Genomic DNA, 72089 nt, shown 5'->3' on the forward strand with positions numbered 1-72089 from the left:
TTAATGAAAGGAGTAATAAAGATGGGGATATGGGGGGTTAATGAAATAAAAAATGTGAATGTGTTTGTATAAAATAAAAGTGTGTGTGTTTGTGTATATAAACTAATGTGTGTTAATTAACTAATGTATGGATGTGTGTGTGTGTGTTCCTAATATTATATGTGGCCTACTATAAGAATATATGAAAAACAAATCTCCAACTATCCACTAACTCTCAAAAAAATATCCAAACCACCAAACTTCTACCAGCGCAACTAGCTCCCGTGTCTTTCTCTCTAGAGGCGATCACAGGTAAAGAGGCGCAAACCGTTATTCTTATAGACAGAGGTCGGGTTACCATGGCAATGCACTTATTATGGCGCACTTTTTGTCGAATCTGACATCGGTTGGCAGCGCAAACTTTACGTACGGCCAAAAGAGCGACTGCACGCAACACGCTAATCTTTTCAATGGAAACCTGGTACTAAAATGAAGCTGTTGGCCGCTTCGGTAGCTGACGGCTCCATTTTTAAAGACTCAATGGAAGCAAGCTCTAAGTACCTACAAATACCCTCTGAGCAGTGTGTGTGCTAAAGGTAAAGCACTTACCTGTAAAAAAAACACAAAAAGAAGAAATCAGGAGCGCTATAGCTATAGCCCACCCTCCATCTCTTCTTAAATCTTTACCTAGAAGCCAATTCCTTCGGGTTAGACGTATTGTGTCAGATGATAATTTGGCTGAAATAAGATTGAGAGAGATGGGGGATTGGTTCTTAGCAAGGGATTATCCTAGGGATCTGATTGAAACAGAACTAAGGTATGCTCTTGCCACATCTAGACAGTCCCTTTTAATTAAGAGGAATAATGAGAAAAGGGAGGAGAAAAAAGAGAAAGAAAAATCTGACAGATTGGTTTTTATTAGCCAATATTCTCCTTTAAGTCTAAAAGTTCAGAAAATTTTACTTAAACATTGGCATGTGTTGCAGACTTGTGAATCTGATGTTTTAGAGTTTTCTAAACCTTTTATGCCTGCCTATAAAAGAGGTAGAAATTTTAAAGATTCACTAGTTAGAGCGGATATTGGCCCCCTTAAAAAGAGGGGTGTTCAAAGTTATATAGGCAAGAAAAATTGGGGGAATTTCCCATGCCTTGGTTGCTCTAACTGCAACAGTATAATTAAAGGCCCCACCTTTAGCCATCCTAGGACTGGACATATATTTTCTATTAAGGATTATTTTACATGCAACACAGAATATGTGGTTTATTTGATTAAGTGTCCTTGTGGATTGGGGTACGTTGGAGAGACCACCCGTAGTGTCCGTGAACGTATGGTTCAACATAAAAGCAGTATTAGTACTAAGAAACTAGATGCCCCTGTAGCGTGTCATTTTTTGTCTGCTGGACACAACCTTAATCAGTTAAGGTTTCAAGTGATAGAGCATGTGCCTATACCTAGAAGGGGTGAGAATAGGGCGAAAATCCTCAAGAGTAGAGAAATGTTCTGGATTAATAAATTGGGGACATTACACCCTAATGGGATGAATAGGGATTTTGATCTATCTGTATGCCTTTAATTTATGTCTGATTAGGTATAATGTTATTTAATTATTTTCTTCTTTCTTTTTCTTTTGTTACAGATGACTGTGGATTTTGTTCTGCTTTTTTGCTTGTTATTTATATATATATATATATACACAACTGTATTCCAACTTATATGAAATTGGTGTGTTTCACTTTAAAGATTACTGCAATATATAACTTAGCTTGCATTTACCTGTGTACCTAGATTAGGATGTAAGGGGTTAATTTAAAATGTGCAGCTTTACAAGTGTGTGGGTGGGGCTTAGATGGTATTTAAGCATGATTTTGTGTAGAGTTTAGCCATACATGACTAAGGACTGTGTCCGAAACGTTGTTGTTTGATTTTGGTCTGGCTACTCCTCAAGCTGAATAAAGCATCTTGAAGAAAGATTTTGGTGCTGCTGCTTCACTTTTGTTTATGCTATATTGTTGGGTTCTGGCAGGAACCTGGACGCTGGCACACCTGACACATTCCCTGTGCTGGACATTTGATTGTTTCATAGCTAAAGGTGAAGATGCAGGAAAATGACATTAAACTTATTTAAAATTAAAAATCAAACCAGATAGATATCTAAAATAAACATAAATTTTTTCCACAGTGAGTAATATTTATAAAATGGACGTCTCCGTAGATAAAAAGCAAAAGTACAAAATAGGTTGCCACCATATAGTAACAGACTAGACTTGAAAAGCAAAGTTCGTAGTGTCAGTACAAACAGTCCAATTTCACACTTAATCTTCAATCGGAAGTTGGTTTGCTAGCAAAACGAGGGCTTACCCAGAGCTGTGTACACTCGATCTCCTCCGTGACTAGTTTACGGCCGTAATGACGTCACTTGTGAAGGCACTGTCCCAAACACACTTTCTGATTGGTGTAGGTACGGAGACGTCCGTTTTATAAATATTACTCAGTGTGGAATAAATTTATGTTTATTTTAGATATCTATCTGGTTTGATTTTTAATTTTAAATAAGTTTAATGTCATTTTCCTGCATCTTCACCTTTAGCTATAGCGCTCCTGATTTCTTCTTTTTATGTTAATTCATTTCTACCTAGCTAGGGACTTATAGGTATTTTTAGGAGTTCGGTGTATCATCCTGCGCTCATTAGTATAACTTCCTTGTAAAATAAACACCCCTCCACCAGTTATGCACATGCAACAATATCCGAGGAGAGCCCATCCAATGCAGATATAAGTATTGCAGAGGAAATCTTGTAGGAGTAGGCACAGCTTGCAAGGAATCAGCATGATCCATGATGAATATAGAGTTCAGAGAAGTAGGGAACCCACGCCAACCTCCAAGCAGCCTAACTTCCACTAAAGGCAGCGAAAACAAATCACCTTTAGAATTAAAAATATTTATATTCCTCTGAGCTCTCTCAGCCTGTTTGCTTAGCAGACTGAATATATGTGCTAAGTAAGATAGCACAAAGCTGGCCAAGGGCATTCCTAAAAGATTCCACAATGAAAATTCAGATGGCCACAAACATAACTTACCTCAAAAAGCTTTCAACCTAGCACTGAGGTTTTAAGCATACCCTGGAGTAAAAGTCATATAAGTACACAGGAAGTTTCCTGCACTAAATATAAAAAAGAATATCTTTATCCCTTTTAAATAAAAAGGATAATGATAAACTTAATGCTGAATCCAATAAATCCCTCATGACAAAATCAGTACTGAAGAGGGGAACACCAGGAAACCCTAAATTAAAATAACAAACAATATTGTACATCTTTATTCTTCACCTACCTCCAGCAGAGGCAAAGACAAGACTAATTACTATAGAGATGGGAGGGTTTATATAGAGCTCTGAGGTTTGGGAATCTTTGCCTCCTCCTAGTGGCAGGAAAGGTAATTCCCAGGAGTAATGGATCATGGACTCTTATCACCTATATGAAAGAAAAAACTACTGCACGGAGCAATTTTTAGGGGTTAAAAGTGGCGGGTTTGAGGTGCAGTGGCGGCTGGTGAATTATGAAGATGAAGGTGCACTTGGCCCCACCCCTGACCACAAACCTTGAAATAAAGCCTCGCCCCTTAGATGGCTCTCTGTCTACATATATATATATATACACACACACACACACACACTAGTCCCACTTTTATTTTTTTAAAAATTAAAGGGAACTTGTCATACATATTTCCAGTGAATATATATACAGTATATATATATATATATATATATATATATATATATATATATATATATATATATATATATACCTGGCAAATCAGGAGTTACTGTACACTCACACACAAGCTCCTATACAAATACAGAAAGCCTCAAACAAGCTTGCATATTTGTGTGTGTGTATATATATATATATATATATAAATATATATATATACAGTAAACTCCCAGTTAACCGGCACCCATTTATTTATTTATAAAATATTTTACCAGAAGGGATACATGGAGATTTCTCTTGTTTTCAAGTATGTCCACAAAACATTGCATTGATACAATATGGTACAATAAAATTCAAAAACAATAATAGTACACAATATATGCAAAAATTTAACATTGAACAGGTAGGCAATATATAATCAACCATGACAGGTGCATTCTGTTTTGAGATATGTAGAGAGGGATCTCTTAAAGGATATTAGGTTTGGGGAAAGTTTGAAAGTGTGCGGGAGGTCATTCCATAACTGTGGTGCTCTGTAGGAAAAGGACGATTGAGCTGCTTTCTTTTTGTATTGAGGCAAGCTAAAAAATGTGCTGGTACTGGATCGGAGGTTATAGGAGGTGGGAATAGCCGGGGAGAGCATTTTGCTCAAGTAGGGTGGGAGCTTCCCAGAAAGGCTCTTAAACACAAGGCAGGAAAGATGGAGGGTGAGTCTGGATTCCAGCAACAGCCAGTTTAGTTCTTTTAGCATGTCACAATGGTGGGTCCTATAGTTACATTGTAGCACAAAGCGGCAGAAAGAGTTATACAGTGTATTAAGTTTATTAAGGTGAGTTTACGGTGCAGGTGCATATACTATGTCGCCCTAATCCATGATAGGCATCGGCATTTGCTGTACAATCTTTTCCTTTACTGTAGGGCTGAGGCAAGATTTGTTTCTGTACAGGGCACCTAGTTTTGGATAAAGTTTAGATGCAATCCTTGGGGATTGGTAGATTCCGGATAAGTGTAGTTTTTGGTTGCTTGAGAGTTACTATTAAAAATAGGCCTAACTAGGTTCTATAACCCATACTATACTATAAATGTTGTATTTACTTGATGTTAATATTTAAATACAGTAAATAAAAGTAAATTATTAATTAATATTAATGCCGCCTCCGTTCAGTCCCTACAAGAGCAGTTATGTAGGGTCTGGTGGCATGAAACGAGCTTGCTTTCACCTTTGAGAGCCCACTATAAAGAAAGGAAGCTGCAGAACAAAGTTAGTTCATCTTAATATGCAGTATCTTTTTTTCTGGTTGCTTGAGTTCTGGTTAACTGAGAGTTTACTGTATATATATAGTATATATATATATATATATAATATATATATATATATATATATATATATATATATATATTTCCATGCAAGGTTAGCACTCTAACATAACTTCTTAGAGCGAGAGTCACAGATGAATCGTATACAAGAAAATCTCTTCTCTCTTTTTCATAAGTTTTTCAACATTTTTTAAAAAAAATAAATATTGAAAAACTTATGAAAAAGAGAGAAGAGTTTTTCTTTTTTTCTTGTATACCTATATATATATAAGCTTTGTAAATAACAATATAATATTAGAAAAAGATGACATTATTTGCATATTTTGTCTATATAGAAAACAATTCTGACACACGTGAAAAACTCACAGAAATAAGGAAACACGAAAAGTGTAATCACTTTTTAAAATGGTGAATATTTTAAAAAACATTTCATATTGTTATTTTTTAATAAAAAACATGTATAATAATGTGCTTAGTCAGATTTTTTTATAGAGACAACATGATTTCACAATTTTCTCATTTAGGAAAAACACAAATATATAAATCTGTGTTTGGCTTTCTGTTTTTGTATGGGAGCTTGTGTGTGAGTGTATGGTAACCCCTGAGTTTTCCAAGCCCGAGCCCAAAGCCACACAATTACTTCAGCTGAGGGAGGGATGTAAGAGCGTGCTTCCCTTTCCATCAATGGGGCAACCTAAAATTTTTCTTTACCTATGCTGCTCTTATGCGGCTAGATTACGAGTTTTGCGTAATGAGAGCGGCTCGGTACTAACTTGCAAGTTATTGCCACCATTCACCTCCCTATAGCGCTGCTATTACAGGTTTGCAAAAACCTGGCGTTATCAGGCAATATGTCAGCTTTGAGCAAAATTGAGCTCCATACCGCACTCAAATACCAGCGCTGCTTTGAGCTGGTTTTACGTGCCTGTGCACGATTTCCCCATAGACATCGATGGGGAGAGCCAGCTGAAAAAAAGCCTAACACCTGCAATAAAGGAGCTTAAAGCTCCGTAACGCAGCCCCATTGATTCCTATGTCGAAAGAAAAGTTATGTTATGAGTGAAAAAGCCGCGTTATGGCTCTTTTTCACTACAGCTGGCATTACGAGTTTTGCAGGTATAGCTGTACCGCACACTTTTTTGTCCGTAACGCAACGTAACTACCGCAGCTTTCAAAAAGTCCTTTTTCAATGGGACTTCCATAGCGCCGGTATTACAAGTTTGCCTGTCCGGCCAAAAAGTGAGCAGTACAGCCTATACTGTCAAGATCCATACTGTAAACTGTCAGTAGTTATGGATTTTGCGCTACAAAGCTGTAGCATAAAACTCATAACTAAAATGCTAAAAAGTACACTAACACCCATAAACTACTGTACCTATTAACCCCTAAACCGAGGCCCTCCAGCATTGCAAACACTAAAATAAAATTATTAACCCCTAATCGTCTGCTCCGGACATCGCTGCCACTATAATAAACATATTAACCCCTAAACTGCCACACTCCCGCATCTTAAACGCTAGTTAAATATTATTAACCCCTGATCTGCTGTCCCTAACATCGCTGCAACCTACATTACTGTTATTAACCCCTAATCTGCTGCCCCCAAAATCGCTGCCACTATACTAAAGTTATTAACCCCTAAACCTAACCCTAAATCTAACCCTAACACCCACTAACTTTAATATAATTAAAATAAATCTAAATAAAAATTACTATCATTAACTAAATAATTCCTATTTAAAACTAAATACTTACCGATAAAATAAACCCTAAGCTTGCTACAATATAACTAATAGTTACATTTGTAGCTATCTTACGGCTAGATTACGAGTTTTTGTCGGTAAGGCTTGCGTTGCTAACGAGCCTTTTTTTCCCACCGCTTCCTTAAGACAACGCTGGTATTACAGGTTTTTTTAAACCTGGCGTTAGCCACAAAAAGGTGAGCGTAGAGCAGAATTTAGCTCCACATCTCACCTCAATACCAGCGCTGCTTAAGTCAGCGGTGAGCTGGCTAAACGTGCTCATGCATGATTTCCCCATAGGAAACAATGGGGCTGAGCTGGCTGAAAAAAAACCTAACACCTGCAAAAAAGCAGTGTTCAGCTCTTAACACAGCCCCATTGTTGCCTATGGGGAAATTAATTTTATGTCTGCACCTAGCACCCTAACATGAACCCCGAGTCTAAACACCCCTAATATTACACTTATTAACCCCTAATCTGCCGTCCCCGCTATCGCTGACACCTACATTATATTATTAACCCCTAATCTGCCGCCCCGCTATCGTTGACACCTACATTATAGTTATCAACCCCTAATCTGCCCCCCAACGTCGCTGCAACTATATTAAATTTATTAACCCCTAATCTGCCCCCCCAACGTCGCCGCAACTATAGTACAGTATAGTATAGTACAAATTTACCTGTAAAAGAAATCCTAACCTAAATTACAATTACACCTAACACTACACTATAATTAAACTATAATTAAACTAATTACCTAAACTACCTACAATTAATTACAATTAAATTAAATAAACTAAATTAAGAAGAAAAAAACACACTAAATTACAGAAAAAAAAGAATTACAAGAATTTTAAACTAATTACACCTAATCTAATCCCCCTAATAAAAAAATAAAAAAATTCCCTACCCTATACTAAATAACAAATAGGGCCTTTGTGGGGCATTGCCCTAAAGTAATCAGCTCTTTCACCTGTAAAAAAAAAATACAATACCCCCCAACATTAAAACCCACCACCCACACACCCAACCCTACTTTAAAACCCACCCAATCCCCCCTTAAAAAAACCTAACACTACCCCCCTGAAGATCTCCCTACCTTGAGCTGTCTTCACCCAGCCGGGCACAAGTGGATCTCCAGAGGGGCAGAAGTCTTCATCCGATCCGGGCAGAAGAGGTCCTCCAAGCGGCAGATGTCTTCATCCAGGCGGCATCTTCTATCTTCATCCATCCGGAGCGGAGCGGGTCCATCTTCAATCCAGCCGACGCGGAGCCATCCTCTTCAAACGAAGTCCAAGCGAACAATAAAGGTTCCTTTAAATAGGATTCTATCAGCCAATCGGAATTAAGGTAGGAAAAATCCTATTGGCTCATCCAATCAGCCAACAGTATTGAAGTTCAATCCTATTGGCTAATTGGATCAGCCAATAGGTTTGAGCTTGCATTCTATTGGCTGTTCCAATCAGCCAATAGAATGCGAGCTCAATCCTATTGGCTGATTGGATCAGTCAATAGGATTTTTCCTACCTTTATTCTTATTGGCTGATAGAATCCTATCAGCCAATTGGAATTCAAGGGACGCCATCTTGGATGACGTCATTTTTAACCCTAACACAAGACTCGTAATCTAGCAGTTAGGTTTTATTTTTATTTCACAGCTGAGTTTGTATTTATTTTAACTAGGTAGATTAGTTAGTAAATAGTTATTAACGATTTACTAACTACCTAGTTAAAATAAATACAAATTTACCTGTAAAATAAAACCTAATCTGTCTTACACTAACACCTAACACTACACTATAATTAAATAAATTACATTAATTAAATACAATTAACTAAATTACAAAAAAACAAACACTAAATTACACAAAATAAAAATAAATATTTTTTACAGGTAAAAGAGCTGATTTATTTGGGGCAATGCCCCGCAAAAGGCCTTTTTAAGTTTAGTTTAGGCTAGGGTTTTTTTTATTTTGGGGGGCTTTTTTTGATAGGGCTATTAGATTAGGTGTAATTAGTTTAAACATTTGATAATTTCTTTTTTGTAATTTAGTTAATTGTATTTAATTATTGTAATTTATTTAATTGTATTGTAAGGTTAGGTGTTAGTGTAAGACAGGTTAGGTTTTATTTTACAGGTAAATTTGTATTTATTTTAACTAGGTAGTTAGTAAATAGTTAATAACTATTTACTAACTAATCTACCTAGTTAATATAAATACAAACTTAGCTGTGAAATAAAAATAAAACCTAAGATAGCTACAATGTAACTATTAGTTATATTGTAGCTAGCTTAGGGTTTATTTTACAGGTAAGTATTTAGTTTTAAATAGGAATTATTTAGTTAATTATAGTAATTTTTATTTAGATTTATTTTAATCATATTAAAGTTAGTGGGTGTTAGGGTTAGGGTTAGACTTAGGGTTAGGTTTAGGGGTTAATAACTTTAGTATAGTGGCGGCGACGTTGGGGCAGCAGATTAGGGGTTAATAAGTGTAGGTAGGTAGCGACGACATTGGGGATGGCAGATTAGGGGTTAATAAGTGTAATGTAGGTGGCGGCGATGTTAGGGGCGGCAGATTAGGGGTTAATAAGTGTAGGTAGGTGGCGGCGATGTTGGGGGCGTCATATTAGAGGTTAATAAGTGTAATGTAGGTGTCGGCTATGTTGGGGGGGCAGATTAGGAGTGTTTAGACTCAGGGTTTATGTTAGGTGTAAACATAAATTCCATAGGAATCAATGGGGCTGCGTTACGGAGCTTTACGCTCATTTTTTGCAGGTGTTAGTTGTTTTTTTTAGCAGGCTCTCCCCATTGATGTCTATGGGGAAATCGTGCATGAGCACGTAAAACCAGCTCAAAGCAGCGCTGGTATTTGGGTGCGGTATGGAGTTCAATTTTGCTCAACGCTGACATATTGCCTGCTAACGCTGGGTTTTTGCAAACCTGTAATAGCAGCGCTATAGGGAGGTGAGCGGTGGAAATAACTTGCAAGTTAGTATCGAGCCGCTCATAACGCAAAATTCATAATCTAGCCGTTAGTTAGTAACAGGTGCTAATTGAATACATTTGTCTTTTGTTCCAACAAAGTACTTGGCAGCATTAGTGTATTACAAATAAACTGCTGTCTTACATAACGATCCGGTCAGTGCTTAGTGGATGACAGCTCTGATCACTGTAGCAGCAGGACCGGAGTTACTACTAATGATGAGGAGAGTTAGGGCAGGTGCGAGCTGGGACAACTACAACGGCTTAGCAGGTGAAGCGCCCATACAATCTTCTGACATAAGACTTACTAACACTATAAATAGTCAGTCAAGTGCGTTCATGTAAATGCACGCTCATTGAGGATGTATAGGTCACCCGTGTCAGTTGTTTATTGCGCATACGCAGTTAAAAAATCAGTGGTCACGCATAAAAAATGCTGTGTCTTTTTGAGTGGTCATGAGGCGGGCTAACATGGCACTGTTACCCAGCCCTTTTATACAGGTGTGCGATGCATTGTCGAGGACACCTTCAATAAATTGAAGATAAAAATAAATATTTTAAAAAAATGTTTTTATGTATTACTCTATTGGGATAGTTTATGTTGGGTTACTGCCGCAACATGATATACGTATAGTGAGTGTAATGGTCCTTTAAGATTGTGACCCCTTGTTTTGGCATTTTTTTTGTGGAAAATTCTTTCAGCTTCTACTTTATAAGTCCCTTCATATTTGAAGCCATTTGAAGGCTTATATTATCACCTCTTTCCCTTCTCTCTTCTAAACTATAGAATACTTAGGTCATGAGTCTTTGTACATTTTATATTTTAGACCATGTACTATTTGAGAAGCCCTCCTTTGGAAGGTCTCTAGTTTATTTATATCCTTCTGGAGATATGGTCTCCAGAACTGTACACAGTATTCCAGATGAGGCCTAACTAATGATCTGTAAAGTGGCCTTAGAACCTTGCTAGTTCTGCTATTAATACCTCTCCCAATGCAACCAAGCACTGCTGCATTGTGTACCAAATTTTAAATAATAATTGTTGCGGATACCAGGCTGCCAAGGCCACCCCTAGCCTCCTGTGGATTATTGGGTTCCCACCAGTTACCCTTTTTATTGCACTTTGTCCAGAAAGAGCTGATCTCTGCCCCACTGGGCCCCTTCCTGACTTGCCAAGACCCAGCTGGAAGCTAATAGAACTACTCACCATCTGGACTCGCTAGAGATCCCTCCTGAATTTCAACCTAGGTCGCTCCAGAGGATCTTTGCCTCAGAGCTCCACTCTATTGGGGACTTGTAATACCTTTGAGGGGCATGGGTTGGGGGGATTGCTGAGAGGGAGCTCACTCGGGAACCTGGGGTTTTGGACACCTCTCTACCTCATGCTGGCCCAGCATACCCTTTTCCCAGCTGCTGCTCCGAGCCCCAGCGATGGATTGTGTTACTTTTTGGACTGGGACATCGATGGAATTAGAGCTCTCCAACAGTACCTGGGAATAGCCGCCGCTCCCTCAGGATCACCCCAAAAAGGCAACCTAGCTATTGTGGGATCTCTATTTGACTATGGCTCCTATGGAGGTGTCAGCCTGTCTGGGGGGACGGGGATCTTGGGATCAGATAAGGCTTCTATCAAGATGGCAAATGTGTATATAAGCTGTGTGTTTGTCCCAATAAAGCCTTAATATTGTTCTTGTCTGGTTATTAGGGTGGGCTTTTGCTAAAATCACTTTTCCTGCTCTACAACTAGAGGTTCAAGGCTAGAGAATGATCTTTTTGCAGAGATACCTAGTCAAGGTGTCCAGAGTCCTGGAACATCCAAACCACCACCAGGCCCCCTTCGGATGGAGCAGTAATACTCTGGGCTTAAAAGAATTAACCTTAAAGACTTTCTGGAAGCTCGTCAACATAAGGCCAGCAACAAGGTGAAAGCAGAGATCATTGCAGAGCTTATGGAAGGTGACCGAGCCAGCAATCAGGCCAGTAGCTGGGGCTGTGACAGGGCCAGCGAGCCCTCAACAGGGGGGACTGAGATATCTGAGGTCCAGCGGGAGATCCAGTGGTGGCTGGCGCTCTATGTGACCACCCCACCACAGGAGATCATCACACTTATTATTGCCGACACCACTCGCCTCAAAATCTTGGAGGTCCGGAAAGCTATTGGGGGGAGTCGCACCGGCTGATCTAAGGCCTGCTTCACCCCGAAAGAAGTTACCCCATAAGACATTCCGTGCCTTTAAAGATGGAGAAGAGGAGATCGATCAGTACCTAAAGGTATTCGATACACAGTGCGAGTTGCAGGGCATCGCCGATGCCGACTGGGTCACCCTCTTGATCAGAAAGCTGTTGGGGAGGGCCTTGGATGATTTTGAGGCCATTCACCTAGAAGATACAGTAAATGAAGCTATAATCAGGTGAAAGAGCGCAGCTTGGCTAGTTATGCCATCACTCCAGAGGCTCAAGGAAGTTCCAGAGCCTGAGGAGGAGAGAGGGGCAACCCTTTACCGACCAGGTCACCCGCTCCCTGGACTATTGGTTCTCGGTTTGCTAAGTGACCACCCTGGCCCAAGTCTCCTAGCTTATCCTGCTGGAGCATTTTTATGACCACTCCCTGTCGGAGGTATGAGAATGGGTCAGGGATTGGAAACCTGAGATGGTAGATCAAGCTGCAGTTCTGGCGGACTAGTTTTTATATGCCTGACGTATGGTCCAACCCGAAACTCGTCTGATGGTCTGCCCTGCTACCACACTGCCTCGTCCCCTAGTGAAAGCCTGGTACCCTTCTGCTCCACCGGCTCAACCCCACTCTTCTTGCCCCAGTCCACCCCGGAAGACGGGAATCCGGTGCTACGGGTTTGATCAGTTGGGTCATGTGCAGTCCAATTGCCCCAGGAATCCGCCCCCTACCAACTGGGCCAGAGCACCCCTTGGGGGTCCCAGAGCAGCAGCCCACTGTCTGGAACCAGGGAGCCCCATTAACCCTGCCACTTGGGCCAAAGAAGAATTTGGGGTCTTGCATGAGGTAGATCCGGTACAAGCAGCAGCTGGTGACAATTGTCTGCACCATCACCAGCCATTGTGGATTAACGGCTGGCAGGCCCAAGGACTATGGGACAGTGGAGCTACCATTACTCTTGGCCAACCACACCTGGTTACCAGTTCGGACCAGACCAGGAAATCCATTACAGTTCATGTGGCTGGGGGTAAGGTGCTCCGGATCCCTACAGCACGGGTTCAGTTGGACTGGGGTGCCGGCTCCCATGCTGTGGAAGTGGGCATCATGGGCCTCTTGCCGGCAGAGGTTCTGCTAGGGAATGACTTTGGACATCTCAACTACTCCTTTCTTATGGATATCCCTACAGTTGCTTGCCAGTTACCACCCACCAACAAGCCAGGCTCCATGCCGAACCACTCGTAGATGGGACCCAGGTGAGCCACCTCTGCCTGACTACTACTCTGGCCTGACTAACCCATTTCCTGAGCTTCCCCCTCTGACTTCGCCTAGGAGACTTTAGGTTACCCGATGTTAGCTCACTACTGGGCCCAGACAGGGATTGACCCGGTGGGGCTAAGAGGGAACTGCTTTGAGTGCAGCTATAATCAGGTGAAAGAGTGCAGCTTGGCTAGTTATGCCATCACTCCAGAGGCTCAAGGAAGTTCCAGAGCCTGAGGAGGAGAAAGGGGCAACCCTTTACTGACCAGTTCACCTGCTCCCTGGACTATTGGTTCTCGGGTTGCTAAGTGACCACCCTGGCCCAAGTCTCCTAGCTTATCTTTCTGGAGCATTTTTATGACCACTCCCTGCCGGAGGTATGAGAATGGGTCAGGGATCGGAAACCTGAGATGGTAGATCAAGCTGCAGTTCTGGCGGACTAGTTTTTATATGCCTGACGTATGGTCCAACCCGAAACTCGTCTGATGGTCTGCCCTGCTACCACACTGCCTCGTCCCCTAGTGAACACCTGGTACCCTTCTGTTCCACTGGCTCAACCCCACTCTTCTTGCCCCAGTCCACCCCGGAAGACGGGAATCCGGTGCTACGGGTTTGATCAGTTGGGAAATGTGCGGTCCAATTGCCCCAGGAATCCACCCCCTACCAACTGGGCCAGAGCACCCCTTGGGGGTCCCAGAGCAGCAGCCCAATGTCTGGAACCAGGGAGCCCCATTAACCCTGCCACTCGTGGCTGGGGGTAAGGTGCTCCGGATCCCTACAGCACGGGTTCAGTTGGACTGGGGTTCCGGCTCCCATGCTGTGGAAGTGGGCATCATGGGCCTCTTGCCGGCAGAGGTTCTGCTAGGGAACAACTTTGGACATCTCAACTCCTCCTTTCTTATGGATAGCCCTACAGATGCTTGCCAGTTACCACCCACCAACAAGCCAGGCTCCATGTCGAACCACTCGTAGATGGGACGCAGGTGAGCCACCTCTGCCTGACTACTACCCCGGCCTGACTAACCCATTTCCTGAGCTTCCCCCTCTGACTTCGCCTAGGAGACTTTAGGTTACCCAATGTTAGCTCACTACTGGGCTAAGAGGGAACTGCTTTGAGTGGGACAGAGGACTCCTGTACATGGTGAACAAGGGTGATGGGAATAGGCAGATGGTGGTACCGCAATCATTTTGGTACACCCTACTATGGATAGCGCATGTCATTCCCCTGGCAGGACAATTAGCGATTACTAGGATCCACCACAAACTTACCCAGACCTTTACCTGGCCAGGGATTATGGGGGACATTAGACAGTACAGCTGTATCTGTGACATATGTCAGAGAGTAGAGAAGACAGATGACCACTCCAAAGCCTCCCTGCATCCCCTTCCTATCATTGACAAACCGTTCAGCAGAATAAGAATAGCTGTTGACATAGTCAAATCATTGCCCCACCCCAGCCACTCGGGAAACAGATATATACTGACGGTAATCACCTACACTACCCGGTAACCAGAGGCCATCTCCCTGGCCAACATCCAGGCAGAGACAGTAACCGATGCTCTGCTCCGGATCTTTGCCAGGGTGGCTTTCCCCCGGGAGATTATCTCAGACCAAGGGAGCTCACCCAGCAACTATGGAGGCCTTGCAGGATAAGACCCCTGCCGAGCTCCCCATACCACCCCCAGACTAACAGGTTATGCAAGAGGTTCAATGGGACACTGAAGCAGCTGCTTCAGATGTTCTCTGCCTCTCACAAGGACTGGGAGAGATACCTGCTGCACCTCCTGTTCGCTTACCGGGAGGTGCCACAGGAATCTACCAGATTTTCTCCATTTGAAATAGTGTATGGCCGGAGGGTGAGGGGGCCATAGACCTGCTTAGAGCCCACTGGAAAGGATTAGTTGGGGAGAAGGGACCATCCATTATAAGTTATGTTCTTAAATTCAGGGAACAGGAGAACATTCAGGTTGCCCAGGGTAGGCAGAAGCGGTGGTACGACCGTACTGCTCATAACCACACCCTGGACGTAGGGCAAAAGGTTCTTGCCCTAAAACCTACCAAGATGGATAAGCTTCAGGTCACTTGGCAGCAACCCTATAGAGTAGTAGAACAGCTCTGCGATACTACCTACCTGGTAGCCAAATGTTCAGATGAATGAGTCTGCTTGACCTTTCATGTGAACATGCTGAAGGGGTACCAGGAGGGGCCAGAAGAGGTAGCCACCATATGTACTCCATCCATGGAGGACCCGGAAAGTCTCCCCATGCCTGAACTGCCTGGGTGGAGTAGGGTCCCGGTAGGCGTAGGGGACATCAGAGTAGATGAGCGGCTAGGAACTGTGCAGTTGGAGCAAATCAAGCAGGTGCTAGGTAGCCAACAGAGCATATTCTCCATGGACCCTGGGTACATCATGGTAGCTGTGCACCGGGTGAAGACCCTGGGACAGGCACCCTTGTGGCAGCTGGCGTATCGGTTCCCTGAGTCAGTTAGGGAAGGCATGCGCAGCGAGATTAGGGAGATGCTCAATACTGGATGTTATCGAGCCCTCCAACAGTCCCTGGGGGTCCCCAGTAGTGCTTGTGCCCAAGCGGGATGGCACGACCTGCTTGTGTGAAGACTACCGCAGGCTTAATGACTGGGCCACGACTGACGCCTATCCTATACCATGGGTGGATGAGCTATTAGACCGCATTGCACGGGGTAACTTTCTGACGACATTAGATCTCTGCAAGGGTTACTGGCAGATTCCTCTGGACCAGGAATCTATTCCAAAGTCGGCATTCATCACCCCATTCGGCCTGTACCAGCTCAAGGTCATAGGATACGGAATGCTCTGGCTATGTTCCAGAGGATGATAAATCATCTTCTCTATGGCCTCCACGATTATGCCTGTGCATACGTGGATGACATTGTGATCTACAGCGATACCTGGGAGGAACACTTGGTTCACCTAGGTACCGTCCTGGATGGCTTTAGGGCTACGGGTCTGACTATGAAGCCAGATAAGTGCACAGTAATGAGGTCCAGTACCTTGGACACCAAGTGGGTTGTGGGAAGCAGAGGCCAGAGCAGGCCAAGATTGAGGTGGTCACTAACTGGCCGACCCCTAAAACCAAGACCCAAGTCCTAGCCTTTCTTTGCACTGTAGGGTACTACCGCAACTTTGATCAAACATTAGCACCCTGGCCAAACCCCTGCCCTGACTAGAAAACACTTACCATGGCAAGACCTGTGGTCCCCGAATGCGAGGCTGCATTCCAGCAAATAAAGACAGCATAAGTTTCCGCCCCTATCCTGGCCGCTCCTAACCCATCCAAATGCTTTTGTGTCCATACAGATGCCTCCATGTTTGGGTTGGAAGGAGTGCTAACCCAGGTGGATGAGGAGGACTGTGAGCACCCTGTAGCTTAAATCGGCTGAAAACTACTGCCCTGGGAGGTGGGCTACGTGGCAATGGAGAAGGAATGTTTGACCCCTGGTATGTCTGAATTGGGTTTCTGGGGACAATGGATCTCTGTTGCAGTGCAGCTTAGCCTTGCAGCCCTTTAACTTCACAATTCAGTATCGGCTGGGAATGAGTAATGGCAATGCAGATGGCCTCTCCCAGCAAACTGAATTAAGATAGCATCACCAGACAGCCCCAAGTTGACCCGTCAGGATCCAGCTGGGTCTGCCGGACTACAAGGGGGGGCACTGTCATGGATACCAGGCTGCCAAGACCACCCCCTCTCCTCCTGTGGATCATTGGGTTCCCACCAGTTACTCTTTTTATTGCACTTTGCCCGGAAAGAGCTGATCTCTGCCCCGCTGGGCCCCTTCCTGTCTTGTCGAGACACAGCCGGAAGCTTATGGAACTACTTGCCGGCTGGGCTTGCTAGAGATCCCTACACTAATGTTAGGGAGATGCTATAATTAAATGGATTTGTTTCCTTAGCTTGAGTGCTTATGCATGAATTAACTGGAAGGACAAAATCAACATAGAGGTTGAAAAAGTATGCATTTATTTAGCACTTCATTCTCCCCATGTAGAATTATAATTAGAACATCAATTGGTGGATGAAGTAGGTGATTTAGATTAAAATTTAACCTTTATTGGTTTAATTAAAAACAGAACACAACAACATAAATTGGTTTAAAAACACAAAAAGATTGGGACCTGTAGAACGAGTTTTTCTAGTTACTTCTTGGAGTTAACCATATTGTTCAATTTTTAAAGTTTTTAAAGTGTGAGAATCAAGGTAGGAATTTTCTGATTGGCTGATGGAATCAGCCAATCAGAATCAAGTTCAATCCGATTGGCTGATCCAATCAGCCAATCAGATTGAGCTCGCATTCTATTGGCTGTTCCGATCAGCCAATAGAATGCGAGCTCAATCTGATAGGCTGATTGGATCAGCCAATCGGATTGAACTTGATTCTGATTGGCTGATTCCATCAGCCAATCAGAAAATTCCTACCTTAATTCCGATTGGCTGATAGAATCCTATCAGCCAATCGGAATTCGAGGGACGCCATCTTGGATGACGTCCCTTAAAGGAACAGTCATTCGTCGTTCAGTCGTCGGGCCGGATGGATGTTCCGCGCTGGAGGTCTTCAGGATCCTGCCGCTTCGCTCCGGATGGATGCTGCTTGGATGAAGACTTCAATCGGATGGAAGATCCTCTTCTGCCCCGCTTGGATGAAGACTTTGACCGGATCATGGACCTCTTCAGCCCCCCGCTTGGGCTTGGATCAGGACATCGGAGGAGCTCTTCAGGACGGATCGGTGAACCTGGATGGTGAAGACAAGGTAGGAAGATCTTCAGGGGCTTAGTGTTAGGTTTATTTAAGGGGGGTTTGGGTTAGATTAGGGGTATGTGGGTGGTGGGTTGTAATGTTGGGGGGCTTGGGTATTGTATGTTTTTTTTTACAGGCAAAAGAGCTGAAATTCTTGGGGCATGCCCCGCAAAGGGCCCTGTTCAGGGCTGGTAAGGTAAAAGAGCTTTTACCTTTTTTAATTTAGAATAGGGTAGGGAATTTTTTATTTTGGGGGGCTTTGTTATTTTATTAGGGGGCTTAGAGTAGGTGTAATTAGTTTAAAATTGTTGTAATATTTTTCTTATGTTTGTAAATATTTTTTTATTTTTTGTAACTTAGTTCTTTTTTATTTTTTGTACTTTAGCTAGTTTATTTAATTGTATTTATTTGTAGGAATTGTGTTTAATTAATTTATTGATAGTGTAGTGTTAGGTTAATTGTAGGTAATTGTAGGTAGTTTATTTAATTAATTTATTGATAGGGTAGTGTTAGGTTTAATTATATCTTAGGTTAGGATTTATTTTACAGGTAAATTTGCTATTATTTTAACTAGGTAACTATTAAATAGCTATTGTACCTGGTTAAAATAATTACCAAGTTGCCTGTAAAATAAATATAAATCCTAAAATAGCTATAATATAATTATAATTTATATTGTAGCTATATTAGGATGTATTTTACAGGTAAGTATTTAGCTTTAAATAGTAATCATTTATTTAATAAGAGTTAATTTATTTCGTTAGATTTAAATTATATTTAACTTAGGGGGGTGTTAGAGTTAGGGTTAGACTTAGCTTTAGGGGTTAATACATTTATTATAGTAGCGCTCAGGTCCGCTCGGCAGATTAGGGGTTAATAAGTGTAGGCAGGTGTCGGCGACGTTGAGGGGGGCAGATTAGGGGTTAATAAATATAATATAGGGGTCGGCTGTGTTAGGGGCAGCAGATTAGGGGTACATAAGTATAACGTAGGTGGCGGCGCTTTGCGGTCGGCAGATTAGGGGTTAATTATTGTAAGTAGCTGGCGGCGACGTTGTGGGGGGCAGGTTAGGGGTTAATAAATGTAATACAGGGCTCGGTGGGGTTAGGGGCAGCAGATTAGGGGTACATAAGTATAACGTAGGTGGCGGTCAGCAGATTAGGGGTTAAAAAATTTTAATCGAGTGGCGGCGATGTGGGGGGATCTCGGTTTAGGGGTACATAGGTAGTTTATGGGTGTTAGTGTACTTTAGGGTACAGTAGTTAAGAGCTTTATGAACCGGCGTTAGCCCAGAAAGCTCTTAACTACCGCTATTTTCCTGCGGCTGGAGTTTTGTCGTTAGAGCTCTAACGCTCACTTCAGAAACGACTCTAAATACCGGCGTTAGGAAGATCCCATTGAAAAGATAGGATACGCAATTGACGTAAGGGGATCTGCGGTATGGAAAAGTTGCGGCTGAAAAGTGAGCGTTAGACCCTTTAATCACTGACTCCAAAAACCAGCGGGCGGCCAAAACCAGCGTTAGGAGCCTCTAACGCTGGTTTTCACGGCTAACGCCAAACTCCAAATCTAGGCCATAGGTTGAGCATTGAATACTATTGCAATATTGAAGTATATTAAGGATATAAGCTCTCTAGACAGTACTCTCAAATAATAAGTTTGTCTGGTAGATAAATAATATGGATTGTTTGTGAGTCGCTTTATAATTAAAGCGAAAGCTCATTTAACTAGACACACACATATCTTTCAGATTCACATCGCCATTATTGTTAATTTCTAAAAACTAATTCTCATGCATACCACAGATTCACACCAAGTTAAATTTTGTTAAACGTTAGATACAGCACAGTATGGCTGTCACACGGAGTAGAAATAACTCGTTCTATTATATTGTAAATTTAACAACCATATTACTGATTTTGGGCGGCCCAAACTTAATGCTAGGTTTTAAAAAATAATGGGGGTTGAAAGAGGTTCAACACCCTCCCCTGACATGTTTCGCCGACCTAATAGCGGCTTTTTCAAAGGTGGGCGCGCGCTCGCGCCGTCGGGTGTTTATCACCTAAGCTCCGCCCTGGTTTTCAATCTAGGGCCAATCCGGGCCATCCTCACTCGAGGAGGCACGGAAATCAGAAATGTGCAATGTTACTGTTAACGGGATTGGTGGCTGGGAATATTTGCAGGATTGGATAACGGGATTGGTGGCTGGGAATATTTGCAGGATTGGATAACGGGATTGGTGGCTGGGAATATTTGCAGGATTGGAGATGGAAAAAGAATGAATGTTTATTATGCACAGAATAACTATCTTAGATATTCCCTGATAAGTGCAAAACCCAAATAAGTAAATAAATTAAACATATACTTCAATATTGCAATAGTATTGAATGCTCAACCTATGTATGCAGACCGTAATATAATATAGTGGTCAACAGATATCAGCCTCTATCTGAGTATTACAGAAACAATCAGGCACCGTATGTATAGGTACCTACAGATACTTAATATTAAGGGTAATACTCTTTAGGGAATATTTAGGCTGCAATTCTAACAATCCTTTCAATAAGGTTTACATAGGACTGTGAATATTGATACATTACGTTCATGTAACAATACCAGTTACAATATATCATACATTGAAGCAGTTTGGATAATACTCCCCAGTATATGGTGGTTTAACTACAACTCAGTATAATAAATCTAGCGCACATTATCCAGATAACAATTTTCATTATCTTCTGAGAGTGACATACTGTTAATAGAGCTAACTAACAGACTGAGAATCAGCATGTGTTAACTGTTATGTATTATCAGATAATAATTTAAACACAAGTAAGATTGCAGTCACAAGGCAATCTAAGCACAACTCAAATATCGTATTTGACAGTAACTATCATTCTCAGTTCATATATACTCGCATAGGTTCGATGTGAGTGATCTTTTATCCAACTAATGAATATATAGAGAGCAATTGACTAGGGATATCTCAGTATAACAAATTATCAGGTACTAGTTGTAATTACCTGAAATGTGGAGTTTCACCTAACCACCCTACACTATTTTTAATCAATATTCATTCCATAAGATATTGATTTCCAATCTTTGTCGACATAAACAAAGATTTTTGGTGAATTGATTATATACTAGAAGGTACGAGCCACTGACAAAAGACATTAAGTAACAAAATATATACTATCACTAATTTGTGCTTACCCTACCCACATTTATTTTTATATATATTTGCTCTCTAATCCGAGTATAATTATTTTGAAAGTTTAATCACTACAATTTATAGTACAACTCTAACTAAGAGAAAGATATAATTGATTCAATACAACTAACTTGACATAACAAGTAGCACCCAACTGATCTTTGAGCAATATTGATACTTATAAGAACCTATTATAACATTATATCCATTTTTGCCCAGTTTGGGATACTTATTCAGATCACTCACTGCATCAATCTACTCTCTCAGGAGACTTTAAAAATTCCATCTCCTTATTATTTACACATAGAAGTGACCAGATTCTCACACTTTAAAAACTTTAAAAATTGAACAATATGGTTAACTCCGAGGAGTAACTAGAAAAATTCGTTCTACAGGTCCCAATCTTTTTGTGTTTTTAAACCAATTTATGTTGTTGTGTTCTGTTTTTTAATTAAACCAATAAAGGTTAAATTTTAATCTAAATCACCTACTTCATCCACCAATTGATGTTCTAATTATAATTCTACATGGGGAGAATAAATGCATACTTTTTCAACCTCTATGTTGATTTTGTCCTTCTTGCTAGAGATCCCGTTGAACTTCAACCTGGGTCGCTCCAGAGGCCCTTTGCCCCAGAGCTCCACTTTTTTTTTTTTTTGGGGACTTGTAATACCTTTGAGGGGCATGTTTTGAGGTGATTGCTGAGAGGTAGCTCACTCAGGAACCTGGGGTTTCGGACCCCTCTCTACCTCATGCTGGCCCATCGTACCCTTTGCCCAGCTGTCGCTCCGAGCACCAGCGACGGATTGTGTCGCTTTTTGGACTGGGACATCTAGGGGCCAGGAGAATAGCCGCCACTCCCTTGGGATCGCCCCAAAAAGGTGACCTAACTATTGGGGGATCTCTATGTGACTATGGCTCCTATCGAGGCACCAGCCTATGTGTGGGTAGGGGGCTGGATCTTGGGATCAGATAAGGCTCAATGTCCCAATACCGCCTGTTCATTTTTCACCTTAATACTGGTCTTGTCTGGTTATTAGGGTGGGCTCTTGCTAAAATCACTTTCCCCGCAATACAGCTAGAGGATCCAGGCTAGAGATGGATCTTTTGGTGGAGATACCTAGTCCAGGATTTCAGAGTCTGTCACAATAATTTCCAAGTCCCAATCCTCTTTAGTTACAGTCAGTAATGTACCAATGAGACTATAATTGGCTTTTAGGTTTTTGAATCCTCTATGCATAATTTTTCTCTTGGTAATATTACATTTCAGATCCCATTTGTTTGCCCTATAGGCACTTGTCTACCAGCAAACAACCAGCACGCAGCCAAACCAGTAATGTAACATACCAGCAGAGGTTATGGAATATAAGTATATTGTAGCTCCATAGAAGGAGGCAAAAGACAAAGTCCCTGTGGCCAATTATGGAGGGTCTGTAACAGATTTCTCATTAAGTAAAAAAAAACCACAAACCATACCCCATATATATCCCTCTGACAAGCACTGTACTCTGAGGGGAAACCGGGCCTCAATATAGACTGATAACTCCTCTCTCTGAAGAATCAAATGCACATCTTCATTCTTCAACGACCTCCAGCAGAGGAAAAGTAAAGACTAATGTAGCTGTGAGGTGGGAGTGGTGTTATAGAGTTCTTGGGGTTTGGGAACCTTTGCCGCCTCCTAGTGATAGGGAAGAGTAATTACCAGGAGTAATGGATTGTGGACTATAGCAACATGAATGAAAGAAAATGAAGTTAGGGAGAGACAAAGAGGTGGCAAAAGCTGTACTTCTGCAGCTGGGAAACTGGTAACACTGTTAAAAGCACAGTTAAAGGGACAATCTACAATAGATTTTTTATTGTTTTAAAAGAAACATAATCCCTTTATTACCCTGCCCCCAGTTTTGTATAACCAACACAGTTATATAAATATACGTTTTACCTCTGTGATTAACTTGTATTTAAGAACCTTCTGACAGCCCCCTGATCACATAACTGTGACTATATAAAAGCTATTGATTGCATTTAGCATTGTGTTGTGCTAACTCTTAAATAACTCCCTGTGCCTGAACACAGTGTTATCTATATGGCCCACAGTCTCTTGTAGTGAAAAGCAATTTAAAAAACATGTGATAAGAGGCAGCCCTCAAGGGCTTAGAAATTAGCATATGAGCCTACCTAGGTTTAGTTTCAACTACGAATAACAAGAAAACAAAGCAAATTTGATAATAAAAGTAAATTGGAAAATTGATTAAAATTACAAGTCCTATATGAATAATGAAAGTTTAATTTCTACTGTCCCTTTAATATTTGCTGGTAAGCAGACAAATCGCACCCTAATAGTCAGTAGACGTGCATTTGGAGGTTTCGTTCACCTATGAATGCAGAAGAAAGTGGCTCTTCATGCCGCTCGGCTTTTCCAAATCCAGATTTTAGTGTTGCTGTTGCACAAGAATAAATGTGGCAACGAAAAGAGCTGAGCAGTACGAAGAGCCGACTTCTTCCACATTCGGAGGTGAACGAAAACTCCAAATGCACATGTCTAATAGTCAGTATTATTTTACACAGTTAGAGAACTTTTGTTTATGTTTGTTAAAATAAACTGTGTTATTTGTGTCAGAAAACACAGGGTTGTCACCTCTGCTATGTTTGCCTGCCTGGACAGTTATAAGTTACACATGGTGCAGGGTGTGCAAGGAGGAACATGCATTCTGTCTCTGGACAGCACATAGTGCTGCTGGACAACACTATTCATGTTCCTCCCTGCATGCCTTCACCATGTGTAACTCATAACTGTCCAGGAATACATGGCTAAGGGGGCAACTCAAAGGCCACAGGCCTTTAAAACTCATTGAGTGTGTAAAGTGTCTTCCTATCCCAGAAGGCTGTGCAATATCAGAACGGTCCCTTGGTAGGCACACATAAACAAGCATGGTTTATTACAATTTAAATGTTTCCATTAAATAATTTAGTTTCTAAAAAGTAATATGCACTACCATCTTTAAATCTAGGTTTTCATTTTTTAATCTCATCTACTGAAGACAATTATGGACAGATAGTGTGGTGCAAAAAAAAAAAAGGCTGTGTACAGTGTTAAAGTAACTATTTAACATAATTAAAAGTATTTATTCTGCAGCAATTGTTTGTTCACTTTATCTTTCCCAAATTATCCTCAGCAGAAGAGATAGGAAAGACATAGGCTTCTACATGGCAGATCCTATTACTTTATAGAAACTCATGTTAATTGGAAAGCCAACATTTTTTTATTACACAGGAAGGTGACAAAATAAATAATTAAAGTATATTGTAAAGTAGTTTTTTTTTAAAAATATTTTATTGAAAACAATGCTCAATATCACAACATATGCAACAATAACATCACCAGATACAAGAATGTGGTATCCTTTACAGTAGGAGCGGGCAAGTTTGTCAGCTTGGATCCAGTGAGATCATGGAATGTTCTTGCATATTAGTCAGTCTTTGTTGATTTTAGAATACAGTTCATGAGCATTATGCATGCAAAAAAAAGGTTTGCATCTCTATCCGGGATGCTCAAAATTGTTTGATATTTAAAGTGTTATTTAAACAATGTAACTTGAAATATAACCAAATGCGTAAGTAACAGACACCTAGATTACGAGTTTTGAGCGCTATAGAGAAATTAACGAACGCAAAAAAAGTTATGTTATTTAATTTCCTATGGCGCTGCCATTACAAGTTTTCAAACATACGCCTTTTGCGTGCGATATGGTTGTGTTGAGCTCCATACCGCACACAATCAGAGCGCTGCTGAGACGTGCTCGTGCATGATTTACCAATAGACATCAATGGGGAGAGAGGGCTAAAAAAAAAAACCTAACACCTGCGATAGCGGAAACAACAGTTCCGTAACGCAGCCCCATTGGTGTCTATGGGGAAATAAAAATACTGTTTAAACCTAACACCCTAACATAAACCCCGAGTCTAAACACCCCTAATCTGCTGCCCCCACTATCGCTGATGCCTGCCTACAGTTATTAACCCCTAATCTGCCACTCTCGATATCGCTGCTACCTAAATAAAAGTATTAACCCCTAATCTGCCGCTCCCGATATCTCTGCCACTATACTACATTTATTAACCCTTAAACCGCCAGCCCCCCACATCGCAACAAGCTAAATTAAACTATATTAACCCCTAAACCTAACCCTAACGTAACCCTAGACCTAACCCTAACACCCCCTAACTTTAACATAATAAAAATATAGCTAAATTAAATTTATAATTATTAATTAAATAAACCTATTAACCCCTAAACCGCCAGCCCCCCCACATCGCAACAAGCTAAATTAAACTATATTAACCCCTAAACCTAACCCTAAACCTAACCCTAAACCTAACCCCCCTAACTTTAACATAATTAAATTAGATCTAAATTAAAGTTACAATTATTAACTAAAGAATTCCTATTTAAAACTAAATACATACTTACCTGTGAAATAGTTATATTGTAGCTAGCTTAGGTTTTATTTTAATTTCACAGGTAAGTTTGTATTTATTTTAACTAGGTAGAGTAGTTAGTAAAGTTATTTAATAACTACCTAGTTAAAATAAATAGAAATTTACCTATGAAATAAAACCTAACCTGCCTTACACTAAAACCTACCATTACAAAAAATAAAAAAACTATCATTCCAAAAAAATAAAAATGAAATTATCCAAAAAAATAAAGATTTATCCTATTCTAATACTCTTAAAAAAAAACACAACATAAAAAAACCTACTCTAGAATAAACTACCAAGGGCTCTTAAAAGGGCCTTTTGTAGGGCATTGCCCTGAGTTAAACAGCTCTTAGGCTACAAAAAAGAATACAAACACCCTCTAACACTATACAAACCCCCACCCCCCAAACTACCAGGGGCCCTTAAAAGGACCCTTTGTAGGGCATTGCCCTGAGATAAACAGCTCTTTTGCTACAAAAAAAACACCCCCTAAAAAAATACATTACACAAAATAACAAACAAATGATAAAAAATAAAGGAAATATTGCTATTCTAATACCCATAAACAAAACCCACCCCAAAATAAAAAAAACTAATCTAGAATAAACTACCAATGGCCCTTAAAAGGGCCTTTGTAGGGCATTGCCCTAAAGATAACAGCTCTTTTAGTGAAAACAAATTACAAAGACCCACTAATATTACAAAACCCCAACCCCCAAACCCACAAAATAAAAATAAATATCTAAAAGAACCTAAGCTGCCCATTGCCCTGACAAGGGCATTTGTATGGACATTGCCCTTAAAATGGCATTTAGCTCTTTTACTGCCCAGACCCTAAACTAAAAAAAAAAAAACACCCAAAAAACTCTTAAAAAAAAACCTAACACTAACCCCCAACGATCCACTTACAGTTGTTGAATTCCTGCTTGAAGGATCTTCATCCAGTCGGCGAAGTCATCATCCATGCGGTAAGAAGTCTTCATTCAGGCGGCCTCTTCTATCTTTATCCAGCCGGCAAAGTCCTCATCCAGGCAGCAAGAAGTCTTCATCCAGGCGGCCTCTTTGATCTTCATCCAGCCGGTGCGGAGCGGGTCCATCCTGACGACATCCATCGCGGAGCATCCTCTTCATACGGTCGCCCCCGTACACTGAATATTCAATGCAAGGGACGCGATTCAAGATGGTGTCCCTTGCATTCCTATTGGCTGAAAAATTTGAATCAGCCAATAGGAATTAGGGCTGCTAAAATCCTATTGGCTGTTCAAATCAGCCAATAGGATTTAAGCAGCTTTCATTCTATTGGCTAATTCGAATTAGGGCTTAATAGTTTATTTTAGTATATTTCATTGTGGGGGGGCTTGCAGTTTAGGGGTTAATAGGTTTATTATAGCGGCAGTGTGGGCGGACGGCAGATTAGGGGTTAATAATATTTAAATAGTGTTTGCAATGTAGGAGGGTAGCGGTTCAGGGAGTAATAACTATTATAGTGGCGACAATGTCAGGGAGCGGCGGAATAGGGGTTAATACATTTTTTAAGTGATGGCGATATCAGGAGCGTCAGATTAGGGTTTAATACATTTATTATAGTGTTTGCGATGCGGGAGGGCCTCGGTTTAGGGGTTAATAGGTAGTTTATGGGTGTTAGTGTACTTTGTAGCACTTTAGTTATGAGTTTTATGCTACAGCTTTGTAGTGTAAAATTCATAACTACTTCAGATGGCGTTACAGATCTTGTCGTTTAAGGCTGTAACACTCACTTTTTAGCCGTACCGCAAAACTCGTAATACCAGCGCTATGGGAATCCCATGAAAATTTTTTATTTTTACGTGTGTGGGACTGACGTTGCGTTACAGTCTAAAAGGTGTGCGGTATACCTGTACCGACAAGACTTGTAATGGCTGTGGTGCTGTTTTAACGCTGAAAATGCCATATTTTCAGAGTTACAAGCCACAACGCAAAACTCATAATCTAGGTGAGAGTAAAGAATAACATAAATTAAAATAAAATATATTCCAGTGGTCTAAATATTTTGAGTGTGTCTGGTCGGGGGGGGGGTATGTATTGTAGAACTTGTAAAGCACAGCTAATCACCCATAAGGGTCTCAAGGCACTGCTCATTTTATCAACATTTGAAGGACGAAAGTGGACCTCACCGGGGTTCGAACCTGCAACCCTTGAGCTGCTACAGAGCTCAGCCACAGTGCCTTAGCATGCTGAGCTATCAGTCCGGTATGAGGATGATAAGGACTGAGGGGGAGAGGATATGGTGGTTAGTTGTTTTTGGTTGCGTTCTCTAGTGTGAGTAAGGTTTCTACCTGTTGTTTCTATGTTGTCAAGGTTGGGGGCTCCGGGTTCTTCCATTTCTGTGGTATCATGATTTATCTATGATCATAATCAGAAGGTAGATACATTTAGATCAAAAGCGATCGAAGTTGTATACACACCAGTTAAAGGTGGCAATAGAATGACACTGTTAGGCCACCAGGAAGTATACTGGATACATAAGTTGCAGACACTAGTGCCCAATGGGTTTAATTCATAATATGACTTAAACAATGTGACAGACCCTTCTGTCAGTACTGAAAGAGTTAACTTTGTTCAGCTTTAAGAAGCTATTTTCTAAAGACAGGGTTGCTGGCATCAGCTATTGTGTACTGTAATTAAGTTTAGTGATAAACATTCACATTGTTTAATCACATCCAGAGAGCAGACGCCTAAGTGATAAGAAAGACTAAATTGTTTATCTGCTTAAGTAATGTAATTCTATTGTGGCATGTCAAAGGGCGTTTTCCCTCTATCTAATGTACAATATTCTTTCAACCCCCCATCTAGGGGTAAGACCTGCATAAATACTGGGCATCTAGCCTTCAATAAATTGCATTCTGTTTTAACCTTCAATGTGGAGCCTGGTCTCATGTTTGAGGGGGGAATTAGCTGGGTTGGGAGTTGCTGATCTCACATTCAGGGCATCTTCCATCTGGTATTAACCCTTGGTATCCTGTTGGTACCGTAACAATTGGTGGCAAGCGACGGGAGGATCCTTATTGCCCAGAAGAGCAACTACACAAGCCAGTAACCTCAGGAAGAGGGGGATTATTACAATACTGACTAAGATGGAAGGAGTACCAGGGACCGAAGGAACCAATGGGCCCAGCATATCAGACAGAACCCCCGAAGAAGCAAGCTTTGATCGGGCGGTTAAAATAAGACTGGCACATTAGGGCCCCAACCCATCTGCGGAAATTATCGACCGGGTCATAGCAGCTGTGGAGGCCAACCTACTTCGCCAAAGCGGCGCTGCAGCAGCCCAAGTCACAGCAACCCCAGTGGAAAAGGGAAAAGTAAATTTTGCAGCTTTTAAAAACTTCCTGGAAACAGAAGGAGAGATTGATGGGTACCTTGCGGATTTTGAGAGGCAATGTGCACTACACAAGGTACCCGCAGAGGACTGGGTCACGATATTATCCGGAAAATTATCCGGCCGGGCCAGTGAGGCTTTTTGGGCCATTCCAGATGAGGAAGTCGGGGATTATAATACTGTAAAAGAGGCTCTGCTCTCCAGGTATGCGGTTACACCGGAGGCATACCGGAGGCGGTTCAGAGGCACTGTTAAATTAGCTGGTGATTCCTACGTTGAGTGGGCATGTAAGGTGCACCGCACAGCATCTTACTGGATAGCGGGGTGCCAAGCCGTATCTGGGGAAGAGGTGCTGCAGCTATTCCTGTTGGAACATTGCTTTGACAAGTTATCAGCAGGAGTTAGAGAGTGGGTTCGGGACCGTAAACCCTCCACCCTGCATGAAGCTGCTCACCTGGCAGATGAGTATACGGATGCCCACAAACTGGACACTACTGCCACTAAGCCCCCTGCTAGAGTGGAGTACAGACCCCCAGTCACCCCAGCAGCTGCCCGTTACCAACCCCCGGCGCACCGCTATACCCCACGGCCTTCAGCCACGAACTATCCTCAGAGAGCACAGTTCAATTCACGGGGCTACTCACAGCCTATTTGGTGCTTTGGATGTAAGCAACTTGGGCACAAAAGACCAGAGTGTCCCCTAAATGCAGCGAACCAAGCACAGTCCTGGAGAAGACCTGCCGGCGGAATCCCACATAACCCTCAGCCTGTGGCCCACTATGTAGAGGAGCAAGAATGCTGGGGCATCCTACATGAAGCAGACCCCATGCAAGCTGCCCACCGGAATAACCGGCAACTGGTTAAAGTGAATGGGAAGGAGGTCAGTGGTCTACGGGATACTGGTGCTACCATGACCTTGCTTCAAAAGAATTTGGTGTCTGAGAAACAGCACACTGGAGACACTGTGGCTGTGAGGGTAGCAGGGGGCGCTGTGTTCCGCCTACCTGTTGCCCGGGTACATTTGGATTGGGGAGGGGGCGCTAGACCTGTGAATGTGGGGGTCAAGAAGGACTTACCAGCTGATGTTCTCCTTGGTAATAACTTGGCCCCCCTTGTTTCTGCCTATGCTCCCATGGGTCCCGCTGATGTTAACCCTGTGACTACCCGTGCCCAGATCCGTGCAGCAGAGACTGACCCACCTGCTGCTAAGCCCCAGGACGCTGAGCTCAGTAAATCTCTATCCGCTATTGATACGTGGAAGTCCCGTTACAATGCGCTGATGAAGAAGAAGAGCCAAGTAGAGGATGAAATGGTCACGATAAACAATCACGTAACAGTGCTAGCGGGAGAGAAGAGGAGCACAGAGGAAAAAGCACGTTTAGAACGTGAATCTCTGCTAGACAAGCTGCACCGACAGACTGCAGAAAACACCAGCTTGAGAGTGGAACATGTAACATTAAAGACAAACTTAGTGACACTGGAGGAGAAGCTGATGCTGGCTCATAGTGAGGTGCAGCAACTCAAGGGCACCCTATGTCAGTATGAAGGGATTGTGGATACCTATAAAGAGCAGGTACAAAAACCACGTAAAGAAGCCGATGATATTTTGAAGGACTGTTTAGCCCTAGTCGGGGCACTGAAGAGGTTGAACCCTTATTTATACGGGCAGGAATTCTCTCTCATAACGGGAATACAGATGGATTGCCCCGGCAAACTGACATGCCTACCACCTTCTAGTCCGGTCATCCCCAGGTTGACCCGCCAAAGGGTCAAGCCGGGTCTGCCGGAGTGTTCCACAAGGGGGGAGCTATGTGACAGACCCTTCTGTCAGTACTGAAAGAGTTAACTTTGTTCAGCTTTAAGAAGCTATTTTCTAAAGACAGGGTTGCTGGCATCAACTATTGTGTACTGTAATTAAGTTTAGTGATAAACATTCACATTGTTTAATGACATCCAGAGAGCAGACGCCTAAGTGATAAGAAAGACTAAATTGTTTATCTGCTTAAGTAATGTAATTCTATTGTGGCATGTCAAAGGGCGTTTTCCCTCTATCTAATGTACAATATTCTTTCAACCCCCCATCTAGGGGTAAGACCTGCATAAATACTGGGCATCTAGCCTTCAATAAATTGCATTCTGTTTTAACCTTCAATGTGGAGCCTTGTCTCATGTTTGAGGGGGGGATTAGCTGGGTTGTGAGTTGCTGATCTCACATTCAGGGCATCTTCCATCTGGTATTAACCCTTGGTATCCTGTTGGTACCGTAACAATCAACTATTGGGAATGATTTCTATGATCTATCCCAATGGTTGATTTAATGTTTAGTTTTTTGGCCACACCAAATTTTGATGATTGCCACTTTATTCAGTAATAATCATGTACATATAGGGATTTTGCTTTGGATAAACTACGTATAATATTAGCAGTGTTTGATTGCTTATTATAACAATGCAGATGTGCGTTGATCTTAGAGAAGCTACATTAATTATCTGGCTAAACTAAGTTTGAACATATAGAGATCTTGTCTAGTTTAAAGTACGTAGGACACTAGCAAAGTCCAACTGTTTAGTACAATATAGACAAGTGCTCATTTTAGTGTAATCATATCAACTGCTTAGTAAAAGTGCCTTATAATCACTAAGGGTAAATCTGCTTGCTCTATCTGCATTGTTACTGTTGTTGTGTGTAAAAAATTGTTTCCATTATCATAGCTGAGCATTTTTGTAATTTATTTTTTAACTGTTTAACATTAATTGTTTTTAGTAGGAGGGGTTAAGTTCCCCTTTAAAAGCATACCTCTGTCATGGAAGTTCAGATCTATGAATACGGCCGAAACACGTAAGATCATGCTGCTGCTCTTACCTTGCTTGTGCTTCTAACATGGTTTTTAATTGAATATTGAATAAAGGAAAAATACTTTTTATCTTACTAGGGGAGCTGATATCCGACTCTTCTTTTGTAGTTTATGGGTGTTAGTGTACTTTGTAGCATTTTAGTTATGAGTTTTATGCTACAGCTTTGTAGTGTAAAACTCATAACTACTGACTTCAGATTGCGTTACGTTATCTTGTCGTTTTAAGCTGTAACGCTCACTTTTTAGCCATCCCACAAAACTCGTAATACTGGCGCTATGGGAATTCCATGAAAAAACTTAATTTTTATGTGTGCGGGACTGACGTTGCGTTACAGGCTAAAAGGTGTGTGGTACACCTATACCGACAAGACTTGTAATGGCTGCGGTGCTGTTTTAACACTGAAAATGCTGTATTTTCAGCGTTACAAGCCGCAACGCAAAACTCGTAATCTAGGTGAGAGTAAAGAATAACATAAATTAATGCAAATTAATATAAAATATATTCCAGTGGTCTAAATATTTTGAGTGTGTCTGGTCGGGGGTATGTGTATGAGGATGGTAAGGACTGAGGGGGACAGGGTATGGTGGTATTTTTGTCTCTGGTTGCGTTCTCTAGTGTGAGTAAGGTTTCTACCTGTTGTTTCCATGTTGTCAAGGTTGGGGGCTCTGGGTTTTTCCATTTCTGTGGTATCAGGATTTTTGATCATGGTGTATAATAGTGAGTTTTTAGCTTCATCTTTGAGGTTTGGGAGTTTGCGAAATATCAAAATTCCCGGGTCAACCAGGATGTGTGAGGAGAGAGTTTTGTTTATATGTGTTTTGATGCCATGCCAAAAGGATCCCAGTTTATCACATCTCCACCATATATGGAGAAGGTCAGCTGTCTCACTACAGCTCCTCAAGCAATGCTTGTTGTAGTGTTTGTCAAAAAATTTAAGCCATGCGGGAGTCAGGTACCATTGTGATAAAAATTTATAGTTCATCTCTTGGATTTTGGATGACACTGATGCTCTTTTGTGATTGATAAAAAAAATGTAACCAGTCTTTTGGGGTTATGTCTATCCCTAAGTCTTTGCCATTTGTAACTATATGATGGGGAGGAACCTGGTCCGGGGATCAGGTATCAGTTTATATATGGATGAAATGGTGTGGCGAGGGTAGTGTTGCGAAGGGCATACATTTCAGAAGGCGGTAAACAGCTGGGCTAAATTGTGTTTTTACTTGTGTGTGCTGAGGTAGTGGGACAGTTGTGTATGAGTATACCAAGAGAGAGGTGTGTTACCTATTTCTTTCCAATGGCATGGAGAGTCCACAAATCCATTCAATTACTAGTGGGAATTCAACTCCTGGCCACCGAGTGGAGGCAAAGAACACCCCAGCAAAGCTTCAAGTATCCTCCCACTACCCACAATCCCCAGTCATTCTTTGCCTGTGTAACATTGTAGGTGATGTGCGAAGAAGGTGTCTGAAGAAATCAAGTTGTTACCCACAGCCCCATACATCAGACCTATCCTGGCCTCTGCAAGGATTGTGAAGCACAGCACAACTAGGTGAGATTGCAGCCTTTTTTTGCTTTAAATGTGGGTCAGCCTGTGAAGCCCCAAATTGAGCATCCACCCCTCCATCTGCTTCTTAGGCCTAGATTGACCCCTGTGGAACTCACATATCACCACAACAGGCCCCACAGAATTATAACCCTGAACATAGAGTAAAAGCCCTTTTCCCCCCAGAACAAGGCAACTGATCACTCTGTCCCAAAATAATCTGAGCTACCAGAGACCCCAACATAAGCCTAAGCGGCTGCTCCTTTCCTGGCTATCAATACTTATTAGAGCTCACCCCAACATCATAACGACTTCTTGCTGTACTTTACTGCTTTGCTGTACCATAGACAATCTAGTCACTGACTGGTACCCAGATAACTTCTAGTTTTGTTTCTTATCAGCCTACTTGCTGTTAACTGCCAGGCCTGTCTTACTATTGCAGTTCTTGGCCTCCCTCTCACCCAGGGATAGGTAAGGTGTCAGTACACGGACACTGGTGTCCGTGACTAGCCCTTGCAGTGTCCGCCACAACCTTAGTATGTCTTTTCTTTCTGATTAAATAATTGGAATAAAAAAAAATACGTAGTGTGAATAAAGTCAAGAGACTGCTAGCAATATTGGGTGATAAGTTATGGAATAAATAAAGCCTGAGTGAAATACTGGATGTGCATCTGCATAATAACACCCAGCACTATACAAAGACACAGTAGTGACACTGGCTCATGGGAATAGCCAGAGAAGGTCTGGTTATAGGATCAGTGGTATCTGCATCAGTATAATAACACCAAGCACTATAAAATAATGTTTTTAATTTTAAATGTAACTTGGTGTCCTTCACTAAGGTCTGTAGTTTGAAAAATGTCTGCTACAGCCTTTGTCTGTGCCTTTCCCTGCTCTCACCTCTCCCTTTCCTGCCTGGCCTGTGCAGGTGGTTCACTTCCCCTTCCCTTTCCCCCTCCTTTGGGTTATATTCTTAGTTCCCAGAGGTGAGAGAAATACCTAACACATTGTATCTACCAGTTTACATACGATTTTGTCACTGACAGTATTGAAGGTTATATATTTTATTATTGCTTGCTTTAACCTCATAATTTGTATTGTTTGCGGGTCTAATTCTGTGATCTTACTGTGCAGCCCTTCTCTCACCTCCCACTTTATTGCCCAGCTTGTCTGGGTGGGTTACTTCCCCTCTCCCCTTCCTTCGGGTCTAACCCCTTTTCCCTGAGGAGGGAAACAGGCTACAGGGACATATTGTTTTTAAGTGTTAATTTCCAGCTCTGTTTTCCGTGCCTAATAGTTCTAGATATGTGGTCATGCTATACTTGTTGCTAATAGCATAGCTAATTTAGAGGTGTATATAACTCTGTTCTTAGTTTTACCTCGCTCCCCCCTTTCCCACCTGGCCTAGCTGAGTGGGTCACCATCCCCTAACTTTACCCCCCTCTCGCGAAGGAAGTATCCCTATCCCTTGGGGAGAGTGGGTGAACCAATCTATAGGGTACATAAATAAATATCACTTTAGTGTACTGATTTGGTTAACCCTCTGAATCAACTGTGTGGTATCTACCTGGTGCCCAGCCACTTACCAGTACTAGGAGCATTACAAAGTGTTTCCCACCTATTGAGGACACCTAACCCTTTTGGAAACTTCCTACTGTCCTCTCAGGACATCTAAGGTAAAGCGAATCCTATAGACTCCTATACCTTTCCCACCACGCTGCCAATTATTCCCATTGGCCCTTAACAACAGGCCATTTGGCCAACCCTCAGTTGGCATGGCAGAGTAGTGCCGGGAAGATAGCACCCAGCTCCGCTCCACACTGAAAGGTGCTTTAATTAGATAGGCAACTTCCCATCTGTTACCCGGAAATTAACCAGATATTGCTACGTTGACCCAATTGATGAGCCTGAACACACCCAGTCCATAAACCTCACTGAAAAGTGCCCCATTCCTCCAGAAAGCACCCAAAGACCCCAAGAAATGTCAAAAAGATGGTCTTTGACCACTTCACCCAACCACTTAAAGACCTAGAGGAGGGGGTCTAACGAAGGCCTTAGCTACCCAGAAACGCTGGGAGATGTCTCTCACTCCAGTCTATGTCTTTCTACCTAATACCAGCATTTCATCACTGAAACAACATTAAGAAAATAAACAACTAGAAAAAGTAATTGTATGAGGACTACATTAGGATTCATAGCAGAGATTGCCACAAATTGTATATCAAATTGTATATCATGTGAACTCCAAATGATGGATTCAGATAAAGATTACACTATATATTTAAAAAGTTCCATGACATTCATACCTTAAATCTTTATTAGTATAACTAGGAACCAACATTCACACAGTAGTAGCGAGAAAAGAGTTAAAAACACTTAAACCCAGTCAAGAGTAATTACTTGTGTGCTTATAAAGCCAAAGAGTATATAGATATACATGGGCCCACTTTCAAATATTTCTAGAGTAAGCTAAGCCCTTACAATCCGAGGGCTGATTTACTTTTAAGTATTAATATATAATCTTAGTAGGCACCATGAATAATAAACAGTTAGCGAGAAAATTCTTATTTTGACTAAGGCAAGCAAATTAAAAACGGCAGACAGGAGAGACAGAGCTGCTCCTGCTGGACCCCTGACGCGCGTTTCACAGAACGCTTCCTCAGAGGGGGTGCGGGCCGCCACTACTCTGCGTTATTTGTGAGGCTGTTAAGCCCACCTTCCAGGCATGATTGGTTGCCCTTTGTGAGAAAAATGTGTCCGATTCTTTCTCGGATCTGTCAATCAATCCTGTTAGCTCTGACGCGTAGGTCCTTACAACGTAACAGGGGGGTGTGACTAGTAAGGCGTATCTCAGCATTGATTGAACCAGTCACAGGGTATATGCTGGGGGTGTGTGTACTGCTCTGTGACGATTGGATGATCGCTGAGTAGTGTAAACAACAGATTCTATTTTGCTTACGGTAATACCAATGATCGTATCGAATAAACATACAAGTGTGGACGTAAGTGTCATTATAAAACCAATAGGAGATAAGGGATGGTATGATTGGTCGTTTATCATGATAAAAGGAATGAAAACTTAGTACAAAATCGCGTCGTATTATCATTCTAATACATACTTGTAAAGATCATATGAATAAATGTATAATCATGCAGAGATATCAGAGAATTCCTTAACGAAGTAATTTAACTGAATTGGTATGTATAGTATGATCATAATCGATTGTACTATCTGGGACTATATTCAACATGTTGATGGAAGTTATCCAGGCAGACGCTCACTGCTAATATGACAAGTAAAATCTAAGTTAAATCTATTGAATTAAATGTAGAATCTAGAGGTGACATAATAATAATGCCTATACTGATTCTGTTTCCTCTATCCATCCTTTTTGTTAATATGAGCTAATAAATAAGTTGTAATTTTGAATCACCCATGTATATGTTACTGTCTGTGAATATTTAAAGGATTACTTTCTGTTATAATTTTTAAGCTAAACAACTAACATATTAAAGTTAATAAACATTCATTAAAACCTACTGACCTATATTTTCTCCAAAACGAAGTTTCATAACGTTCTAAAAGTTATATCTTTTATTCGCCGATGATGTCACGTTATCCTGCCCACTATTTTCAGCACTGCATGTTCAAAATACTTAAACCAATAACTTTGTGTTTAAAGCGCCATTTTGAAACCTAGGTATTGTAAACGGATTGGTACAGAGCAAAGGATACCCACGGAGTGGGTTTGGAAAACAATTAAATTTGCAGACAAGATTTCTGATATACGGTATAGATATGTTAATGAAATGCTATTGATAAAAAGCGTATTTGGGGTAGTTAGTTAGTAACAGGCATAGAAAATATTTACTTACAGTGGCCCTTTAACAATTATAACTTAGAAGTTGTCATAAACTCTCATATATTAATTGCTAGTATTAATACATATAGCATAATACCATCTGGCTACTTGTCATATTAGCAGTGAGCGTCTGCCTGGATAACTTCCATCAACATGTTGAATATAGTCCCAGATAGTACAATCGATTATGATCATACTATACATACCAATTCAGTTAAATTACTTCGTCTAGGAATTCTCTGATATCTCTGCATGATTATACATTTATTCATATGATCTTTACAAGTATGTATTAGAATGATAATACGACGCGATTTTGTACTAAGTTTTCATTCCTTTTATCATGATAAACGACCAATCATACCATCCCTTATCTCCTATTGGTTTTATAATGACACTTACGCCCACACTTGTATGTTTATTCGATACGATCATTGGTATTACCGTAAGCAAAATAGAATCTGTTGTTTACACTACTCAGCGATCATCCAATTGTCACAGAGCAGTACACACACCCCCAGCATATACCCTGTGAATGGTTCAATCAATGCTGAGATACGCCTTACTAGTCACACCCCCCTGTTACGTTGTAAGGACCTACATGTCAGAGCTAACAGGATTGATTGACAGATCCGAGAACGAATCGGACACATTTTTCTCACAAAGGGCAACCAATCATGCCTGGAAGGTGGGCTTAACAGCCTCACAAATAACGCAGAGTAGCGGCGGCCCGCACCGTCAGGGGTCCAGCAGGAGCAGCTCTGTCTCTCCTGTCTGCCGTTTTTAATTTGCTTGCCTTAGTCAAAATAAGAATTTTCTCGCTAACTGTTTATTATTCATGGTGCCTACTAAGATTATATACTAATACTTAAAAGTAAATCAGCCCTGGAATTTGAAGGGCTTAGCTTACTCTAGAAATATTTGAAAGTGGGCCCATGTATATCTATATACTCTTTGGCTTTATAAGCACACAAGTAATTACTCTTGACTGGGTTTAAGTGTTTTTAACTCTTTTCTCGCTACTACTGTGTGAATGTTGGTTCCTAGTTATACTAATAAAGATTTAAGGTATGAATGTCATGGAACTTTTTAAATATATAGTGTAATCTTTATCTGAATCCATCATTTGGAGTTCACATGATATACAATTTGTGGCAATCTCTGCTATGAATCCTAATGTATTCCTCATACAATTAGTTTTTCTAGTTGTTTAGTTCTGTTTTCTGAGATCCCACATCAGATACTTACCCCATTTAGTGATATTTAACATAACATATAGATACAAAATATATGTATTGTAATACAAATAAGGGTACTGTACCTGTCATTACTGAACTCCAACTAATCCCCCACAACGTTAATTCTAAGCATTAAGAAAATGCTTGCTTTGCAAACACGCTCAATGACACAGGAGATACAGTGAAGCTCAGCTGAGTTGCGAAAAGACATCTCTGAAATAGGCGAGAGGGTGGATGCCCTAGAAAGAAAACAAGATGACATGGCCACAGATCAAACCAATCTCTTATTGTACACTGAATCCCTTGCAGACCAAATAACATAGCTTGAATTCAAGTTAGCAGAGGTTGAAGACAGGGCCCGGAGAAATAATGTCCAGTTTCAAGGGGTCCCTGAAGATGTCACACCGGCTGATCTCCAAGGCTGCCTACAGGTGCTTTTCAGCAAGCTCTTGGGCTCCCTTGAAGGTATGACATCTACCATGGAAAGAGCACATAGAGCACTTCGCCCGAGGACAGTCTCATAAGAGAAACCAAGAGATATGATCGTCTGCTTTTACAGCTTTATGTTTAAGGATAAATTGATGAAGGCTGCCTTCAGAAAACCAATGCATTTGAAGAAATTCAGGGATATCCAACTCCTGCCTGACTTGTCAGCACACACCCTACAACAGCGCATGCAATTCCAACCAGTCACCACAGTGTTACTCAGAGTAAACATCAAGTACAGATGGGGATATCCCACTAACCTAATAATATCAAGAGATAACCAGACTCATGTTGTTTCTACCCTGCCTCAAGGCATCACCCATCTGATGCTATGGGTTCAACCCACATCACAGCCAAAGTTGTTTGCATCTGCAACCGAATGGTCAGTAAAAGACCAAGAACTCTTCAGAATCAGGAGCCCCTTTGGCCTCGTACTCTTCCACCCTAAATTTAGTCTCTAATGGGTCATCACATTGAGACTCTTATATGCGGTCAGATTGCCTTAGTGCAAAACCGTAGATCCCTTGGGGAAAGTGGGTGAACCAATCTATAGAGTATATGCATAACTCCTGCCTGACTTGTCAGCACACACCCTACAACAGTGCAGGCAACTCCAACCAGTCACCACAGTGTTACGCAGAGCAAACATCAAGTTCAGATTGGGATATCCCACTAAGCTAATAATATCAAGAGATAACCAGAATCATGTTGTTTTCACCCTGCCTCAAGGCATCACTAATCTTACACTATGGGGACTCCAAAATGAAGTGGAACAGGCTCAGCCCACATCACAGCCAAAGCTGCGTGCATCTGCATCCGAATTGTCCTTTAAAGACCAAAGAGTGAAAAGACCAAGGTCTCTCCAGAATCAGGAGCCCCTTTGGCCTCATACTCTACCACCCTGAATTTAGTCTCTAAAGGGTCATCACATTGAGACTCTTCTAAGCAGAAAGATTGCCTTAGTGCAAAACCATAGATGCCGCTGTGCATCACAGGTCACAACTGGTGTTGACCAGAAGATTATTATTATTATTATTCTTTATTTATAAAGCACCAACAGATTCCGCAGCACTGTTCATAGGTTACAAAGATAAAAGGACAGTACAATATGAGACACCAGACAAAATTTAACAAACAAATACAGGAGGAATTGGGAGCCCTGTTCCTGTAGGAACTTACAATCTAAATGGGTAGGAGGGTGAGAAACAGGAGGTGGGGACTGCAAAGGTGGGAATGATGTTAGTGTGAAGTTAGATGAGGGCAACTATTAGGGAAGTGGAATTCATTAGTTACTGATTTGGTTATAGGCTTCCCTGAACAAGAAGGTCTTTAGGGAGCTTTTAAAGGAGGAGAGGTTGGGGGAAAGTCTGACAGCACGAGGAAGTGCGTTCCAGGGGGTTGGTGCCGCACGAGAGAAGTCCTGTAGTCTAGCATGAGAGGAGGTGATGGTAGAAGAGGCAAGGAGTAGATCGTTGTTGGATCTTAGGGGACGGGCTGGAGTATATTTGTTGATGAGTGAGGACAGGTATGGGGGGGGCTGCATTGGTAAGGGCTTTGTAGGTCAGAGTGAGAATTTTGAATTTAATTCTACTGTGAATGGAGAGCCAGTGAAGGGACTCACAGAGGGGTGCGACAGATACAGAGCGTCGGGAGAGGTGGATTAGCCTAGCAGAGGAATTTAGTATGGATTGAAGGGGGGAGAGGCGGGAGAAAAGAAGGCCAGTTAGTAGGTTGTTACAGTAGTCAAGCCGGGAAATTACTAGGGAATGGATTAGCTGTTTAGTAGTTTCAGCACTCAGAAAAGGACGAATTTTGGAGATATTGCATAGGTGGTTGCGACAGGATGAAGAGAGCGATTGGATGTGGGGTATGAAGGACAGATTGGAGTCGAGTGTAACTCCAAGGCAGCGGACTTGGGGTGATGGGGAGAAAGTGATGTCACCGACAGTGATAGTAAAGTTAGAAACTGGAGTAGAATTAGTTGGGGGGATTAGAAGAAGCTCAGTCTTGGACATGTTGATTTTTAGGTGGTGAGAGGCCATCCAGGAAGAAATGCCAGATAAGCAGTCGCTGATGTGGGAAAGGACAGAAGGAGAGAGTGCAGGGGTGGATAGGTAGATCTGAGCATCATCAGCATAGAGGTGATAGTTGAAGCCATAGTTGGAGCCATGTTACTTTAGTTTAAAAATTTGGTTGACAAAGGTGTTTGTTTATAATGTCTTGTTTGTATATTGGAGCAGAGCTGGTATTCCCAGTTCCTATTTATTTTACTTGCTTCACTCCCCCCATACGGAAGCCCATGCCAGGGTTCCACCTAGGTGGACTATTTCCACCACAATCCACAGATACCCTACTTCTATCTACATTCCAGACAACCTTCCCTTCCTGACTCTCCCCGCCCTCTACTCTCAACTCCCCACTCCATTCCCTTGTACTCAGGATATAGTTGATGTCTTTAAATCCAGGCCAAATAAAACTCCAAATGGCTATGCTTAGATTCTTGACACATAACACAAGAGGACAGAATTCCCCCTTCAAACGTAGCCTATTCAATCGCTCACTTAAATGTCGCAATCCAGACATGGTGTTTCTCCAAGAAACCCACTGGCAGATGGAGGCCCCCCATAGACTCTATTCCAATACCTAAATTACCATTAAACATGCCCCATTTACAAAAAAGCATGACAGCCATATTAATACATAAGAGGCTTGCTGTTGAGAAAATACAGGTGATTAGAGACCCCCAAGCAAGATATGTAATTTTAGTCTGCAAGCTAGACCATGTCATTTACACATTGGTCTCTGTCTACCTACCTAATGTACACCAGCCTACATGCCTTAGAAAAATGCTCCATATAGTGAAACAGGTTAGGCAAGGCAGGGTAATTATAGCGGGCGACTTTAATATGACAAGGGACAGTAAAACTGACAGGAAATCAGCGACACCTACTAAAAAGAACCCCCAATCAGAATTCTTGGCCTTCAAATTCAGATCCACTATGTCCCAATTTGGATAATATGACATTTGGAGATGTTTCCACCTAAAAGATAGAGATTACACCTATTACTCCCACTCACATAACACATACTCCAGATTAGATAATATTTTCTGCCTGGCTGAAACTCTAGACTCAATTAGATGCACCGACATTTACTTATGCCCCTGGTTGGACCATGACCAAGTCTCGGCCGACATATATTCTGCCAATATTACCAAACTTAAAGCCTCCTGGTGTCTACCTCACAATATCCTGTCGGACATCCCCTTCCCAGAAGAATTTAGAAAATACATAATTGATCTTATCCTGCAAAATGACAATGCACAAACCAAAGATGATACACTTGCAGTCAAAGCCATAATTAGAGGCTACATTATCAGCAAACAGGCCCATCTAAAAAAACAAGCAGGTCTGACCCTAGCCCAAGCACATAGTAAGCTTTGAACCCTGGAGTTCTCCAACCAATCCACCGTATCAGAGTGCATAACAACACAAATTACTGCCCTTAGAAACCATATTAGTCACCTTGAATCATGCAGAACACAAAGCAATCTCTCGAAATTAAAACAGCTCTTCTACCATAAGAGTAACAAAGCGGAAATGATGTTGGACAACAAACTGCGTCACCGGACCAATACCTCTCGTATCCATCAAATCCGTCAAGGCGACAACATTTTCAGACTGTCCACACAAATCGGTGAAAGTTTTGCAGAGTTTCACTCAAAATTATATAACACTGAACAGGTTGAAAACCCAAACCCCACTTCACCACATAACATACGTTCTTTTTTGAATTCACTGAACCTCCCAACCATCTTGGTTAAACAGCAAGAGTCATTATCTCCCCCCTTTACCCTACTTGAAATTAAACAGACTATAAAGAGCTTAAAAACTTTTAAGGCCCCTGGTCCAGATGGATTCCCAGCCCACTTTTATAAGACATACTTACAGGAATTGTCCCCTCTCCTTCTCAGACTATTCAACCTTGCAAAAGATGAAGGCAGATTTAACAAGGAGTTCTTAGAAGCTTCCATTGTCACAATTCCTAAACCATACAAAGATCCTGCAATGTGTTCTAACTATAGGCCTGTCTAATTTATTAATGTAGATATAAAAATGTATTCCAAACTCTTATCAAATTGCATCTGTAACCTATTACCCAGCCTCATTAATCCAGGTCAGGTAGGCTTTATTCACAATAGGGAGGGACCAGACAACACCAGGCACCACTGTTCCCTCTAAGGTGCGCGGCTGCGTGGCCGCGCACCTTCCCTTCTGGTGTAGCGCAGGCAGAATATCAGGCCGCGCAGCACCTGCTGTGAGCAGAAGCAGAGAGAGGAAAATGCCTGTAGAACTAATTTGCCAAGTGCCGCCTGCACTGCGCATTGGACCCAGCAATCTGTCACTCATCTAGCCTGATTCTGTGTTCCTGTATGCCAGCACCAAGCTAATGTACTCAGCTTAAAAGTACATTAGCTCGGTGCTGGCAGCAGCGCTGTATACAGGAACACAGAATCAGGCTAGATGAGTGACAGATTGCTGGGTCCAATGCGCAGTGCAGGCGGCACTTGGCAAATTAGTTCTACATTTTTGGGATCTCAGTCAGGACCGTCTCTAACGTTACGTGGGGCAAAAGGGGCATGTGCCCCGGGACCAGTGATTGTGGGGGCAGGCCCGGACTGGCCATAGGGCATTTGCCTGGTGGGCCACCGGTTAACATAGTCCCGCCGCCCAGCCCACCATTACCGCACAAGGTGACATTCTGTCAGTATCATGTCTGTGGGGTCTGGGTCAAGTCAGCTGAAGCATATAGCAGTGCGCTGTGCCGGTGAGCGGCTCTCCTATTTGTACAATACACACTGTCTGACAGTCATGACATGGGGAGGGCCGGAGGGGGCTCAGGGCCAGTGGGACAGTCCGGTATTTTTCAGTCTTGTCCAGTGACATAATGCCCATGAGTCCATGACCATGTAGATTTCAACACTACACCGGCATCCAACACTCCACTGACTGGCTAACAGTTTGCTCCTGGCTGAGCTGCAATTGGAATCTATCTGAGCAGCGTAGCATTCCTCTCCTAAGCTGCCTGTGAAATGTCACGTGATGCTTCAGTAAGCATTGATGACGTCAGCTAGTGCAGCGCGGGTGATGTGTAGAAGATCTGCAGCTGCAAAAGTTAGACACGCAGCCTGGTTGTCAGTGAGGGGCAGGGACTTGATTTAAAACTTACAGAATTCAGCCTGCAAGACTTTGGGAGCCAGCCAGAGAGACACTATACAAAGCATCACCTACACAATACTCGGTATATATTTATATATATTATAGCTAAAGTCTGTCTAAAATGTCTACATGTGTGTGCCCCTTAGTGTGCTAACTACCCCCTCTATGTGCCTCTTAGTGTGCTTACTGCCCCCTCTATGTGCCCCTTAGAGTGCTAACTTCACTCTCTATGTGCCTCATAGTGTGCGAACTACCCCCTCTATGTGCCCCTTAGTGTGCTAACTGCCCCATCTATGTGCCCCTTAGTGTGCTAACTACCCCATCTATGTGCCCCTTAGTGTGCTAACTACCCCATCTATGTGCCCCTTAGTGTGCTAACTACCCCATCTATGTGCCCCTTAGTGTGCTAACTACCCCATCTATGTGCCCCATAGTGTGCTAACTTCACCCTCTATATGCACCTTAGTGTGCTAACTACCCCCTCTATGTGCCCCTTAGTGTGCTAACTTCACCCTCTATGTGCCCCATAGTGTGCTAACTACCGCCTCTATGTGCCCCCTCTATGTGCCCCTTAGTGTGCTAACTGCCCCATCTATGTGCCCCATAGTGTGCTAACTACCGCCTCTATGTGCCCCCTCTATGTGCCCCTTAGTGTGCTAACTACCCCCTCTATGTGCCCCTTAGTGTGCCTACTGCCCCCTCTGTGCCCCTTAGTGTGCTAACTGCCCCCTCTATGTGCCCCTTAGTGTGCTAACTGCCCCATCTATTTGCCCCTTAGTGTGCTAACTGCCCCATCTATGTGCCCCTTAGTGTGCTAATTACCCCATCTATGTGCTCCTTAGTGTGCTAACCTCCCCCTCTATGTGCCCCATAGTGTGCTAACTTCACCCTCTATGTGCACCTTAGTGTACTAACTACCCCCTCTATGTGCCCCTTAGTGTGCTAACTTCACCCTCTATGTGCACCTTAGTGTGCTAACTTCACCCTCTATGTGCCCCATAGTGTGCTAACTACCCCCTCTATGTGCCCCTTTGTGTGCCCCCTCTATGTGCCCCTTATTGTGCTAACTGCCCCCTCTATGTGCCCCTTAGTGTGCTAACTACCACCTCTATTTGCCCCTTAGTGTGCTAACTGCCCCATCTATGTGCTCCTTAGTGTGCTAACCTCCCTCTCTATGTGCACCTTAGTGTGCTAACCTCCCTCTCTATGTGTCCATTAGTGTGCTAACTACCCCATCTATGTGCTCCTTAGTGTGCTAACCTCCCTCTCTATGTGCACCTTAGTGTGCTAACCTCCCTCTCTATGTGCTCCTTAGTGTGCTAACTACCCCCTCTATGTCCCACATAGTGTGCTAACTTCACCCTCTATGTGCCCCATAGTTTGCTAACTTCACCCTCTATGTGCACCTTAGTGTGCTAACTACCCCCTCTATGTGCACCTTAGTGTGCTAACTACCCCCTCTATGTGCCCCTTAGTGTGCTAACCTCCCCCTCTATGTGCTCCTTAGTGTGCTAACCTCCCCCTCTATGTGCTCCTTAGTGTGCTAACCTCTCTCTCTCTCTATGTGCTCCTTAGTGTGCTAACCTCTCTCTCTCTATGTGCTCCTTAGTGTGCTAACCTCCCTCTCTATGTGCGCCTTAGTGTGCTAACCTCCCTTTCTATGTGCCCCTTAGTGTGCTAACCTCCCCCTCTATGTGCTCCTTAGTGTGCTAACCTCCCCCTCTATGTGCTCCTTTGTGTGCTAACCTCTCTCTCTCTATGTGCTCCTTAGTGTGCTAACCTCTCTCTCTCTCTCTATGTGCTCCTTAGTGTGCTAACCTCCCTCTCTATGTGCTCCTTAGTGTGCTAACCTCCCTTTCTATGTGCTCCTTAGTGTGCTAACCTCCCTCTCTATGTGCGCCTTAGTGTGCTAACCTCCCTTTCTATGTGCTCCTTAGTGTGCTAACCTCCCTCTCTATGTGCGCCTTAGTGTGCTAACCTCCCTCTCTATGTGCACCTTAGTGTGCTAACCTCCCTTTCTATGTGCTCCTTAGTGTGCTAACCTCCCCCTCTGTTTTCCAGTGTGCACTGCTAAATACACCCTCTATGTGCCCCTTAGTGTGCTAACAGCCTCTATGTGCCTTATTCCAAGATGGCTATTTGTGAAAGTTATATGTGCTTTCAAGATAGCTGTTTGTAGCAAAAATGCTTGTAGTAAAAGTTATTACTGGTCTTTACCACATATGGTTTGAGGGCCTGTGCAACAATATTCAAACCCCTCACCTTCTCAGAGAGTCAGCAGAGACATAACACACACCACCGCCAGGTCTCTGCGTATACCACTGAAAAACAGTATTAACTTTTACTCTAAGTATTTTTGATAATGGAAGTATATTGCAAAAAATGCTTCTATTTAAAATTAAAATGCGCCCATGCATATTTCAATTTTGAACTTTCTATCCCTTTAAATCTATATAGTTGTTTGTGCCTTTTTCCAAGATAGCAAACTGTATCGTATATCTAGATAGCTGCCTGTGCTTCTTTTCAAGATGGTTACCTATGCCTTACAAATAGATTATTGCAAATAAAAAATGGGAGGGGGGCGCGGAGTGGGCTGCTTTGCCTTAAAATGCCCGGGCCTATTTTTGCTCCCAGTCCGGCCCTGGTGGGGGGCCCAGCCAGGCCAGGGCTGGCTGCTGTAATTTTGTATTTGGGTGTGTGTGTTTTTTTTTTTTTTATGCAGAGAGACAGTGCATTGAGCCGAGCGGCGCCGTGTGACGTCACTGTCTGAGGTGAGAGAGTCTCACTTTTGAATTGAGCCAGGCGGCCAGCCAGCCAAAGTAAGTTACTTACAACAGCAGACAGTGGACTCTGTGTAAATGTGTCGCACACATTATACATGTGACTAGTTATTAGAGAAGAGTAGACTGAGGCTGGCCTGGCACGTGACCGTGCGTGCTGAAGACTTCAGTCTACTGTGAGTAGTGAGTGTCTGGGACTGGTAACGGTAAGAGGGTGGGTCTAGGAGGCAGACAGAGGGGGACGAACTGGAAGGACGTGCCGTAAGCGGTAGCTCTGCGCGGCTGACACACACGTGACACATCATGTTCTTAGTAGGACAGCACAGACTCTGAGAGCCCACAAAGAATCAGAGCCTCTGAGGTCGCTCGTCGTGGACCGCTGACGCTGACTGTGTCTGTTGCTTTTTGGCCCCTTGGTCTGAGGAGGAGACTGTTGAGAAGTTGGAGCTGGCTGGGGCCCTTGGCTGCAGTGGCTGGGGACGGTGATCGACAACGTTGTGTGTAGTTGTCAACTAGACTGACGTAAGTAAGTGACTGAGAGATAATTTATTTTGGAAGCGGAACAACTAAATTGTGACTTCAGGGGCTGGGGGGCCTGGGGCTATCTGCTGCTGCCTGCTGCAGTGTGTGTGTCTAATGGTTTATAATTTGGGCTTTAGAGAAATAGGGTTACTGGGAACTGTGATGACACTGACTGTAGAATTACAGTTTAAAAGGTTTTGCACTAAATGGTTCATAACATTAATAATACTTTTAAGTGAGGAGTAACTTATGTTTCCCTTGTCTTGTGGAAGTTTAGATAAAATAATATACTTTTTTATTATTAATGTTATGAACCATTTAGTGCAAAACCTTTTAAACTGTAATTTACAGTGATGTGGAAGAACTGGAAGTTTATCTAATAATTATATTTTATTGTAGTTCTTCTAGTATGATTCAGGGGTTAGTAGATTTAATTCATGAGTTGAATCATTGGATTAGATTGCAAGTTCTTTGGAACAGAACATATAAAACATTTTTCATAAGCTTTATACATTAACTGTGCCTCTTTAATAATTGGGTCCTCTAGCCTAATAATCAGGGGCCACAATGTGTTATACATTGTTTTTTTTTTTTTAAACTTCCTCACTCATCTACCTCTCATTTTTTTTAACACACATTCTTAAAGGGACAGTCTACCATATAATTGTTATTGTTTTTTGTTTTAAAAGATAGATAATCCCTTTATTACCCATTCCCCAGTTTTGCATTATTGCATAACCAACAGTTATATTAATATACTTTTTACCTCTGTGATTACCTTGTATCTATAATCTAGGAACCTTCTTCCAGCCCCCTGATCACATGACTGTGATTGTTTATTATCTATTGACATTGTCTTAAATTTAGCATTGTTTTGTGCTAAATCTTAAATAACCCCCTGTGCCTGAACACAGTGTTATCTATATGGCCCACTTGTACTTTCTGTCTCTTTGTGTTGAAAAGAGATTTAAAAAGCATGTGATAAGAGGCAGCCCTTAAAGGTTTACAAATTAGCATATGAGCCTCGGGGGGAGGGGGCCTAGAAAATGTTTGCCCAGGGTCCAATCAATATTAAAGACGGCCCTGATCTCAGTGGTAGTTTCAGCGAGGGGACTGGACTTCTTCCCTGCCTGCTTTCTCCATGGTACATCTTTCATTACTGGGTCACTAAACTTTTATAAAATCTTTCAGAGTGTGCAGGGCCAAGCGGTACTGATGTATAATCTCTAACAACCGCTTGGCCCTGCACATTTTGAAAGATTTTATCAAAGTTTAGTGACACTCAGTGGGCGGATTAATAGTAAGGTAGGTAGGAGGTACTAGCATGGGCGGCACAAATTATTTTTTCAATATTTAAAACAGCGCGGGCTGTTAGAAGACGAGGGAAATTGGAAGCAGCAGTGTTGCTAGTATGCTTCTCTCCTCATCTTCCTGCAAAAATGTATATATGAGTGCAGGAGAGGTCCCACAACAACGGTAGGATGATCCTAGTTGTATTTCAAATAAAAAGGCTCCTATATAAGTGAAAAATTTACTTAAAATTTTTGAAATGCTAATGGGTTATATTTGCATACTGTGATTACTTGCTGATATATGCATACTGGGCATTTACAGTCCCCCAGATAAACTGTACATGTATGTATGTATGTATATATATATATATATATATATATATATATATATCTCATTATCCACATATATATATCCACATATATATATATATATATATATATATATATATATATATATATATATGGATATATATATGGTATATGGATAATGATATATATATATATATATATATATATATCATTATCCACATATATATATATATATATATATATATCCACATATATATATATATATATATATATATATATATATATATATATATATATATATATATATATATATATATATATATATATATATAACAATAGCAGGGATGTGCACTCTCACTTAATAACAGCTGCCAGGGTGCTAGTAAAGATCCATATAGAAAGAAAAAGCAGACTTGCACTCACTGGTCTTTTTTGTGAAATAATTTACTGCAAAAAATGTGACGTTTCGAGGACAAAATCCCCTTCCTCAGACAATGTGTTTAACAAACAAGAGTGCCTTTATACAATGTATAACTGAAACCCCTCCCCTCAATTAGACAAAAAACCGCCAAATTGTAACCATGGTGACCACTGAGTCACATTTATACACAACAGATATTTACCAAATAGGTTAAGTGTTATCATATCACCATATATACATGTACATAAATGAGCCATCCTGGCTCAACCAAAACTATGACAGCCCAGGTGCACTTTATAATAACTGTGATGCAATGAAAACAAGCATAGAAAACAGACAGATCACTCAGTAAGTTTGCTGAGAGATAACGTTCATTCATACCTACATTCTTAAAATACTCAATAGGGACTAACATTTATTCTCAAGAGCTGCCAGATCGCCAATGTATAACTCACCCAAGAAGAGACAACACCCTCAGACTCAGGAGCCGTTCACGGTCGCACCGGCAAACAACGCCGGGTAGAGAACCCGGAACTCAGTCTCACGTAGGACTCTCACGTGTGGGGGGCAAACAGCCAATCACCGAGATTGTTTACCGTTGCCACGGCGACCAGCAGGCGCACGTAAACATTACAGCCCTAAGGCACAACTGATACGGCAAAGACAAATAGGGCCAAAACAATAGAGTAATAATAACACACACAACCCCTTAAGCTTTTACAGAGAGGAGCACATACAGGGGATCCAACGATCAGAGATACACAATCAGATGTTAATCTATATCACCACGGTCAAAAACTCGTTATGACCTCAAAATAATCTATCAGCCACACACATTCTCCAATTTAAAGTAAAAAATAGAAAAAGAATATAGAGTACACAGTATTAACCATACACCGATGTGATTACACCATTAACCGTAATGTGCCATAGTGTGTCATAGACCCCATGCATTACTATAGTAGCCCTAGATTACAAAGAGAAGAAAATCAACATAGATCAAAGCCCATATCACCACTACAAGTGTAAAAAGAAAAATAAAATAAACTAAAATGTACTAAAAATAAATAAATAAAATTATACAAATAAATAGAATAGAAAATAGAAAATAACAAATAAAATAAAATAAAATAAAATGAAAAGAAGATACAAAGGGGAAATTACAAAAATTAGATAAAAAGAGGGGGGTGGAAAACAAAAAAGGAAAAACAAAAGGGGAAAAAACAAAAGGGGAAACCAAAAAGAGAAAAAGAGAACAAAAAAGTAAAATGAAGAACGTAAATGAGTGTTGCTGAATGGTACGTGGACTCTCCCAAACAAATCTTAGTTAGTGGCACAGTCTATGGAAGAACTTTTCAGACTGTAAAGAGTTATTCAAAAAATTATAAAAAAATTATAAAAAAATTTATAAAAAACAGTGCCAATCAAACATAACGTTTAGTCCCTGTGGATGGAGAGTGTTTAATCGAAAGATCCACTTGGCCTCAATTTGTAGAAGGAGTGTGTCCCTGTCCCCCCCTCGCCTCAATGGGGGGACATGGTCTATTAGTGTAAATCTTAGATCCTGAAGGGCATGGCCTTTTTCCACGAAGTGTCTAGCCACTGGCTGGTCACTCGAACCCTTTTTGAGGGCCGCCCTGATTGACGACCTATGATCCCAGGGGCCACCTTTGGCCATCCACACCGTAACCAGAGATACAAAATCAGACATGTATTGACGTGTACCACTACGTATGTGGTTTATTTACTGAACTGCAGCTGTGGGCGTTTCTATGTGGGTAAAACCACAGACGATGCCAGAACACGTTTTGCCAACCATAGGTCGTCAATCAGGGCGGCCCTCAAAAAGGGTTCGAGTGACCAGCCAGTGGCTAGACACTTCGTGGAAAAAGGCCATGCCCTTCAGGATCTAAGATTTACACTAATAGACCATGTCCCCCCATTGAGGCGAGGGGGGGACAGGGACTAGTTTATTTTATTTTTCTTTTTACACTTGTAGTGGTGATATGTTGATTTTCTTCTCTTTGTAATCTAGGGCTACTATAGTAATGCATGGGGTCTATGACACACTATGGCACATTACGGTTAATGGTGTAATCACATCGGTGTATGGTTAATACTGTGTACTCTATATTCTTTTTCTATTTTTTACTTTAAATTGGAGAATGTGTGTGGCTGATAGATTATTTTGAGGTCATAACGAGTTTTTGACCGTGGTGATATAGATTAACATCTGATTGTGTATCTCTGATCGTTGGATCCCCTGTATGTGCTCCTCTCTGTAAAAGCTTAAGGGGTTGTGTGTGTTATTATTACTCTATTGTTTTGGCCCTATTTGTCTTTGCCGTATCAGTTGTGCCTTAGGGCTGTAATGTTTACGTGCGCCTGCTGGTCGCCGTGGCAACGGTAAACAATCTCGGTGATTGGCTGTTTGCCCCCCACACGTGAGAGTCCTACGTGAGACTGAGTTCCGGGTTCTCTACCCGGCGTTGTTTGCCGGTGCGACCGTGAACGGCTCCTGAGTCTGAGGGTGTTGTCTCTTCTTGGGTGAGTTATACATTGGCGATCTGGCAGCTCTTGAGAATAAATGTTAGTCCCTATTGAGTATTTTAAGAATGTAGGTATGAATGAACGTTATCTCTCAGCAAACTTACTGAGTGATCTGTCTGTTTTCTATGCTTGTTTTCATTGCATCACAGTTATTATAAAGTGCACCTGGGCTGTCATAGTTTTGGTTGAGCCAGGATGGCTCATTTATGTACATGTATATATGGTGATATGATAACACTTAACCTATTTGGTAAATATCTGTTGTGTATAAATGTGACTCAGTGGTCACCATGGTTACAATTTGGCGGTTTTTTGTCTAATTGAGGGGAGGGGTTTCAGTTATACATTGTATAAAGGCACTCTTGTTTGTTAAACACATTGTCTGAGGAAGGGGATTTTGTCCTCGAAACGTCACATTTTTTGCAGTAAATTATTTCACAAAAAAGACCAGTGAGTGCAAGTCTGCTTTTTCTTTCTATATATATATATATATATATATATATATATATAGTGCCGCACACAAGCGGTATCAAGCCCGCACACAGAAAAAAATAATTGCACGCACGGAAAAAAAATTAGAGGGAACATTGCCAGGCACCTCCTTAACATAATCTATGAGTCTACGAGAATGAATAAAACCTTCTCAGTTGTCTCTTTAGATGCTGAGAAAGTCTTTGACCAAGTCTAATGGACTTACTTATGGGAAACTCTAGAGGCTTTTAAGTTTCCCAAAAGGTTATTCACGCAATTTGGGTATTATACTCCATGCCAACCGCAAAAGTGAAGGGGGTCTGGGATTCCAATCATTGTCATCCTCAATATCTAACGTCACTAGACAGGGATGTCACCTGTCTCCCCTCCTATTCGCTCTGGCGGTCAAACCCCTCATGGAACAGATAAGGATAGAAAAGCGGTTAGAGGGAATCATACTATTTGGCAAGTTGCATAAAGTTACGCTATTCGCCGACGATATTACTATATTCTTGGCAGATCTGGTAAACACTATTCCCAGACTCATGGAAATACTTGATGTTTTATTGGATTTTTGGTTTTCAATAAAGTAAATATGTATAAAAAAAAAAGCCACCCCAAAATAAAAACACCCCTCCTATTCTAAGACTAAACTACCAATAGCACTTAAAAGGGCCTTTTATGTGGTATTGCCATGAAGCAAGCACGTAGTGATGTCGCGAATAGTTCGCCGGCGAATAGTTCCCGGCGTACATAGCTTGTTCGCTTTCGCCGCGGCGGGCGAACATATGCAATGTTCAATCCGCCCCCTATTCGTCATCATTGAGTAAAACTTTGACCCTGTACCTCACAGTCAGCAGATACATTCCATCCAATCAGCAGCAGACCCTCCCTCCCAGACCCTCCTACCTCCTGGACAGCATCCATTTTAGATTCATTTGGAAGCTGCATTCTTAGTGAGAGGAGGGACAGTGTAGCTGCTGCTGATTTAATAGGGAAATCGATAGCTAGGCTATTGTATTCAGTGTCCATTACAGTCATGAAGGACTCATCTGATCTCTGCTGTAAGGACAGCACCCCAAAAAGCCCTTTTTAGGGCTAGAACATCAGTCTGCTTTTTTTTTTCCCTGTGTAATCTAATTGCAGTTGTCTGCCTGCCAGCGTGTGTGTCAGGCTCACAGTGTATAATGTGCCCACTTGCCCAGTGCCACCACTCATATCTGGTGTAACAGTAGTGTACATTTAAAAAAAAAAACACTTTTTTGACTGTGAAATAATAGCAGTCAGTTTCCTCCAGTGTCACACCAGTGCAACTCATATCTGGGGTAACAGTAGTGTACATTAACCCCTTAATGACGACAGCACTTTTCCATTTTCTGTCCGTTTGGGACCAGGGCTATTTTTACATTTCTGCTGTGTTTGTGTTTAGCTGTAATTTTCCTCTTACTCGTTTACTGTACTCACACATATTATATTCCGTTTTTCTCGCCATTAAATGGACTTTCTAAAGATACCATTATTTTCATCATATCCTATAATTTACTATAAAAAATTATAAAATATAAGGAAAAAATGGAAAAAAACACACTTTTTCTAACTTTGACCCCCAAAATCTGTTACTCATCTACAACCACCAAAAAACACCCATGCTAAATAGTTTCTAAATTTTGTCCTGAGTTTAGAAATACCCAATGTTTACATGTTCTTTGCTTTTTTTGCAAGTTATAGGGCCATAAATACAAGTAGCACTTTGCTATTTCCAAACCATTTTTTTTTTTCAAAATTAGCGCTAGTTACATTGGAACACTGATATCTGTCAGGAATCCCTGAATAGCCATTGACATGTATATATATATATTTTTTAGAAGACATCCCAAAGTATTGATCTAGGCCCATTTTGGTATATTTCATGCCACCATTTCACCACCAAATGCGATCAAATTAAAAAAAATAGTCAACTTTTTCACAAACTTTAGGTTTCTCACTGAAATTATTTACAAACAGCTTGTGCAATTATGGCACAAATGGTTGTAAATGCTTCTCTAGGATCCCCTTTGTTCAGAAATAGCAGACATATATGGCTTTGGCGTTGCTTTTTGGTAGTTAGAAGGCCACTAAATGCAACTGCGCACAACACATGAATTATGCCCAGCAGTGAAGGGGTTAATTAGGTAGCTTGTAGGGAGCTTGCAGGGTTAATTTTAGCTTTAGTGTAGAGATCAGCTTCCCACCTGACACATCAGACCCCCTGATCCCTCCCAAAGAGCTCTCTTCCCTCCCCCGCCCCACAATTGTCCCCGCCATCTTAAGTACTGGCAGAAAGTCTGCCAGTACTAAAATAAAAGCTATCTTTTTTTTTATATATATATATTTTTTTAGCATATTTACATATGCTGTCGTTTAGAATCCCCCCTTAGCCCCCAACCTCCCTGATCCCCCCCAAAACAGCTTCCTAACCCTCCCCCTCTGCCTTATTAGGGGCCATATTGGGTACTGGCAGCTGCCTGCCAGTACCCAGTTTGCAAATAAAATGTTTATTTTTTAATTTTTATCTCATTTTTCTGTAGTGTAGCTTCCCCCCCCCAAGACCAATCCCCCACCCGCTCCCAGATCACTTAGATTTCCAAGTAGTAAATATTTTGCACCTCTTTCTCCCACTTATAAAAACATTTTTTTCTGTAGTGTAGTGGTTCCCACCCGCTCCCTCCCTGTGCACGTAACCCTTACACTACCTGATCGATACAACATCATACCTGATGTTTTAAAGCACGTTATTCCAAACAATTTAGGAATGTTAGGTGATTTATGCCCTTTATGGATTAAAACCAGACTCTGCATCAACTATGTAATTTTCCATGGGAGTTTTGCCATTGATCCCCCTCCGGCATGCCACAGTCCAGGTGTTAGTCCCCTTGAAACAACTTTTCCATCACTATTGTGGCCAAAAAGAGTCCCTGTGGGTTTTAAAATTCGCCTGCCTATTGAAGTCTATGGCGGTTCGCCCGGTTCGCCCGTTCGCGAACATTTGTGGAAGTTCGCGTTCGCCGTTTGCGAACCCAAATTTTTATGTTCGCGACATCACTAGCAAGCAGCTCTTTTACCTAAAAAAATACAACTTAACCCCAAACAGTAAAACCACCCTCCCAACCCCCCAAAATAAAAAAGACCTAACTCTAAAAAAATATAATCTACCCATTGCCTCTAAAGGGGCATTTTTATGGGCATTGCCCTTAAAATGGCAATCAGCTCTTTTGCTGCCCATTAAAAATTCCCTAATCTAAAAAAAACCCACCCCCCCAAAAAAACAAAAAAACTTACACTACCCCAAAAAATGTACTCACCGTTCCTGAAGTCCGGACATCTATCTCCTTCCAGGTTGCGACATCTTCATCCAGTGTGGGGACATCTTCTATCCTCTTCCCGGAAGTGCAGAGCGTTCTTCCGATACACGGAGCGGTCTTCTTTGAAGGCGTGGTCATTGATGTGGAGGCTCCTCTTCATGCGAACGTCCGCTGCACACTGAAGCTTGAATGCAGGGAGTGTGGCGGGCGATGGCATGAAGAGGAGTGTCCGGACTTCGGGAAAGGTGAATACATTTTTGGGGGTTAGTGTTATTTATTTTTTTAGGGTGTTTTTTTTTATTAGGGAAATTAAATGGGCTGCAAAAGAGCTGTTTGCCCTTTTAAGGGCAATGCCCATACAAATGTCCCTTTAGGGGCAATGGGTAGATTAGATTTTTATAGAGTTAGGTCTTTTTTATTTTGGGGGGTTGGGTGGGTGGTTTTACTGTTAGGGGTTAATTTGTATTTTTTTAGGTGAAAGGGCTGATTGCTTCAGGACAATGCCCTTTTAGGGGCTATTGGTAGTTTAGTCTTAGATTAGGGGGTGTTTTTATTTTTTGCAATCATAGGCCTAGATTTGGAGTTTGGCGGTAGAAGGGCTGTTAACGCTCCGCAGGCTTTTTTCTGGCCGCACCATAAATTTAACTCTGGTATCGAGAGTTCAAACAAATGCTGCGTTAGGCTCCAAAAAAGGAGCGTAGAGCATTTTTACCGCAAATGCAACTCTCGATACCAGAGTTGCTTACGGACGCGGCCAGCCTCAAAAACGTGCTCGTGCACAATATCCCCATAGGAAACAATGGGGCTGTTTGAGCTGAAAAAAAACCTAACACCTGCAAAAAAGCAGCGTTCAGCTCCTAACGCAGCCCCATTGTTTCCTATGGGGAAACACTTCCTACGTCTGCACCTAACACTCTAACATGTACCCCGAGTCTAAACACCCCTAACCTTACACTTATTAACCCCTAATCTGCCGCTCCCGCTATCGCTGACCCCTGCATATTTTTTTTAACCCCTAATCTGCCGCTCCGTAAACCGCTGCAACCTACGTTATCCCTATGTACCCCTAATCTGCTGCCCCTAACACCGCCGACCCCTAGATTATATTTATTAACCCCTAATCTGCCCCCCTCAACGTCGCCGACACCTGCCTACACTTATTAACCCCTAATCTGCCGAGCGGACCTGAGCGCTACTATAATAAAGTAATTAACCCCTAATCCGCCTCACTAACCCTATCATAAATAGTATTAACCCCTAATCTGCCCTCCCTAACATCGCCGACACCTAACTTCAATTATTAACCCCTAATCTGCCGACTGGAGCTCACCGCTATTCTAATAAATGTATTAACCCCTAAAGCTAAGTCTAACCCTAACACTAACACCCCCCTAAGTTAAATATAATTTACATCTAACGAAATAAATTAACTCTTATTAAATAACTTATTCCTATTTAAAGCTAAATACTTACCTGTAAAATAAATCCTAATATAGCTACAATATAAATTATAATTATATTATAGCTATTTTAGGATTAATATTTATTTTACAGGCAACTTTGTAATTATTTTAACCAGGTACAATAGCTATTAAATAGTTAAGAACTATTTAATAGTTACCTAGTTAAAATAATAACAAATTTACCTGTAAAATAAATCCTAACCTAAGTTATAATTAAACCGAACACTACCCTATCAATAAATTAATTAAATAAACTACCTACAATTACCTACAATTAACCTAACACTACACTATCAATAAATAAATTAAATACAATTGCTACAAATAACTACAATTACATAAACTAACTAAAGTACAAAAAATAAAAAAGAACTAAGTTACAAAAAATAAAAAAATATTTACAAACATAAGAAAATTATTACAACAATTTTAAACTAATTACACCTACTCTAAGCCCCCTAATAAAATAACAAAGACCCCCAAAATAATAAATGCCCTACCCTATTCTAAATTAAAAAAGTTAAAAGCTCTTTTACCTTACCAGCCCTGAACAGGGCCCTTTGCGGGGCATGCCCCAAGAATTTCAGCTCTTTTGCCTGTAAAAAAAAAACATACAATACCCCCCCCCCCCCAACATTACAACCCACCACCCACATACCCCTAATCTAACCCAAACCCCCCTTAAATAAACCTAACACTAATCCCCTGAAGATCTTCCTACCTTGTCTTCACCATCCAGGTATCACCGATCCGTCCTGGCTCCAACATCTTCATCCAACCCAAGCGGGGGTTGGCGATCCATCATCCGGTGGCTGAAGAGGTCCAGAAGAGGCTCCAAAGTCTTCCTCCTATCCGGCAAGAAGAGGACATCCGGACCGGCAAACATCTTCTCCAAGCGGCATCTTCGATCTTCTTGCATCCGGTGCGGAGCGGGTCCATCTTGAAGCAGGCGACGCGGATCCATCCTCTTCTTCCGTTGTCTCCCGACGAATGACGGTTCCTTTAAGGGACGTCATCCAAGATGGCGTCCCTTGAATTCCGATTGGCTGATAGGATTCTATCAGCCAATCGGAATTAAGGTAGGAAAATTCTGATTGGCTGATGGAATCAGCCAATCAGAATCAAGTTCAATCCGATTGGCTGATCCAATCAGCCAATCAGATTGAGCTCGCATTCTATTGGCTGTTCCGATCAGCCAATAGAATGCGAGCTCAATCTGATTGGCTGATTGGATCAGCCAATCGGATTGAACTTGATTCTGATTGGCTGATTCCATCAGCCAATCAGAATTTTCCTACCTTAATTCCGATTGGCTGATAGAATCCTATCAGCCAATCGGAATTCAAGGGACGCCATCTTGGATGACGTCCCTTAAAGGAACCGTCATTCGTCGGGAGACAACGGAAGAAGAGGATGGATCCGCGTCGCCTGCTTCAAGATGGACCCGCTCCGCACCGGATGCAAGAAGATCGAAGATGCCGCTTGGAGAAGATGTTTGCCGGTCCGGATGTCCTCTTCTTGCCGGATAGGAGGAAGACTTTGGAGCCTCTTCTGGACCTCTTCAGCCACCGGATGATGGATCGCCAACCCCCGCTTGGGTTGGATGAAGATGTTTGAGCCAGGACGGATCGGTGATACCTGGATGGTGAAGACAAGGTAGGAAGATCTTCAGGGGATTAGTGTTAGGTTTATTTAAGGGGGGTTTGGGTTAGATTAGGGGTATGTGGGTGGTGGGTTGTAATGTTGGGGGGGGGGTTTGTATGTTTTTTTTTTACAGGCAAAAGAGCTGAAATTCTTGGGGCATGCCCCGCAAAGGGCCCTGTTCAGGGCTGGTAAGGTAAAAGAGCTTTTAACTTTTTTAATTTAGAATAGGGTAGGGCATTTATTATTTTGGGGGTCTTTGTTATTTTATTAGGGGGCTTAGAGTAGGTGTAATTAGTTTAAAATTGTAAGAATTTTCTTATGTTTGTAAATATTTTTTTATTTTTTGTAACTTAGTTCTTTTTTATTTTTTGTACTTTAGTTAGTTTATGTAATTGTAGTTATTTGTAGCAATTGTATTTAATTTATTTATTGATAGTGTAGTGTTAGGTTAATTGTAGGTATTTTATTTAATTAATTTATTGATAGGGTAGTGTTAGGTTTAATTATAACTTAGGTTAGGACTTATTTTACAGGTAATTTTGTTATTATTTTAACTAGGTAACTATTAAATAGTTCTTAACTATTTAATAGCTATTGTACCTGGTTAAAATAATTACAAAGTTGCCTGTAAAATAAATATTAATCCTAAAATAGCTATAATATAATTATAATTTATATTGTAGCTATATTAGGATTTATTTTACAGGTAAGTATTTAGCTTTAAATAGGAATAAGTTATTTAATAAGAGTGAATTTATTTCGTTAGATTTAAATTATATTTAAGTTAGGGGGGTGTTAGTGTTAGGGTTAGACTTAGCTTTAGGGGTTAATCCATTTATTATAGTAGCGGTGAGCTCCGTTCGTCAGATTAGGGGTTAATAATTGAAGTTAGGTGTCGACGATGTTAGGGAGGGCAGATTAGGGGTTAATACTATTTATGATAGGGTTAGTGAGGCGGATTAGGGGTTAATACATTTATTATAGTAGCGCTCAGGTCCGCTCGGCAGATTAGGGGTTAATAAGTGTAGGCAGGTGTCGGCGACGTTGAGGGGGGCAGATTAGGGGTTAATAAATATAATATAAGGGTCGGCGGTATTAGGGGCAGCAGATTAGGGGTACATAAGGATAACGTAGGTGGCGGCGCTTTGCGGTCGGAAGATTAGGGGTTAATTATTGTAAGTAGCTGGCGGCGACGTTGTGGGGGGCAGGTTAGAGGTTAATAAATGTAATACAGGGGTCGGCGGGGTTAGGGGCAGCAGATTAGGGGTACATAAGTATAACGTAGGTGGCGGTCGGCAGATTAGGGGTTAAAAAATTTTAATCGAGTGGCGGCGATGTGGGGGGACCTCGGTTTAGGGGTACATAGGTAGTTTATGGGTGTTAGTGTACTTTAGGGTACAGTAGTTAAGAGCTTTAGGAACCGGCGTTAGCCCAGAAAGCTCTTAACTCCTGCTATTTTCAGGCACCTGGAGTTTTGTCGTTAGAGCTCTAACGCTCACTTCAGAAACGACTCTAAATACCGGCGTTAGAAAGATCCCATTGAAAAGATAGGATACGCAATTGACGTAAGGGGATCTGCGGTATGGAAAAGTCGCGGCTGAAAAGTGAGCGTTAGACCCTTTAATCACTGACTCCAAATACCAGCGGGCGGCCAAAACCAGCGTTAGGAGCCTCTAACGCTGGTTTTCACGGCTACCGCTGAACTCTAAATCTAGGCCTTAGATTTTTTTATTTTTTGTAATCTTAGATTTTTTTAATAGCTTTATTTAGGTGGCGGCGATATCGGGAGCGGAAGATTAGAGGTTAATAACATTATGTAGGTGGCAGCTATCTTGGGGGCAGAAGACTAGGGGTGTTTAGATGTGGAGTTTATGTTAGGGTGTCAAGTTTTGGTAAGTCTATTTTATCCAAGTATCTGCTAATACTCTCTTTTTTTAGCGTGAGTTAGTATTAGGTCAATATCTTCTCCAGCTTTGTTATACAGAGAGGAGTAATATTTGCAGAATGTTTCTGCAATATAGGGGTTGTCGCATTTGAGTTAGCCCTTTTTGGACTTAAGGTGGTGGTGTATAGGGGTTTTTAGTTGTTTGCGCCGTAAGGCTCTGGCTAGAAGCTTTCCTGCCTTATTCACTTACTCAAAGTATAGTTGTTGTAGGAGTAATGCACATTTTTGTTGCGCATGTTGTAATAGTGCATTTAGATCATTTTTAGTTTGCGTGAGGCGGGTCAGGTTAACGTTTTTAGGGTCATCTTACTATGCTTGTTCTAAGTGTCTTAGTTCTGTCAATAGGGGTTCATACTTTATTCTGTTTTGTTTCACTAAATTGGCCTTTTGTTTAAGTAATTCCCCTCTTATGACACATTTGTGTACTTCCCAAACATTATCCAGTGTGGTGTCTGAGGTGATACTTATCTGAAAGTATTCTGCCAAGGCTTTTTCTGTCAGGTTTGATTAGGGGGTGGTCAAATAGGTTGTCATCTAGTCACCACAGAAATGGGATTAAGGGACTGTCTGGCTATTCAATTAGGCAGAAAACTAGTGCATAGTCAGACCATGTCTTTGTAAGAATTGAGACCTTTTTAGTGAGTGCCAGTCCTATCGAGTTTGTCATTATATAGTCAATGCATGAGTACACTCTATGAGGGTGTGAGTAGAATGTAAAATCCTTAGAGGTGGGGTGAAGTGTGCACCATGAATTGTGACGAGCTAGTGATTTAAATTGGTCGTTATATTCTTGATGTCCTTTTTAGGGATACTGGTGGAGCCCCCTGAGGTGTCTATTTTGGGGTTAAGTGGAATGTTAAAGTCTCCTCCGACTAATAGTGTGCCTTTGGTATATTCTAGGATTTTATTTGCTAGTTTGCACATGAATGTAGCTTGTTGTTTGTTGGGGAAATATGTGTTGACTATAGTGATGGGACGACCATGTAGCAGGCCGATCAAAATGATGGATCTTCCCTCTGTGTCTCTTTCTATTTGTAGTAATTGAACAGGAAAATTCCCTCTGTTTTTTCTAGTTGGGCCGAATGAGAAGTATGCGGTTGTGTATTTATGGTGTGCCCATTAAAGTTCTTTGCCTTTTTTTAAATGTGTTTCCTTTGCCTTTTTTATCAAGATGTTTCTCTTCTAGTCTGTTCCTCGATTTGGTTTTAATATTATTCATAAGGCTGAATCCCCTTTCGCAATCTGCACTGGATGCCTGAAATGTTGCACAGATATCCACAGGCTGAGATACCATACAGTGATCAACATGATTTTGAAGAGTGAAATTGACCAGGTCTTGAAATGTTTTAAATGTTCCATATTTTATTTTCTCTATGACTAAATATTTAGAATCATTGTACTGGCTAACAACATAATCAATAATATCTTCCGCTCCTTTTCTATCTTCAAATTTTAACACATGCTTGTATTTTTCAACAAGCCTTTCAACTTTTTCTACTCTAAAGTTGAAACTCAGTGGTTAGGCATCAGGGGACATCACACCAAATTCAAAACATTCCCATTCCTTTAATTCATTTTCAGGGAATCTTTTTTCTCATATGCTCAGAAAAAAGGGAAATAAACTGCAAAACACTTTGTTGGTTGAATGGTGTTTCTTTTTTATATAGGGAAATTAGATTCCTCACTGTGGTTTTACTGTTAGGGGTTAATTTGTATTTTTTTTAGGTGAAAGGGCTGATTCTTCAGGGCAATGCCCTTGTAGGGGCTATTGGTAGTTTAGTCTTAGATTAGGGGGTGTTTTTATTTTGGGGTGGCTTTTTTGTTTTTATAGGGGTATTAGATTAGGTTTAATATTTTTATTTTGGATAATTCCGTTTATTTTTTTATGTAATCTTAGATTTTTTTTATTTTTGTAATCTTAGATTTTTTTAATAGCTTTATTTAGGTGGCGGCGATATCGGGAGCGGAAGATTAGAGGTTAATAACATTATGTAGGTGGCGGCTATCTTGGGGGCAGAAGATTAGGGGTTTATGTGGGGTTTATGTTAGGGTGTTAGGTTTAAACATATCTTTATTTTTCCCCATAGACATCAATGGGACTGTGTTTTACGGAGCCTTTCATTCCACGATCGCAGGTGTTAGGCTTTTTTCTGACCCACTCTCCCCATTGATGTCTATGGGGAAAGCGTGCATGAGCACGTCAAAACAGCGCTTGTATTTTGTGCGGTATGGAGCTTAAAACCACCATATCGCACGCACAAACCGGCTGTTTAAAAACTTTTTAATGGCTGCGCTATAGAGGGTTAAATAACGCAACTTTTGTTGCATTCGTTAATTTCCCTATAGCACGCATAACTCGTAATCTAGCTGAATGTGAGCTAAATAATCAAAGCTCAGGCTTCCAGAAGTCTCATACAATTACACATTTATTAAAATACACATAAAAACATAGGGCATAACTAGGCTGACCATATTGCCGCTTTAAAAAGGGGCACATATGAAAAATACATGTCAGGGTTCTTATACAAAACATTTCTGAAAACAGCCCTAACGTATGTATCTTTTATATGTGTCCCTTTTTTAGCGGCAATATGGTCACCCTAGACATAACATATACCCAATGTATATTAAAACAGTTGCGCAATGCGTTTCTCAGTTCTCCTTGTTGTTTCCTCAGGCTTCTGTTTGTGATCTGGAAGTACTGACTTTTAAATATAAGGATATCCAATTTAAAAAGACATTCTAATTCAGGGATAGGCACAGACAAAGGCTGTGGCGGACATTTTCCAAAGTACAGACCTTAGTGAAGGACACCAAGGTACATTTGAAATTAAAAACATTATTTTATAGTGCTTGGTGTTATTATACTGATGCAGATGCCACTGATCCTATAACTAGTCCTCCTCTAGCTATACCCATGAGCCAGTGTCACTACTGTGTCATTATATAGTGCTGGATGTTATTATACTGATGTAGATACCACTGATCCTATAACTAGCCCTCCTCTGGCTATACCAATGTGACAGTCTCACTACTGTGTCATTATATAGCGCTGGGTGTTATTATACTAATGCAGATACCACTGATCCTATAACTAGCCCTCCTCTGGCTATACCCATGTGCCAGTGTCACTACTGAGTCATTATATAGTGCTGGGTGTTATAATACTGATGCAAATACCACTGATCCTATAACCAGCCCTCCTCTGGCTATACCCATGTGCCAGTGTCATTACTGTGTCATTATATAGCGCTGGGTGTTATTATACTGATGCAGATACCACTGATCCTATAACCAGCCCTCGTCTGGCTATACGCATGTGCCAGTGTCACTACTGTGTCTTTGTATAGAGCTAGGTGTTATTATACAGATGCAGATACACATCCAGTATTTCACTCAGGTTTTATTTATTCCATAACTTATAACCCAATATAGCTAGCAGTCTCTTGACAAGCCACTAACTTTATTCACACTACATTTTTTTTTAATTCCTATTATTTAATCAGAAAGAAAAGATATACTAAGATTGTGGTGGACACTGCAAGGGCTAGTCACGGACACCAGTGTCCTTGTATGGACACCTTGCCTATCCCTGTTCTAAAAATACACCCCCTAATACAGGTGTGTCATACTGATTGTCTTCCTCCCCTCGTTTAACATATAGATATATATCACATGTTTAGTTCATGGGTGGGGACTTTACAACTTGAGTTGCTCTTGTGGTTATATGTGTGCTTGTGTTGATTGTTTTATTTCATTGTGTAAAAAGTTCTGAGAGTAGTGGGTAGCTTTTGATTTTTTCTGGTCTGTGCTCAGGTTGTAGCCATGCCAACCGGGGGAGCAGTGACACTTACAGGGTGTCGTTTGAAGCAGTGTGATCCACTACTGGAGACTGGAGTTAAAGCCTGGTAAAGATAGGGGTTGTAGATGGTGGTTTCATGGTGATCCTGGGGAAGCGGTGGCACAGTGATGTCGTGAATAGTTCGCCGGAGAACAGTTCCCGGCGAACATAACTTGTTCACGTTCGCAGCGGCGGGCGAATATATGCGATGTTCGAACCGCCCCCTATTCATCATCATCATTGAGTAAACTTTGACCCTGTATCTCACAGTCTGCAGACACATTACAGCCAATCAGCAGCAGACACTCCCTCCCAGACCCTCCCTGCTCCTTGGCAGCAGCCATTTTAGATTCATTCTGATCCTGCATTCTTAGTGAGAGGAGGGATAGTGCTGCTGCTGATTTTATAGGGAAATTGATAGCTAGGCTAGTGTATTCAGTGTCCACTACAGCCCTGAAGGACTCATCTGATCTCTGCTGTAAGGACAGCACCCCAAAAAGCCCTTTTTAGGGCTACATCAGTTGTTTTTTTTCCTTTGTAATCTAATAGCAGTTGCCTGCCTGGCACTGCCAGCCTGTCAGGCTCACAGCATATACTGTGCCTACTTGCTCAGTGCCACCAGTCATATCTGGTGTAACATTAGTGTAAATTTAAAAAAAAAAAACTTTTACATCAGTCTGCTAGTGTAATCTAATTGCAGTTGCCTGCCTGCCAGCGTGTGTGCCAGACCCACTTGCCAAATAGTGCCACCAATCATATTTGTTATAACAGTAGTGTAAATATTTTAAAAAAAACTTTTTTGACTGTGAGACATCAGTCTGCTAGTGTAATCTTATTGCATTTGCCTGCCTGGCAGCGTGTGTGCCAGGCCCACTTGCCAAGTTAGTGGCACCACTCATATTTGTTGTAACAGTAGTGTAAATATTTAAAAAAAAAACTTTTTTGACTGTAAAACATCAGTCTGCTAGTGTAATTAATTGCAGTTGCCTGCCTGCCAGCGTGTGTGCCAGGCCCACTTGCCAACTAGTGCCACCAATCATATTTGTTATAACAGTAGTTTAAATATTTTAAAAAAAACTTTTTTGACTGTGAGACATCAGTCTGCTAGTGTAATCTAATTGCAGTAGCCTGCCTGCCAGCGTGTGTGCCAGGCCCACTTGTCAAGTTAGTGGCACCACTCATATTTGTTGTAACAGTAGTGTAAATATTTAAAAAAAAAAACTTTTTTGACTGTGAAACATCAGTCTGTTAGTGTACTCTAATTACAGTTGCCTGCCTGCCAGCGTGTGTGCCAGGTCCACTTGCCAACTAGTGCCACCAATCATATTTGTTATAACAGTAGTGTAAATATTTAAAATAAAAACTTTTTTGACTGTGAAACATCAGTCTGCTAGTGTAATCTAATTGCAGTAGCCCGCCTGCCAGCGTGTGTGCCAGGCCCACTTGCCAACTAGTGCCACCAATCATATTTGTTATAACAGTAGTGTAAATATTTAAAAAAAAAAGTTTTTTGACTGTGAAACATCAGTCTGCTAGTGTAATCTTATTGCATTTGCCTGCCTGCCAGCGTGTGTGCCAGACCCACTTGCCAAATAGTGCCACCAATCATATTTGTTATAACAGTAGTGTAAATATTTAAAAAAAAACTTTTTTGACTGTGAGACATCAGTCTGCTAATGTAATCTTATTGCATTTGCCTGCCTGGCAGCGTGTGTGCCAGGCCCACTTGCCAAGTTAGTGGCACCACTCATATTTGTTGTAACAGTAGTGTAAATATTTTAAAAAAAAAACTTTTTTGACTTTGAAACATCAGTCTGCTAGTGTAATTAATTGCAGTTGCCTGCCTGCCAGAGTGTGTGCCAGGCCCACTTGCCAACTAGTGCCACCAATCATATTTGTTATAACAGTAGTTTAAATATTTAAAAAAAAACTTTTTTGACTGTGAGACATCAGTCTGCTAGTGTAATCTAATTGCAGTAGCCTGCCTGCCAGCGTGTGTGCCAGGCCCACTTGTCAAGTTAGTGGCACCACTCATATTTGTTGTAACAGTAGTGTAAATATTTAAAAAAAAAACTTTTTTGACTGTGAAACATCAGTCTGTTAGTGTACTCTAATTGCAGTTGCCTGCCTGCCAGCGTGTGTGCCAGGCCCACTTGCCAACTAGTGCCACCAATCATATTTGTTATAACAGTAGTGTAAATATTTAAAATAAAAACTTTTTTGACTGTGAAACATCAGTCTGCTAGTGTAATCTAATTGCAGTAGCCCGCCTGCCAGCGTGTGTGCCAGGCCCACTTGCCAACTAGTGCCACCAATCATATTTGTTATAACAGTAGTGTAAATATTTAAAAAAAACAAAAACTTTTTTGACTGTGAAACATCAGTCTGCTAGTGTAATCTAATTGCAGTAGCCTGCCTGCCAGTGTGTGTGTGCCAGGCCCACTTGCCAACTAGTGCCACCAATCATATTTGTTATAACAGTAGTGTAAATATTTAAAAAAAAAAGTTTTTTGACTGTGAAACATCAGTCTGCTAGTGTAATCTTATTGCATTTGCCTGCCTGCCAGCGTGTGTGCCAGACCCACTTGCCAAATAGTGCCACCAATCATATTTGTTATAACAGTAGTGTAAATATTTAAAAAAAAACTTTTTTGACTGTGAGACATCAGTCTGCTAATGTAATCTTATTGCATTTGCCTGCCTGGCAGCGTGTGTGCCAGGCCCACTTGCCAAGTTAGTGGCACCACTCATATTTGTTGTAACAGTAGTGTAAATATTTAAAAAAAAAAACTTTTTTGACTTTGAAACATCAGTCTGCTAGTGTAATTAATTGCAGTTGCCTGCCTGCCAGCGTGTGTGCCAGGCCCACTTGCCAACTAGTGCCACCAATCATATTTGTTATAACAGTAGTTTAAATATTTAAAAAAAAACTTTTTTGACTGTGAGACATCAGTCTGCTAGTGTAATCTAATTGCAGTAGCCTGCCTGCCAGCGTGTGTGCCAGGCCCACTTGTCAAGTTAGTGGCACCACTCATATTTGTTGTAACAGTAGTGTAAATATTTAAAAAAAAAACTTTTTTGACTGTGAAACATCAGTCTGTTAGTGTACTCTAATTGCAGTTGCCTGCCTGCCAGCGTGTGTGCCAGGCCCACTTGCCAACTAGTGCCACCAATCATATTTGTTATAACAGTAGTGTAAATATTTAAAATAAAAACTTTTTTGACTGTGAAACATCAGTCTGCTAGTGTAATCTAATTGCAGTAGCCCGCCTGCCAGCGTGTGTGCCAGGCCCACTTGCCAACTAGTGCCACCAATCATATTTGTTATAACAGTAGTGTAAATATTTAAAAAAACAAAACTTTTTTGACTGTGAAACATCAGTCTGCTAGTGTAATCTAATTGCAGTAGCCTGCCTGCCAGTGTGTGTGCCAGGCCCACTTGCCAACTAGTGCCACCAATCATATTTGTTATAACAGTAGTGTAAATATTTAAAAAAAAAAGTTTTTTGACTGTGAAACATCAGTCTGCTAGTGTAATCTAATTGCAGTAGCCTGCCTGCCAGCGTGTGTTCCAGGCCCACTTGCCAAGTTAGTGGCACCACTCATATTTGTTGTAACAGTAGTGTAAATATTTAAAAAAAAAACTTTTTTGACTGTGAAACATCAGTTTGCTAGTGTAATCTTATTGCAGTTGCCTGCCTGCGTGTTTGTGCCAGGCCCACTTGCCAAGTTAGTGGCACCACTCATATTTGTTGTAACAGTAGTGTAAATATTTAAAAAAAAAAACTTTTTTGACTGTGAAACATCAGTCTGCTAGTGTAATCTAATTTCAATTGCCAGGGCAGCCTGCCACTGCCAGCCTGTGTGTCAGGCTTACAGCATATACTGTGCCTACTTCCTCAGTGCCACCACTCATATCTGGTGTAACATTAGTGTTAATTTTTTTTTAATAAACTTTTGCATCAGTCTGCTAGTGTAATCTAATTGCAGCTGCCTGCCTGCCAGCATGTGTGCCAGGCACACTTGCCAACTAGTGCCACCACTCATATTTGTTATAACAGTAGTGTAAATATTTAAAAAAAAAAACTTTTTTGACTGTGAAACATCAGTCTGCTAGTGTAATCTAATTGCAGTTGCCTGCCTGCCTGCCAGCGTGTGTGCCAGGCCCACTTGCCAACTAGTGCCACCAATCATATTTGTTATAACAGTAGTGTAAATATTTTAAAAAAAACTTTTTTGACTGTGAAACATCAGTCTGCTTTATTGTGTCAGGCTCACAGCGTATATTGTGCCCACTTGCCCAGTGCCACCACTCATATCTTGTGTGGAAGTGTACATTTAAAAAAAATAAACTTTTTTGATTGTGAAACATCAGTCTGCTTTTTTGTGTCAGGCTCACAGCGTATACTGTCACTGTGCCCACTTGCCCAGTGGCACCACTCATATTTTGTTTAATAGTAGTGTAAGTCTACATTTTAAAAAAAAAATGACAGGCAGAGGCAGGCCACCCCGCAGGTGCCGTTGTGGTCGTGGTGCTGTGATTCGCTTTGACCCTACAATAATGCACAGTGTTCAGAGGCCACTTGTGTAATAATCTGTTTATAATTACTTAAAACTGGCAAACAGATTAAGTGTAGCTGAAATGATTGAACACCAAAAGTTATGAACCTGAACAATTGGTAATCAAATCAACAGCAGTTAATACAGAAAAGAACCAGCAATGGAATATATATATATATATATATATATATATATATATATATATATATATATATATATATATATATATATATATATATATATATATATATATATATATATATATATAACTGTTCGAATATATATATATATAAATGGTAGAAACTGATTATAAGTAAAGTTATGTCAGAGAGCAGAGTTCTTCCAAGTATATTCAACACTGGAGAGTAACAGGTTAATGCTTGCAAGCTGCAGTTAAATGTTAAGTATAGTCTCAGGGTGGAGTACAAGCAAGTTAAGTGAGACACAGGCAGGCAAGCAGACACAGTTGAAGAAAGCAGCTTAATGCAGTTAGTGGATTAGCAGATAAATATGAAACACACTGAGAGAGACAAATATACTCCAAACATGAGCTAAAGTACTTGCGTGACAAAACCCAGGTAGGTGGTATCCAAGTAGATGCGGTCGTTCCGGAGATGAAATAGCAAACAGAGCAGCAGAGCGTGCAGGTGAGAGCTGCGTGAGCAGTATGCAGCGTGTTATCCTCAGTGTGGAAATGAGCAGAGGGATATGCCAGTAAGGTAGATCCGGATCCTCATACCAAAAATAGTCCACAGACAGCGGAGCATGGTGTAGTTGAAAAGCACAATGAAGTGAAGAGGGCTAAGGGTACAATTAGCCACAAAGGTTCCAGTAAAAGAATCAAAGGAATATCAATTGTAACAAAATTAAGGACTTGAGACAAAGTGACTGAGTAGCCAGAGAGGAACTCAGAGTACACAAAATAATCAAGTAATGTGTACAAGGGGAAGTGGAGTTATAAAGGCTAAAGGGGTGGAGCCCAGTTAAAGGGACATTACAGATCCCCCCCTCAAGGCATCAACTCCGGGGATGCCAAAGATGGCTTATGGGGATAGCGCTTGTGGAACGCAGCCACCCTCAGAGGGGCATGCACCTGAGAATGAGGAACCCAAGAATCCTCCTCCACACCATAGCCCTTCCAACGGACCAGATACTGCAATCTCCTGCGCAATATCCTCGAGTCGAGTATACACTCAACTTCGTATTCCTCATGATCGTCCAGAATAACAGGAGGTAGAGGAATCTTCCCACGGGTGAACTCATTGCTAGTCCTGTAGGGTTTCAAAAGTGAAACATGGAATGATGGATGCAAACCATAAGTAGATGGAAGTTTCAAAACAACAGTTGAGGGATTGAGAATACGTGAGATTGGAAAGGGTCCGACAAATTGACTGCCCAGCTTTCTGGATGGTATTGAGAGTTTCAGATGCTTTGTGGAAAGCCAAACCTGATCACCCAACTTGTAATCAGGACTCGGCCTATGAGTAGCATTGTAATAATATTGCTGATCAGACTTAGCCTTCTGTAAATGTTCTTTCAACAATTTCAACTATTTTGTAGATTGGTAAGATAAATAGTAACGGAAGGAGTATTGCTGCTGGTTTGGGTGAGTCTAAGAGATTGTGGATGATATCCATAGGTGGCATAAAATGGTGTCATCTTAGTGGAACTAGAAACTGAATTGTTATATGAATATTCGGCTAATGGAAGGTGATCAACCCAATCATCCTGCAGATGTGTAACATAGCATCTAAGGTATTGTTCCAGTATACCATTGACCCTCTCAGTAAGACCGTTTGTCTGGGGATGATAGGAGGTTGATAACCTCGGATGAATGGAGAGTGATTTACAGAGGTCTTTCCAGAAATTGGAAGTGAACTGAGACCCACGGTCTGTGATAATGGATTGTGGTAAACCATGTAACCTCACAATATGCTTTAGGAAAGCATCAGCTGTTTCGGTGGCAGTAGGTAAAGATTTCATAGCTATAAAATGAGCTAACTTAGTCAGATGGTCAACAACCACCATGATGGTATTGTGGTTCTGAGAGCTAGGTAGCTCAACAATAAAATCCATAGAAATAACACTCCAAGGAACCTCAGGAAAAGATAGAGGAGTAAGGTAACCAACTGGTTTCTTTTTCTCTGTTTTATACCTTGTGCAAACATCACAAGTAGTTATATATTTCTGAATAGTTTCCCCCATGTGAGGCCACCAGAAATCTCGCTGTAAGAGTTCTTTCGTCTTAAAGATCCCTTGATGACCAGATATTGGGATATCATGGAAATGGTTAAGGAGTCTCTGCCTAAGAGTCTGTGGAACATATAATCTATTATGAAAAGTATATAAACCGGTTGGTTCTTGTATCAACTCAGTATGTGTGGGTATATTATCAGTTGTTAAAACTGAAAGAATGTCAAGCTCTAAAGTACTCAAAGCTGCTATAATTTTGTGACTAGGTATGATTTGTGAACAACAGTCTGCTAGTGGTTTATCGTCATATTGTCGGGATAAAGCATCTACCTTACTGTTAAGTCTACCCGGTCTGTAAGTTATTTGAAAATCAAATCTATCAAGAAACAAGGACCATCTTACTTGGCGGGATGATAGAGTTTTATTTTGTTTTAAGTATTGAAGATTTTTGTGGTCAGTATATATTAAAAATGGTTTATCAACTCCCTCTAAAATATGTCTCCAGACTTCTAAGGCACACTTTATCGCTAACAGCTCTTTATCACCAACAGAGTAATGTGTT

The sequence above is a fragment of the Bombina bombina genome, chromosome 4 (assembly GCF_027579735.1).
Source record: "Bombina bombina isolate aBomBom1 chromosome 4, aBomBom1.pri, whole genome shotgun sequence".
Lineage (NCBI taxonomy): Eukaryota > Metazoa > Chordata > Amphibia > Anura > Bombinatoridae > Bombina > Bombina bombina.